This window comes from Mus caroli, unplaced genomic scaffold, assembly GCF_978045245.1.
Source record: "Mus caroli unplaced genomic scaffold, Mus_caroli_1 scaffold_3, whole genome shotgun sequence".
Classification (NCBI taxonomy): domain Eukaryota; kingdom Metazoa; phylum Chordata; class Mammalia; order Rodentia; family Muridae; genus Mus; species Mus caroli.
Genome location: NW_028227258.1, coordinates 105,964,488 through 106,036,576, shown reverse-complemented (window position 1 = coordinate 106,036,576; position 72,089 = coordinate 105,964,488).

Here is a 72,089-nt window from a genome sequence, read left to right as displayed (position 1 = left end):
TCATGTTTGCTATCCCAATACTACTGAGCTGGACTGCTGGTATCCTGACAGCTATCGCTTTCTCCCCTACCTTTAGACTGTGGGCCTCAAGTAGGGTTGAAATGTTTGAGAACCCTTATTAAAAGTAGGCTTTGGAAAATCTAAGCCTGCATTGCTGAGTAAAATCTGAGGTGATACTTGTATTGTCTAGAGCAAGCGCTTTATCCTATAGCTGTTTATGCTTTCAGTAGAACTTCAGAGTAAAATTGAAACTGAAACAAGGCTTAAATTTACTGAATAACCAAGGCTCAGGTTACTGAATGAGACATTTCAAAAGTATAACTTCTAATGTGACTTCATTCCAGGGGCAATAGGACTGAGGAGGCAATTTTGTTGCTTTTATAGCTGTTAAACACAATATGGTGTTTCACTTAAACTAGTTTCTGATAAAATATCTATAAATATAAGAATTAAACTTTCAGGGATTTGTTAGATGGTTTAGCCCATGCAGAGGACTTGGGTTCAATTCCCAGCACCCACAAAATATAACTCAGGACCATCTGTAACTCTAGTTCCAGGGAAGCCAGGGCCCTTTTAAGACTTCCACAGGCTCTGCACATATGTGTTAGACATATATATATATATATATATATATATATATATATACATATATGTCTTCATATATATGTAGCAGTGACACGAGCCAGCAGAAACAGCCAGGACTCCGATGAATTGGCACAAGTCAGTGGGAGCAATCAGAACCAGTGAACAGTATATCTATGTCTATGTCTATGTCTATGTCTATGTCTATGTCTATTATGCATATGTATATGTATATATATATCATTCATACATATAAAATTAAAAGAAATTATTAAAATATACTCCAAGAATATAAAAGTACACACAAAACATCAAGCAAAGTATTTGGTGAGTCTGATCAGGGTCTTTAGCCTCTTTGTGTTAATTAAAACATCATACATAAATGATGTAAAACTTCAAAGAAAAGCACTGGACTCAAAGATGCTACATTCAAATTGAAGATTTTGTCATCCATTTAACGCTTTAAAATAGCTAAAACTATTACTGATAAGCTGTCAATAGGGAACCCCCCAAAGAGAGACTAAGCAGTAGATGGGTGTCATCAGTGGTAAGGATATAGGAAGATCGTTAGGAAGCTCTTATAACAGCACACAATGACTGAACTATTTCTGTGCATAAGCTTTCACTCACATGTTTACAATTGGGAAGCTAGAATTTCTCTTCTACTTTGACATGTCATCCCATGAAACTTAAAGTAATATTCAAATAAGCATAATTATCTGTAGTTCTTCTTTATATTTTCACTTATGAAAGAACAAATTCCTTGTGATTTCCTAAGGAAAACTTTGGGGCTATCTCAGATATGCATTCAAGGTTCAAGGGATATGATTTAGGTTTTGAAGTTTGGAAAGACAAGTATCAAAATCTATTGGGAGATGTGAATGCTTGATTGCGATGACGTCAAAGGATACTACAGATGGTCTCTGAACTGTATTTGATCAATTTGGATCATGATGTACCCATCTACCCAAGGAGCTATGATGTATAATTTTAAGCATCATGACTTGATCCTCAGACAGTTGGTAAAACATTTCTGAATATATTCTGTGAGAATGTTTGCAGAAGGCATTGGCATTTTCCCAGAGAGATGGTCCCATAGGCTGGTGTTCTGGTTATAGTCTTGGCTCAAAGATCTTAGAGGCAGGAGAGGGCAGAAAATGAGAAGACGCAGTGTCTCTGGATAGGGGAAATGGATGGATGGGTGTTCTAGCTCAAACAGGGACTAAGCGTATTCTTCCTCCTGTTGCTGAGACATTGTTCATAATCCTGGGAGCCCATCCCATATGATAATGTTTTTATGTATTTTCTACATTTGTTTTCTGGAAAATTCTGAGGAATATAAGAGCTACTGTTATTGAAAAGAGTCTTAGTTTGTTCCCAATAAATATAATTAAGTAATAATAATAAAAAAAAAAGCTGCCAGGCAATGGTGGCGCACACCTTTAATCCCAGCACTTGGGAGGCAGAGCCAGGCGGATTTCTGAGTTTGAGGCCAGCCTGATCTACAAAGTAAGTTCTAGGACAGCCAGGGCTATACAGAGAAACCCTGTCTCGAAAAACAAACAAAAAACTCAAAAAGACAACAAAACAAAACAAAACAAAACAAAACAAAACAAAAAGCTATAGAAGTTTGTCACCTTGGCAGATTATATGTTAGAATTGCCTATATTATCCAAATAGTAATCTAAGAAAGCTTTGTCATTTTAAAAGATAAACCTTTTCCCCAATATAATATTTGATATTAGGGATTTCTTTTGAAAATCATATACATGAATCCATCATACTATAGCTAAGTATGAGCTCTATAAATTTCTGAACACAGTAGAACACATTTTCAAATTGCAAAATGAGCACATGTATTTCTGCAGTAAAAAAAAAATAATGTAACATCTCTATACTGTACACAAATAAGGGAATTAAAAAACAAAACTCTAAGTGATGTCTAGTAATTGCTGCTTCTCCATCCCATCTTACTTAGAGATGGTCCAAGTAGCCTGGGAATAGCTATCAGTTCACTCAGGTTAGTATCTATCAGCCCAGTAACCTCGTCAGCTAAAGGTCTTGAAAATCACCTATCCAACATATTACAAAATGCAAATGCCACTGGAACAAATTTTGTTGGAATGATGATTTAATTTAGTTAAACACATATTTGCATTTTTCATAATCTTAAATATTTAGTAGAAGTAACATTAGCTTATTCTATCAATAAACCTGCAGAAGATTATGAAGTGCACACTGACATAAAATGTAGTCTTGTATGTTAATTAATGCTGATAACTCAGAGAAGACAGAATTTGTTTTTATTAAACCAATAATAATAAATTAGTCTCACTTGCAAAAGACTTGCTGAAGTATTGTAAGCTCGAATTCCTAAAATATAAATTGGTTGCATTAAGATTTCTCTTTTAGTACATTGATATTCTAGGAAGTCCAATTTCTTTCATATTTGGGAGTTTTAAGAACTTTAAGTTTTAAGTTATAATTTTATAAATATATCCCTGGAAGTTAATCATAGTAGAGACCTTTTAATTTAAGGTATTTTATAATCTAATTTATCAGATAAGATAGCATTTGCACAATATTTTAGGACCTTTTTGAAATATATATATAGGCGTTCAAAGAAGACATAGACATGTATTTAGATGTTTTGAAAAAAGCCTTTGTAACCTGAATTTTACAGTTCTTGTCATAGATCATATCTAAGTACAGACATTTATCAGTCTGAGGTCTACTTGCCATTGGGTATAAAATTTTAAATCAGTTTGAGCACAGTATAGGCAAATAGACAAAGAAATACCCTGAACTTGTCTCTCCCTTTTCACAAGCTAGTCAGCAAAGTGAATCTTGTGGCCATAGAACATGCTGGAGCTAAGAATGCTTCCTACGGCTTTAAATGGCTCAAATAAAACAAGTCACTACTAAATCAGACTGCCTATAGGCCATGAATCCTAAACTGTGATTTGGCCTTTTCCCAAAATATTGCTTGCCTGGGTTACTCTGAATCCTTCATATGGTCTCTGGAGAATTTGGATTCTTATTTTACAAAATCACCATCAGTTTTTGAAATCTAGAATAAGCCCTGAAAAACACCCCAGTTTAGAAAGTTAAGATCTTCATTTGTAAGAGCTTAGAGAGAAAAGGGGAAGGCTTCTTAGCATTCAGGAGAGAATGCGTCCTACAATGGCTTGCTAGTAGAAAGGAAGACTGACTCAGCTTCACCCCCAGGAAAAGAGAATGCGGGATTGTGTTAGGACAGGGTGGGCAACTTGTGCTTGGAAGAGGACAGAGGGCATACACAGAGGAGAACCTTGTCTCATGAAAACAAACCATGCAAACTCTCTGCAACTGGGCTGGATCCTGCAGGATGTCTGAGCAAAAGGCTTTGGTGGCCTGCGCTCCCTTGTTCACTGAGTTTATCTTTCTTGAGGTGGCTGGAATAGGCTGACTGAGACTTTAGATACTTGTAGATCCTAATTTATACTTCCCCATGTGGGCACTCCTATTTACAGTGGTCCAAGATACTGGGATTAAAACAGTGGTAGGATGATTGGGTTTAATCCTGTAAAGAAGGCTGTGGCAGAGACACAAAATACACACCTAGTCTCTAGGTAGGGCCGAACCAAAGTGAAACTCTCTCCCATTCCATCTCTGATAAAATGAGGATAGCCTCAAGGGATTGTAGCAGAAATTAAAAGAGAAAGTTAATGAAATGCCCAGCACAGAGCCCACTCAATAAACATTAGTTGGTAATATTATCTAAAAATGATTTTTAAATTAAATTTCTTGGTAAAGAGAAAGCTATGTGGAAATTGGCACTTCACTTACACTATGGGAAAACTGTCTTAGTTCACTGTATGTTACAGAATACCTAAGGCTGAGTAGCACAATATAAATTTGATTATATGATATAAATTTTATTTATTTATTTATTTAGAGATTAGAGCTTGCAATGCAGCTCAGGCTGGCCTTAAGCTTGCAATCTTCCTTCTCAGCCTCTTGGTTACTGGGATTACAGGCAGGTGCCATCATGGCTAGATAAACTGAGTAATTTACAAAGAACAAAAATTTACTGGCTTGGTGCTCTAGAGGCCATTATCAAGATGCTCATATCTGCGAGGATCTCCCTGTTCCATCATAACACCCCCAAAGCATAACAAGGCAAATGGGAAGAAAGCAAAAAGGAGAAGCTATCTGGCCCTTTTATACCAGGAACAATCCTACAGATCCCTGCTGGCCTAAGAGCCATAAGAAGGTCCCAGCTCCTAACACTGCTGAAATGGCAGTCATAGTCTGATATGAGTTTGTGGGCAACACACTGAAATCTCAGCCAAAGCCTTTCTTCTTACATTAATGTTCAACCACTCAGTCCACGAGGATTATGTGAGAGATAATAGGCTTAATGGAATTGGTGATGTTTGAAGCGAACTGCTCTGAACTGAGGAAAAATATATCTTAAAAAGCATATAGAAGCTAGTAAAAAAAAATCAGTGCATTAAGAGATACAACTGTTTGAGCAAAACAACATTAAGAATTGCTTCAGATAATCTCTCCAGGATTTTCTTTTTTAACTTGGCTCTCCAAAATGTCCTCCCCTGAAAAGACTCCAGTTTGTAACCTCGTTATTCTTATTAAGTGATCTTCACAGCTTTTACTAAATTGCCCTTCTAAGTAAAGATGTTCTGTGGACTAGACAATTCTTGTCAAATATAGAACATGCTTCATTGAGGACCCATGAGACTCAAATATCAACCTTTAATTTCCTACCTGATCATGGATAGTCAAGTCATGAGAAATCATTTGGGTTCTTAAGAAAGTATGGCTGAAGCACTGATGTTCACAGGGTGACTCATGCTTTATAGAACACTGTGGTGGCTTGAATGAGAATGGTCCCCCACAGGCTGATGTATTTCAACATTAGGTATCTGTCAGTAGTGTTATTTGGGGAAGCTAAGGAACTTTTAAGATGGAAGCCTTGATAGAGGAAGTATGTCTCTGAGGCCTGGCTTTGAAAGTTTATAGTCTTGCCCTACTTCCAGTTTTCTCTCTGCTTCCTGTGTGTGGTTGAGATGTGATCTCTCAACTTCCTGCTTCTGCCTTCATCCCTAACGGACAACAGCCCTCTGGATTCATAAGCTGAAATAAAGTCTTCCTTAAATTGCCTTTGGCCATGGGATTACATTACAGCAGCAGGAATAACAACAACAGAAGTAACTAATACAGTCACCATACTGTAATCCAGGATGGAAATAACATATTGGTAGTTTCAATAGCATCTACAGCAAATCCTGGTAGGCTGTGGCCAATGAGAAAACCTACGAGCTGCTTGTTGTGTAGGTTTGTGAACTAAAAGGATGTGATAGAGGCTTGATCTTCAAGTTTTATCTTCTCCACAATATGTTCCTTTATCTGCAGATCTGTAGAAAAAGTTTTCCCTTCATTTATACTCTGATTCCTTTACTCTTTAAAGGATATTTAGTTTTTAAACATTCCCTTTGGACTGGTAATAATAAGTTTGCCTATGGTTAAATATATATCATTTTGGCACATATTAAGAGCAAGGAAGGCTCTTTCCAGAACTATTACAATATTCATGGTGACTTTTTGTTTCTTTTGTTTTCCTGTGTAGCTCTGGCTTCCCTGGAACTTACTCTTTAGATTAGGCTGGCATCAAACTCAGAAATCTCCCTGCCTCTGGAGTGTTGGGATTAAAGGTGTGTAATACCCAATTATGTATCATGGCTTTTTCAATAGAGGAGAGAAACCCAACTCCCAGTGGAACAAAGACAGCTTATAGGGACTGTGAGGGATTCAGGGAACAGGGAATATTCAGTGAAGACATTAAGAGTAGAAGAGAGCTTTTCTGAACCCACATTACAGGAGTTTGGACTAAGGCCAGCTGTAGCAATCAGACATCAAGGGTGAATCTCTCTAAATGGTCTCTAAATTTACTAATCCTGGGCCGTTCAAGCTTGGCAAGGGTATGAAGAGGCCTAGTCTATAAAAGAGCTCAGAGGAGCCTGAATTTGGTCAGGGAGGAAGTCTTTGTCACCTAGCTTGCTGATAGTAAATAGTGCTTAAGAAATCCACACACAATAAGTTTTATATTTGTATGAGAAATAGGACTTTACTTTTTCCTGAAAATTATCTTTAAAACAACAACAACAACCTTGGAATTGCATCATATTGGCAAGTTCTCATGTCCAATTTGAGCTCACTGAAAGCTGTCTCCAGAAGCAAGGTTGTCCCTACACCCTTGCTGCCCTCATATCAGAGCCTTATTGTCTCCAAGACTTCTTGTCCTGAAACATGAGTTACCCCCAGTTATGGAACAATGTGGAAAGAAAGCAGAAAAATAGCCCAAATGGAAACATCAGGTCCTTGAAAAATAGATAAAAGTCAACCATTTCCCATGGAAGCTGATGAGTAGAAGTGAATGCATTGGGAAAGAGGAGCTGAAAGTTCAGCTGTGGAGATCTCAACCATGGAAAGGAAGCTCAGGCTGGACTCACGCCTCAGGTTCTCCAGCTGCTTTCTGCAAAGTGTTGTAAACACCTCATTTGATAATGTGATCTTGATAGGTTGCTGGGTGTTCTTTTTTCTTTCTTTTTTTTTTTTTTGATATTTTCTTTATATACATTTCAAATGCCATCTGGAAAGTTCCCTATATCCTACCTCTGCCCTGCTCCCCTACGCACCCACTCTTGCTTTTTGGCCCTGGCATTCTCCTGTACTGGGGCTTATAAAGTTTGCAATACCAAGGGGCCTCTTTTCCCAGTGATGGCCGACTAGGCCATCTTCTGCTACATATGCAACTAGAGATATGAGCTCTGGATTACTGGTTAGTTCATATTGTTGTTCCACCTATAGGGTTGCAGAACCCTTTAGCTCCTTGGGTGCTTTCTCTAGCTTCTCCATTGGGGGCCCTGTGTTCCATCTTATAGATGACTGTGAGCATTCACTTCTGTATTTGCCAGGCACTGGCATAGCCTCGTACAAGACAGCTAAAACAGGGTCCCTTCAGCAAAATCTTTCTGGCATATACAATAGTGTTTGGGTTTGGTGGCTGATTATGGGATGGATCCCCGGGTGGGGTAGTCTCTGGATAGTCCATCCTTTCGTCTTAGCTCCAAACTTTGTCTCTGTAACTCCTTTCATGGGTATTTTGTTCCCTATTCTAAGGAGGAATGATGTATCCACCCATTGGTCTTCCCTCTTCTTGATTTTCTTGTGTTTTGCAAATTGTAGCAAGGGTGTTCTATGTTTCTGGGCTAATATCCACTTATCAGTGAGTGCATATCTAATGACTTCTTTTGTGATTGGGTTACCTCACTAAGGCTGATATCTTCCAGATACATCCATTTGTCCAAGAATTTCATAAATCCATTGTTTTTAATAGCTGAGTAGTACTCCACTGTTTAAATGTACCACATTTTCTGTATCCATTCCTCTGTTGAGGGACATCTGGGTTTTTTCCAGCTTCTGGCTATTATAAATAAGGATGCTATGAACATAGTGGAGCATGTGTTCTTTTTACCAGTTGGAACTTCTTCTGGGTATATGCCCAGGACAAGTATTGGTGAATTTTCTGGTACTATTATGTCCAATTTTCTGAGGAACCTCCAGACTGATATCCAGAGTGGTTGTAAAAGCTTGCAATCCCATCATCAGTGGAGGAGTGTTCCTCTTTCTTCACATCCTCGCCAACATCTGCTGTCACCTGAAATTTTGATCTTAGCCATTCTGGCTGGTGTAAGGTGGAATCTCAAGGTTGTTTTGATTTGCATTTCTCTGATGATTAAGGATGCTGAACATTTTTTCAGGTGCTTCTCAGACATTCGGTATTCCTCAGTTGAGAATTCTTTGTTTAGCTCTGAACCCCATTTTTCATGGGGTTATTTGAATTTCTGAAGCCCAGTTTCTTGAGTTCTTTGTATATATTGGGTATTAGTCCCTTATCAGATTTAGGATTGGTAAAAATCCTTTCCCAATCTGTTGGTGGCCTTTTTGTCTTATTGACAGTGTCTTTTGCTTTACAGATTGCTGTGTGTTCTTCACTTAGAAACCTGACCCAAAAAGACAGTCTCTGTTCTGCATGGGGCTGAAACCTCTGCTGAGTGGATCAATTCGGCTTCCTGAGTTTGTTTCTGCTATATGTTCTGAGCACACAATTTGATGACAGTTTGCTATTATCTATCTATCTATCTATCTATCTATCTATCTATCTATCTATCTGTCTGTCTGTCTGTCTGTCTGTCTGTCTGTCTGTCTGTCTGTCTATCTATCTATCTTCATCATCTTCACCAATAATTTATATCTTGCTATATTTTCTTTGACTCTGGCTTGCTATATACTTAACTCATTCACTTAATACCAAAAGTATGGTCATTGTAGATGATTCTTTAAACCAAACAGAATAAATACAGAGAAAACATTTACTTGTAGAGTTTGCAAAACATATCTATGACATATATCAACTAAATTATCTTTTAGAAAGTCCTGGATTCTCAACCCTATGAAAAATAATGGTTACTCAACAATAGTTAAAATATTAAAATATTCAAGGAATACATTTCATAAGTAATAGAGCAGCAAAAATAGAACATAATTTTTATTGTACATTCATCAAATTTAATTTTTTTAATTAAAAGAAGAAAAAAGAAGACACTACTATGGGTAGCTCATACACTGCACATAATGAACGCTTATAAAAGATGCAAATCTCATACAATAGACATCCTGAAATGTTGATTATGCTATTTCCATTTAGTAAGAAAATAGTTACCATGGAAATGGCGTACTTGCATACTATTTCAGCTTCTAAAAGCAATGCATTCAGTTGATGTTTATTCTTGATATAGTTCAAATGAGAAACTGGCTCACAAAGAGCAGGGCATTTTTCATTAGAATCATCGTATGGTAATGTTTTAAGATGTTCCTCATTTTGTGATAAAATAATTTGAAGTTGTTTTATTTTAGAATTTTCTCTCTTTTTGTTTTTTTCTTTGTTTGTTTCTTTGTTTCTTTCTTCCTACCTTCCTTACTTTCTTTTTTTCCTTCCTTTTTGTCTGAGATAGCATTTATCTGTATAGATTTGGCCATCCTGGAACACACTCTGTAGATCAGTCTAGCCTAGAACTCATATGGATCCATCTGCTTCTGCCTCCCAAGTGCTGGGATTACAGGTGTGTGCCACCACCACCTGGCCCTATTTTAGGAATTTTTACAGCCTATATATGTGTCTTTCCCTAAACTACGCTGCATGTGTGGTGTATTTAAGACAGGCTTAAGCTATGTAGTCTAGGTTAAATTTGAGCTTGAGGTCCTCTGCCATGGCTTTCCAAGTATTGAGCTTATAGTCTAAAATACCCAGCTCTCTTTTCTTTTGCTGGAAGGCACCCTGTTCCCCCTACTTCCTTTCCTTTCTATCTGTCAGCATTGCCCAGCTTGCTGTCTCTTCTCCATCCATTATATGCTGTGTCCAAAACACTCACTCATGTCAGTCAAGGAATGTATTGATCCTGGGTAAGTAAGTAACTATTAATTTTATGGTTTGGGCTTTAATGTACCTTTGGGGATAAGACTAGGTTGTTTAAAGCATGCCTTCTCTGTTGTTCTATAGCTCAGCAGAGGGCTGTTTAAATATTTACAAGCAAATGCAAGGCTTAGAGACCCATAAGCAGAGTGCTCTGGTGCAAAGTATGCAGCAATAGCACAGGGATTAGAAATCATGGTCCAGCTCTGCCATCAACTAGCTGTGGGGCTTGGGTAAAATCAAAGAAGTGCCAGGACATCACAGAGGTTAAGTATGAGAGGAAAAAAAATTCAATATTATTGCAAGAATGCGTAAAGGACCTTAGCATAGAGCTGGGTTTAATTGCTAATTGAGCATGGGCAAGTGGGATTAATAGCCAAGAAGTAGGTTTAGGGGCATGGGTAGATAATTGCTAAGAGAAAGCAGCATGATAAAGAGGATTCTAGCTCAGAGGACTTAATAAATGGCCATGAAGGAGGGCAAGGTGATCAGACATCACCCTGACCATACAAGGAAGGTGATATAGGCAGGCATACTGGAGGATGTACTTCTTGCCAAACTGAAATATTGCACTTTGCAAGGCAATGTACAGATGAATTTAGAGAAGGCTTAGGAGCATGACTACCATTTCAGGAAAGAAATGATCTTTGCCAGTCAATCACTCCATTACTTCCACAAAATGAGTGGGCTAGACTATGCCTGTGACATAATTCTTGCAGGAATTTGAGGAGGCTTTAGATATCATAGTAGAAAAACAACACAAGCCAACATCTACATCAACCAAAAGTTTCTAGCTTAGGAACCTGCAATTCCCCAAAGCACTTAACACAGTCTCAGGCATGCGAATCACGCTTACACAGTAGAGAAAGTAAAGGAATCAAACAGCTCACTTCCAAAGCATGCCTTTAATAGGTTGCTTTGCCAAGGTGGCAGGCATAGAGGCACAGCTTCACATTGTCACACTCAACAATGTAAGGAGTTCCCTTAATCCTTTAGGGACCCCAACCCAGAATCCACGACTTTAACTGGGGACTAGCCAGTTTGAACAAGATTACAGTTTTATTAAAATGTTTTGGCTGAAGAGATGGCTTGCTGGAGATCCTAAATTTAAATCCCTAGCATTCAAATAAAAGCCAAATGTGGTAGTGTGCTGGATATTATTATATCACTCCACACAGGATGAAGTCATATGAGAGAAAGAAACCTTAATTAAGAAAGTGCTCATATAAGATGGGGTGGTAGAAAAGCATGTCGTGCATCTTCTTAATTAGTGATTAATGAGGGATGGCCCAACCCACTGTGGTTGCTGCCATCTCAAGACTGTGTGTGGTCTTGGGTTCAATAAGAAAGCAGGCTGAAACCAAAGAACATACAGGACTTGACCCAGGCCTCACCACACATATGAAGCAGATGGGCTTAGTCTTCCCAAGTGCCCTGAACAACGGGAACGAGGGCTATCCCAAAAGCTGTTACCTGTTTTTCTAGCTGGTCTGCCTTGTCTGGCCTCAGTGGGAGAGGAAGTGCCTATTCTCAAACAGACTTGAAGTGCCAGGGTTGGGGGATACCCAGGGGTACCCCCAAAGGCTCAGAGGAGAAGGAAAGATAGACATTGTAGGAAGGAGTGACCAGGAGGTGGACAGTGAGGAGGATGTAAAGTGAATTTAAAAAATTAAATAAAAAAAGAAAGAAGGAGAGAGAGAGAGAGAGAGAGAGAGAGAGAGAGAGAGAGAGAAAGAGAGAGAGAGAGCAGGCTGAGAAAGCAATGAAAAGTAAGCCAGTAAGCAGCACCCCTCCATGGCTTCTGCATCAGCTCTAAGTTCTTGCCCTGTTTGAGTTCATGTCATGACTTTCTTTGGTGATGAACATACAGAAGTAAGTGTAAGCTGAATAAACCCTTTCCTCTTCACCTTGCCTTTTGGTCATGGTGTTTTTTTGCAGCAATAGAAACCCTAAGACTGGTGAGGAAAGAGAATTGAATCCTAGGCCTTGCTGGCCAGCCAAGTCTAGCTGAAATTGTGACCTTGGAGATCTCTGAGAGACCCTGTGCCAAAAGATAAGGTGAATAGTAATGTTGACACCTGATATTGACCTCTGGCCTCCCTATATATACACATGGATAAATATACTTGTACACACTCATGCATGTACATGCATCCCACATACATGCACACATGTGTATAGATATAATTTATGTTAATATTATTATAGATATTAAGCATGAGAACTAAGAAAAGAGTGTCTTAAAAAGATCATGAGGGTAGGGGTAAGCTTCTCTAAAGGATGGTTAAGAAACCTTGATGAGGTTGCAGGATGGATCCTGAAAGGCACTTCATAGGATTGGCAGGTTAAGCTCAAGATCATGAGAATGAGGGAGTGGGGGAAGTTAAGATAGCTTTACTGTAAACAAAGCTAATAGTCTTGTTTGATATTCCCAGAAAATGTGGAGGGTTGGAGTAGGGAGTGGGTACAGGGTTAAGAATGGGGTCTGTCTAAGGTCGTATACATTCAGACATTGCATATGAAAGGAATATTAACCCCTAGAAGCCTTCACAGCAGGTATTATGTTCTAGAATTCTAGCTTCTCAGCTGGTGAGAGGCTTCAACCACACCCCATAGTGAAGGGCTCCTTTCTCTTTTCATGTTCCCATAACTCCCGCCCCCCTGTCTTTCTACCCTGCTTCAACTTTCTAATCTATGCCCCATTTCAGTCACCATCATAGTATCATCTTACTATGTCACTTTGTCTCTACAATAATGATACCTTGAACAGGGCAGTAGGCTAAGAAGACAGGATTATGTGATCTGAACAAAGGCCTTGTAGAAGTTGCTAAGGATTGTGGGAAGGGACTTGGGAGGGAGGGAGACTGGAAGGCTAAACAACAGCTAGATTGTGAAAAGCCTTATAACTGTTGCCTCATTGCTGAATTATTTTTTCCCTTAATAAAATTGTTTGGCTATGTTGTTATAGATAACAATGAAGCAAATAGCAAATGCATTTTTTTTTGTCTTTTTGTCAGAGGATCTAAGAAAAAGACTAGTCTTTTCATTTGGGAAAAAAAATCAGCTAACAAAGGAAGTGGTTTTAAACAATAGACTTAATTACCTCTTCTAGGTGTCTATTTAAGGCTATTGGATTTTATTTTAAATACTCTGTGGTTGCCTTATTTACATATGTCTCTATGAAATACTTACTGAATGACTTCAGCTAATTACAGATCTTGTCTTTGGGGCTCATCAACATGGAAGCAGAATGTAGTGTATAAAGTAACATATGGAGAATGTAAAGGGTACAACATAAGGTGAAGGTTAAGTAACATATAGAGAGTGAAAAGGATACACAGTTTTCATACTGGCCAGATCCTAGAGAAGAACCCAGAGTCCTGGAAGCCTGGAACACCATCCATTCATAGTCTGGAGGTACTGCCTCTTATTGGATTTGAACAAACCCCATTAGTTAGAGATAGCCAGCTGTGAGCATGGCTTTATTCATGAACATACACAGAAGATCTGCCCAACCCTCAGCACCATGTCTAATTGAATAAAGCTTTGGATAGACCTAATAAAATATTGACTTTGGCTCTTTTTTTTTTTCATATGTGATTAACAGATGGACTGGTTACTTAACATCAATGGGTCTTGGGAAGTCTCAAAGCTGAAGAGTATAAGAAACTGCAGCACAATCCTTAGGGAATCATACACAGATGTGAAGAAACTAACAGAAAAGGAGTGCCCCTATTCTGATTTCTTAGTTCTCCTGTGGACTAAGAAGTGTTTTTGTGGTAAAGGAACAATCAGTCCAAATTTCACTAAGTAAGAAAAAGAGAGGGGCTAGAATTGGGTGCCTGAGTATGAGGGGAAATGAGAAAGACTTAGAAACAGGGCATATAAAGACCAAATATTCTAGTGCTGTATGCTCCAGGCTGTCTCTGCCTCTTATTGGATTTGAACAAACCCCATTAGTTAGATATAGCCAGCTGTGAGTATGGCTTTATTCATGAACATACACAGAAGATCTGCCTATCTAGTAGAGAGAGAATTGATTTTTCCATCTTGCCCCCCAGATGCCAAAGTGCATCTGCTTGTAACTTCTCTTCGGCATTCTGCTAATCTACATATGCACTGCTCTTCAACTTTTATTTCTACACGCCTAGAATATACTGTTGGCTCTTTCATTGATTGATACATAAATAAGCCTTTGCTATGTTTCTGCTTTAGGCTTATACAAAAACTAAGAATTTAATTTAACCCCTTTGACACAAGGCAGTAGAATTTTCAAGAATGATCAGATATTATAATTTAAGAATTAAGGTCTCTATTTTTTTAAAAAGTACTTCTTTAAACAATCTTTTTTATTTTTAAATTATATGTATATGGTGCCTGTAGAGACTGGAAGACAGCAGCAAAGTCTCCTGGAGCTGGAGTTTTGTGGGTGCTGACAATAAACACTGATCTAATGGAAGAGCAGTATGTACTCTCAACTGCTGAACCATCTCTCCACCACCAAAGGGTGGCTTATGTCTTTGTAGCGAAATGGAATTCTGGTCATCTTCAGCCCCATACACACACACACACACACACACACACACACACACACACACACACATAAATTAAAAACTAGTATTTATGTATGTGATGGCTATTCTTGGCTGTCAACTTGATACATAATGGGAAAGGAAACCTCATTTGAAGAAATGTCTCCATTAGACCAGCATTTTGTATGTCTGTGGTGCATTTTCTAGATGACTAATAGATAGAGCAAGGCCTAGCCCACTGTATGGAGTGTCGCTTTTAGGCTGGTGGTCCTGGGTAAGCAGAATCAAGAAAGAATCCCATAAACAACATTAATGCACAGTGTCTGCTTCAGTTCCTGCCTTGGCTTTTATGGTGGATTGAATGAGAATGGCCCCTTTAGGCTCCTATGTTTGAATGGTTAGTCACAGGAAAGATTGGGTGTTATGGCCTTGTTACAGGAAGTTTGTGACCTTGTTAGAGGAAGTGTGTCATGGGGAATGGGCTTAAAGGCTTCAGGCCCAGATCCATTTGCCCAGACCCACTGATTTAGACCAGGATATAAATATCTCAGCTGTGGGAACTATAAGGGGGCCTGGGGAAGGAGGGGAAGGGAGGACCCAAGTCCCGCCAGAGTTCCACCTATGCTCTGGACAGGCAGACTTGGGAGGGCTGCCAGACACTTTCCACTCAGCCCCGGGGCCACACCCTGTAGCCCCGGGGTTATGGGAGAGAGGGGAGAGGAAAGAGAGGTTCCCACACCCACCAGCAAGAGTGAGCACAGCAGGCCTTGGCTGGAGCACAGTTAGGCCTTCCATCGGGAGATTAGAAATGGTTCATTAGGAGAAAGCCTATCCCATCCTCCAAGTGCAGTGGGCCTTGATGAACAGAGACTCTATGGTTTTAGAGCTTTATTGTAGAAAGGCAGGGAGAAGGAGAGAAGGGGAGAGAGAGAGAGAGAGAGAGAGAGAGAGAGAGAGAGAGAGAGAGAGAGAGAGAGAGAGAGAGAGAGAGAGAGAGAAAGACTAGAGAGAAAGAGAGTAAGAGGGAGAGAGGAGAGGAGAGGAGAGGAGAGGAGAGGAGAGGAGAGGAGAGGAGAGGAGAGGAGAGGAGAGGAGAGGAGAGGAGAGGAGAGGAGAAGACAGAGGAGAGAGAAGTGAGAGGTAAAAGAACAAAGGAATGAGAAAGCAAGGAGGGGCCAAAAAGTCCCTTTTAAAGTGAGCTACTATCTTTTCTGTTGCTAGGTAACTGTGGAGGAGTTTAGCCTGAAGGTCAGAAGCTTGGGACATTGTCTACTTGACTGCTAGCCATTCTTCTCTTGTGGGAGCTGTGGAGGGTGGTAACTTATGCAGGAGCCGGAGTTCCAGGAGCATGAGAGAACTCCTTCTGTCCCATGTAGGTAAATTATGACTACCAGGTCTGGGGTTCAGCATCTCAGCTCAACTGGAGACCAGGCCATCTGTGCATAGCCCAATGCCCCACACTTAGCTACTCTTCCAGTGCCATGCCTGTCTGTTCCCTGCCTTGATGATCATGGACTAACCCTCTAAAACTGTAAGCAAGCCACCATTAAATGCTTTCTTTTTATAAGAGTTGCCTTGGTCATAGTATCTCTTCACAGCCAGAGAATATTAACTAAGTTGACTTTCTTGATGATGGAGTGTAACCTGTAAGCCAAAATCTCCTTGCCTCCTCCAGATAGTTTTGGTTAATATTTTATCACAACAACATAAAAGCAAACTAGAACAGAAACTAGTCTTAGAAAGTGGGATATTGCTGTGATGGAATTGTCCATTTGAGAGGATTGTGAGATTTTGGAAGTTGGAGCTGGAAATGCTATTGAGTGATCTGGGCATAATAGATGTAAAAGATAATTCTGAGAGATATAAAAGAGGGAAGCATGGCTTGTGAATTTCAGAATAGAACAATGACCCTATCAAGATTGTTCATATGACATTGTGGAAGGGTCACTGAGACAATTGCTAGTGATAAACTGGGGCTGAAGAATCAATCAGTTGCTATTGAGAACAACATCACGGCAGTAACAATGTCTAGAAAACATTTTCTCAGGGCCAGCACAAAGGAACTGTGGTCCTGAGGATACCAAGACTGCATCTCAAGCTGGCAACTGAATCTGATAATGTCTGAAAGTATTCCCTGTGGCATTGGTTTTGGTGGCATGAAACCTGTAAGATTGAATGAATAGGTCATGGAAAACTGATGAAATTTGGCATGGTGTGATGTCAGGAAAGGCCATCAGTAAAGATGCAGTGAAGACTCCAAGATCTCAGAGAGTCCAGAGTTATGGGATGCCTAGTAAGAACAGTATCATGTGTAGAGTGGGGCCATCCTGACCTACCAAACAGACTGAGTGTGGTGTAGATGATAAAGCTGGAGAGGCAGAACTGCCTAATGCCTTTAGAACCCAAACAATCATTGCATCCCAGATTATAGACATTGATCCACATGGCTGGTCTTTGGTTTTATTTAACTTGGATGATTTTGGTGCCTTGCTTTTTGCCTCTTTTTCTTTTTTTGTAAAGATTTATTTGTTTTTATTTTATGTGTATTGATATTTGCCTGCCGGTATATGTTTATACACAACATGTGTGCAGTGCTCCCAGAAGCCTTAAGAGGGCACTATGTCCTCCAGACCTGGAGTTACATACAGTTTTGAGCCACCATGAGAATGCTGGGAACCAAACCTGGGTCTTCTATAAGAACACTGAGTAGTCTTAACCAGTGAATCATTTTTCAAGCTCCTGTTTCTTGCTTCTTAGAATAAGAAAGTATTTAACTTATCATTTTATTTTATTTTACTTTATATTTTTATATTATAGGAGCCCATAATTAACAGACTTTTGATGTTTGAAGTAGATACTGAACTTTTAAACCATTAAAAATAAATAAAATGTATATATACTATACATATACATAATATAAATATATTTTATATTATAATATTGATGTGAGATTATGGAGACAAAAAGAAAAAAAGGCAAGGCTTAAAGTAACATTTTTGTGTATCAAGTTGACAAAGTAGTAGACCTACAATGTCCATTCTTGGTTGTCAATTTGGTATCTCTGGGAAAAGGGGATCTCAAATGAGAAATTGCCATTATCAGATTAGCCTGTGGGTATGTCTATGGGCCATATTTTAGATTGCTAATTGGGGATGAGTGTCTCGCACCCTAGCACACAGTAGCTGGTGGTACTTCTGGGCAGGTGGTCCTGGGCTGTGCAAAGAAGCTCCTGCGTGAGCTATGAAGAGCAAGTTTTGTAAGTAGACTTCCTCCATGGTCTTTGCTTCAGTTCCTGCCTCCAGCTTCCTGTCTTGAGTTCCTGCTCTGGTTTTCCTTGATGACGAAATATAAACCAGATAAACACTTTCCTCCATGAGTTGGTTTTGGTCAATTTTATCACAGCATCAGAAGCCTAACTATGACAGCAAATGAGAAACCATCTGGTATTTGTCTTTTTCAGTCTGGGTTACTTTACTTCATAATTTCTAAATTCAGCCATTTTTCTGAAAATACCATAGTTTTGATTTTTATTTATGGCTGAATAAAATTCCATTGTGTGTGTTATCACATTCTCATTATCCATTTATCTGTTGTTAGACATCTAAGTTGATTTTATTCTGTTTTGTTGTTATTGTGAACAGAGCAGCAATAGACATGGATGTGCAAATATATATATGATATAGGTGGGCCACATAGTAGTTCTCTTTTTCTCTGTTTTGAGAAACATCACACTGATTTTCTTCATAGTGGTACCAGTTTATAATCTCAACAATGATGAATAACATTTTTTTCTTTCTCTATATCCTTGACAGTTTTGTTGTCATGATGATAGCCATTCTGATATGTGTGAGATGAAGCCTCAAAATATATTTTATTTGCAGTTCCCTGGTGGCTGTGGATGTTTATCAGTGGAACAGAATGGAGGATCCAGATATAAACCACACAGCAATAGCCACTTGATCTTTGACCAAAATGCCAAAAGATACTCATTAAAAAAATAAATAAATGAATAAAAAGCTTTTCATGAGTCCTGAGCCTCACCAGACAGCACAGTGGAGCTGGTGCTGGTGGCAGTGATGTAGGTGAGCTGGCCCCAAGGGCACGAGAGTGGGAGAGCTAACTCTAGGTTCATAAGTGTGGGTGAGCTGCCTTTGCCCTTCACTGGTTGTAGCATTCACGAGAGCAGCCTCTGCATTTCCCCTGGGCAACACAGTGGAGCTGGCCCTGATAGCAGAGGCACAGTGAGCCAGGCCTGAGGGTGTAAGAGTGGGGAGAGCTGGCCCACCCCCTTGTAGGCTATGGCACTTGGGGAAGTAGGCCCCATACTTTGACTGGGCAGCACAGTGGAGCTGGCTCTGGAGGCATGGGTGCATGGGTACAGGTGAACTGGCTCTGAGGGCATGAGAACAGGAGAGCTGACCCTGCCTCCTGCTCAATGGCAGCGTTGTGTGGCCTACCTTGAGTTGTGCTAGAGAGCTCACTCTAGGGGTGCAGATAAGGGAGAGCCAGCACTGACCAGCTCAGCCACCACCCAGGGCCAGATCAAAGGCCCACCTCAAAATCTGTATCATCTGCAAACGGTTGGGATCAGTCTTGCTAATCCAGAGCTGTAGGATCTCCATGACACAGGGCAACAAAAGAACAACTCGGGGGAGTCCCGCTGAAGATCCAATATTGATGACGTCACAGAAGCCAGACACCTCAAACTAGACCAATGACTCATTACAATGAATATTTGCAAGTAAAGATGTGTGGACAGAGGGATATATGTGAGATACACTGTATGTCTACAATGAAATGTTTTTCTATGGCTTGTTTCTTGTGTGCATGTGTGTGTGTTATTTTGGGGGGAGGTTGCAAGAGCAAAGGACAGATATGAGAGAATGGGGTGCATGATGTGACAAAAAAATCAATAAAAAAATAAAAATAAAAACAGACCAACTGTTACCCAGAAATCACTAATAATTTAAAATTTTTTCCCCTAGTGGAAAAAAACACACAGCTTTTTTGATAAATGGTACTGGGAAGACTGATTAACTCAGTCTCATGCCAGCCCTATGTCTTGTGACTCTGGAGCACAAAGGTCTATGTCTGGCCCTGACTTTAGTTCTAGCTCTGGATGTTAGGTGGTTTTACTTTAGCTCTGGTCTTTAGAGCTGGCTCTGGCCTGATATCTGGTTGTGCCTCTGAAAGGCTTCTGCCGTCAGCTTCTAACACACCTGTTCTGAGGGAGCATTGACGCAGGTGCTGGTGTTCCTAGGTTCGCATGAAGCTCAGTCATCAGGGCAACGGGTACTGTTCCAACAGTATGATAGCTGATATAATCTCATCCCCACTATGTAATATTCATCACAGATCCAAGAGTGTGGGTAGACAAACTTATGGCCAAGTTTTGTTAGTTTTATCAATATAAGATACTTCAGTAGGCAGCCCTAAAAAAAAAAAAAAAAAAAAAAAAAAAAAAAAAAAAAAAAGAAAGAAAGAAAGAAAGAAAAAAAAACTTTCAGGGATCTGTAGACTCCAAAGTGCAGAAAGTCAAGGTCTCTTTTCATACATTCAACAAACATTATTTACTCTTCTGTATCATGAAGCCCTGGGGATGTAGCAATGACCCAAACAGGCAAAAAATCTCTAATGGTAATGGCCCATATAGTTCATAGAGGGAGGGAGACAATAAGCAGTATGATTTGATATTAAAGGTAAGGGCTATAAATATGTCAAGTATGTTAAAGTTGGGAAGTGGCAAAAAGAACCAAGCAGGGGAGGGAACCGTGGGGTGTTAGCATTTTAAGATAGGTGACCTAGAAACTGCTCACAGAAGTGACATTTCAGTAAAGATCTGAAGAAGGTGAGGAAAGAGTCATAATTGTCCTCCAGATCCCTCCCAGGGAAGGATGTGGAGAAAAAAAGCAACAAAAAAAATCTCACAGTCAGCTAGGAGCCCGAGTGCTACCAGAAGCAGAACTTTGGGCTTGTTATCACCATCTTTAGAGACTCTAAAGAAGTCTGGTAAGGTTTGGGTGTGGCTATAATCGGAAAGGGGTGAGGGCGGGACATTCACATTCATGCAATGTGCTTTATAATTCAAGCATTTAAATGAGAAACAACCTGTCAGATTCTTTAAGGGATTATAAATTGGCGAAATGACAGAGATGCAATTTCAAGTCTTGCTTAAGTTGTTTTTGAAAACAAGTGATAAACAATAATGTGCCTCAGTCTACAATATGCTGAGGACAAGTTGTGTCCTGCTGTAACGTACCCCATCTTATATAAAACAGTGGTTTTTAGCCCGTGTCTTGCCCTGGGAGACTCTATGTTATAAGCAGCGTTTGGCTCTGTCTAGGAATATATTTTTTATCACTGCAAACAGGTGGTGCTGTTTATATGCACAATAACTGCAGAGTCATGCTCTGACTTCGTACTCTTAAGTTCCTGTTGGTGTGTTTTCTTGAATGTTGTCTCTTTCCTTCACAATCCTGCACTTTACTTCTGCAGCTCCATTTAACCCTGAGGCATCTAACATATCACCAAGTGGCTTGGTTTTTAGGCTCTCTCCAACAAGGTTTCTTGTCCAACCTTCCCAGAGACCCTTTCGATTCTCTATTAACTTTCAACTTGCTCTTTCTATAAGGCCTCCTACTCCTTACACTCTGCCAGGGCCTCTTTGACCAATTTGTAGCCATTCTATAACCTGCACATGTGTGAGTGGAGGAAGCTGTACTCTGTGGTGTATAATGTGCAATCTGAGAGTTAATATTAGTAGTTAAGACTGGACTAGAGGGACCTGTGCTTTCCCAGTTGCTAGGAAGGGGAATGGGGACTACTTGGCAAATTGAAGGCAAGGATGTTTAGTAACAATAAACTCTGACACTGTATAAAGATGTAACTATGTCTCTCTACTTCTCTTACATAGCACACTTATGACAACTGTCTTTATTCTCTGTAAGCACAAGTGGAAGTAAAACACTCCTGTCACTGATTTTGGTCTTTTTGTAAAAGTCCATCTCTTTCTGTAATTTCCTTTCATTTCCACACAAGTGGAGTTCCACTTATAATATGCACGTGTCATGCCAGGAAGCGTGGAAATATTAATTGTCAGCACTTCAGTCCAATTTCTATGTCTCTGAGAAGTGCCAGGGTTGGTGGAATGTACGTCTTTGATGGTGATGAGTCGGCAGGACAGAGCAGGCTTGAACAGACAGGGCTCAGGTACGCGAGAGAAGACCCGTGGAAGTAATTGGTGAAGTTCATAGGGTATACACCAATTAGCTTGACCACATGAGGAGGACAGCTCAGAAGGAAATGCAGTTTCAGAAATGCTAATGGAACAAAGCAGGCTTAAAACAAGCCTTTCACATCTCGCACTGTGAAGTGTTAGAAGCCCTGGATTGTAGCCTCTGTGGGGTCACGATAGTAGAGTGTAATCAGTTTGAGTCAGCAATCTGGGGGAATTTCCATTTTAATTAAAATTTCTGCTTGCTCTGAACCTCTTCTCTCTTTTCAGATCAAATGGACTCAAGTTTGTGTGTTTGTGAGATTAGGAGTTTCTTGCTGGGAGCTGGGTAGTAGCTGATACAGCCTAGGTGGGCAGTGAAGTTGGCAGAGTTGGAGTAACTCAGAGTGGCAAAATAACCATTCCACAATCGGCCACAGGATAATTTAGAGGAGAAAATGAACGGAAAGCAGAAACTGAATAAAGCTTGCTGCTTTTCTTCTGTGTGCCTTGAAGTGGAGCATACATGCACACAGACTTTGCCTCTGTCCCAAGAAGGACAGAAATTAGTCACCAAAGGTACAAGTTCACCAGCCCACAGACAATGCCACCTGTGTCTTAAAAGGAAGCCTTAGTACAAAAGAAAACATTCTAGCAATACTTGTGCCCTGCCCCTCAGCAACAGGAACCCAAAACAATGGACCTGAAAGAATTAAAGCTTCCCTAACAACTCCTTGCTGCAGATAGAGGAAGACTAAAAAGCCCTTAGGAAGAGATTTCACACAGTTCTGGCAACTTGGTGTTTCTTCTTTTCTTTGAAATTATAACATGGCTATAGGACAAGTAGAGGAAATAGAGAGCATCTTTCTTCCCCAGTCTGGTCAAACTGTAAATCAATTTATTGTCTTTCATCAATTTCTGTTTCTTTATTTTTTTCAACTAGGAATACAAAGGCATGGGTTTTGAACCTATGTGCCCAGGCCAGAGGGATCTACAAATCAAATCTGCCCCACCTTCCATTTGCTTCAGTGATTTATATATCAGTTCATTTCAATGGGTGTTTTTGTTTTGTTGTTGTTTTTGTTGAATTTGTTCTTTGATAATCTCACGCATACCATTTCTCAGTCACACCCTCTTTTATTCCCATTCCCTCCCTCATAAAGTTCCTTTCCCAAGTTTATGACTTTTTTGTTTGTTTGTTTGTTTTGTTTTGTTACCCACTGACTTTAAGCCAGGCCTTCATGTGTAGGTCAATGGGTTGGAAACTAACCATTGGACCCTGGTGGGCTCACATCAGATACACAACTGAAGACAGCTATTGTCCCTCACACACAATCCATTAGTAGCCAAGAACTCTGCAGGGGGAGTGGGGTATGGCCTCATTAGCCTCTTCCTGATCCGTGATGGGCAGTTGACAGGCCCGTTCTTCTGCAGGCTCAGTGTAGGCAAACACAGCTGTACTGAGCTCTTGCTCGCAAAGGCTGACTCATTGCACAGATGTTCGCCCTGTCACCTAGCTTTTATGCTCTATCTACTATATCTTCTGGGATGTCCTCTGGGTCTTACAGGGGGTGGTAAAAATGTTCTGTTTAGGGCTGATTGTTCGACTGTCACTGATTCTAAGTAGCCCAACAATCCCCGAGTCTCTGCTTTCACTGCCATTCACCACAAAGAGAGGCTATAGAGGCCTCATTTCTAGCCATACTTTTGAAGTAGTCATCACTGAGTGCTCCCATGAGTATATGAGATAATTATGTTAGTAAACTTCTCTTTGTTCTTCTCTGGTTAATTTGTCTTTTTGTCCATGTATCATGAGAATTTGGCTCTGGAGGGACTAGGCAATGGCTCCTCTCCTTCTATAACCCCAATGACAACCCAAAATTAATCCTGGTGAAACTATGAGTTTATTGATCTTATTTACTGTGGATGAGAGTTCATAGACAAGGTCCTGGATGATCTCACAGCAGCTGTACAGGAAGAGGGAAATTGTATAGGAAGGGTCTGTATGCATGAATATGATGACTTTCCCAAGGCATCATAGATGGACCCTCCTTCCTGCAATCCTTTCTATCCTGTATATGCTATCCATTCCCTGAGACTCTGAGGCCACATGCAATCAGAGCAGAATGCATACAACTGGATTAGAAGAGTGGGTTGATAATTTGGGTGAGGGTCCAGAAATCCTCCTCATCCCATCCCTTTGGGAGATTGTGTCAACAAATCAACCTGTGACGGTCTGTGTTTGTGAGCAAACTCAGCTAAAGACAGGGTAGGAGCTGTTAAACTGGGAGGATATTCCTGTACAACATCAATAATCTGATGAACAGATCTCAATGTGAGAGTCCAGGGAAAGAGGGATTTTCTTCCCCTGACAGCAACAGAAATGCCACTAATCCTAATGCCATTTACATGCACTGGTAATGACAGTGCTGTCATCAATACCATCTGGGCTGTGCAAGGCCCTAGGAAAGGTACTCTTTATGTGTTTCCCTGCCTTCTCTCAACAACACCATGGATGGACCCTGAAGGAGCATCTCACACTAGAAAATCAGGCAGATGTCCACTGTTCTCTTTCTAGAAGCATCCTTTTAACCTTGCCTCCACAGAATCATGATTTTTTTCATGACAAACAATACAAAAAAAATGAAAAAAAGAAGGGGTGTGTGTGTGTGTGTGAGTATGTATGTATTGAAAGTTCTTGCAGTCTTCCACTGAAATAAGGTTACACATGGAAAGAACCTTTGGCAAAGATTGAAAAATGAGGGCTTTTTACTTTTATAGCTATGTCCCACTTACAATCACTTTTCATTTTTTTTTTAAAAAGCAATTTCATGAAGTGCTAATTTTAATCAGCTTGCATCTGCATGAGGACCTCAGCCCTCCTCTTGTGAATTCTATTATATAACCAACTCTCCCCTTTCCAGGCTTGACAGCCCTTGAAAGATTTATACTTACCTATGCTTGCAGCTCTGTATACCAATAACAGTGTTAGACTGTTCTTTCCCATTCTAAGCACCCCCTCTTCTCCTTATTGTGAGCTATACAGAAAGGTCTCACATTACAACCATGTCTGAGAGATTAGATGAAAACATGAGGGGAAATGTCAGGCTCTTTCTGCCTGGGAGGAAACTTGACTTATTCTATCGATTTTTTTTTTCTGATAACCTATGGCTTTCAGTGTGTCTGAGCTGAGGTCAGGAGGTTAAATATCTTCTCATTTTTGTTTCATAATTCAATGGTAATGGCTATTGGAATGGTTTTCACCACAAATGATATGGTTGAAGTGGTGTTTTTGATAATGTCAGATGGCCTTTGCTGTCCTAAGACCATTTTCCAGAGGCTTAAAAATGAGATATTTTCTTCTCTACTAGAAATAACTCCAAATATGCACTCCTTGGGGTTTCAGATGGTTAGGGTATGGGCAAGTTCTAAGTCAAAAGAAGTCACAATGACTGATTTTCAGAGGCACACACCCTCTCCCCATGTCCTTAATGTCATAGTTGCTAACTCCTCATGTAATAAGGGAAGGGCATCTCAGCACGGGTAAGATGTGAGGCACTCTACAGTGTTTACTGCAGGTAGGGTAGTTGTAGGCATGGCTATAGATCTTCTCCTTCCAGATGCACATGGCCTCTTTTTGCTTCTCAGGCTTTGAAGCATTGGTGAGGTTGCTGGGCTTGCTTGTTCCCCCTTCCTTCTTTCCTTCCTTCTTTCCTTCCTTCCTTCCTTCCTTCCTTCCTTCCTTCCTTCCTTCCTTCCTTCCTTCCTTCCTTCCTTCCTCCCTTCCTATGTGTTTGTGATGTGATATTCCACTTCTGTAAAATGAAAAGAACTAGGTAGTAGGAAAATTATTTCTGAAAATCATCCTGATTCACCCCCTACTTAAATCATTTAATGAAAGTCTTCCCATTCTCCCTCTTTTCCTTGAGATTCCATTTTTATACCCAGACACTCCCAACAAGACATCTATAAGCTTTCTCTCCTACCTCTCTATCTTGGTCTCTTTGCCTCTTTCTCAATTGTCTATCTCTGCTTCAGTCTCAAACATTCATGTTGTCTCTCTTTTATATATTAAACAAATAAAATTTATTTTAAAATATACAACCTAGTATTGACGTTTCTAAGTCATCAAAATAATTTATGATAGTTAAATGCCTCTTAAATATATATGATGTCTTCTGAAGCTAAAATTAATATGCACTCAACCAGTTTGAAAATCTATTTAGAACATTAAACATGACAGAAGTAGAAAAAAATCTCTTATGAAGTCCTCTATGAAAGGAAATTGTGACAGAAACCATTCCATCTCCAAGGGAGAATACGCAGTGTAACTGTGGGTTCATAGAATGAATTGGGTAGTGTTTCTTTTGTTAATATTTTGTGGAATAGTTTGAAGGGTATTGGTATTAGGTCTTCTTTGAAGGACTGATATAATTCTGCACTAAACCCATCTGATCCTGGGCATTTTTGGGTTGGGAGACTTTTAATAATTGCTTCTATTTCTTTAGGGGTTATGGGACTGTTTAGATGGTTTATCTGATCCTGATTTAACTTTGACAGCTGGTATCTCTCTAGAAAATTGTCCATTACATCCAGATTTTCCAGTTTTGTTGAATATAGGCTTTTGTAGTAGGATCTAATGATTTTTTAAATTTCCTCAGTTTCTGCTGTTATATCTCCCTTTTCATTTCTGATTTTGTTAATTTGACTACTGTCTCTGTGCCCTCTGGCTAGTATGGCTAAGAGATAAACAGCTCCTGGTTTGGTTGATTCTTTGTATAGTTCTTTTTGTTTCCACTTGGTTGATTTCAATCCTGAGTTTGAATATTTCCTGCTGTCTACTCCTCTTGGGTGTATTTGCTTCTTTTTGTTTTAGAGCTTTCAGGTGTGCTGTTAAGCTGGTAGTATATGCTCTCTCCAGTTTCTTTTTGGAGTCACTCAGAACTGAGTTTTCCTCTTCGGTCTGCATTCATTGTGTCCCATAAGTTTGGGTATGTTGTGGCTTCACTTTCATTAAATTCTAAAAAGGTTTTAATTTCTTTCTTTCTTTTTTTTTAATTAGGTAATTTCCTCAATTACATTTCCAATGCTATCCAAAAAGTCCCCAATACACTCCCCCCCCCCCCAGTCCTCCACCCACCCACCCCCACCCCCGGCCCTGGCATTCCCCTGTACTGGGGCATATAAAGTTGGCAAGTCCAATGGGCCTCTCTTTCCAGTGATGGCCCACTAGGCCATCCTCTGATACAAATGCAGCTAGAGACAAGAGCTCTGGGGTACTGGCTAGTTCATAATAATGATCCACCCATGGGGTTGCAGTTCCCTTTAGCTCCTTGGGTACTTTCTCTAGCTCCTCCATTGGGGGCCCTGTGATCCATCCAATAGCTGACTGTGAGCATCCACCTCTGTGTTTGCCAGGCCCCGGAATTGTCTCACAAGAGACAGCCATATCTGGGTCCTTTCAGCAAAATCTTGCTAGTGTATGCAATGCTGTCAGCGTTTGGAAGCTGATTATGGGATGGATCCCTGGATATGGCAGTCTTTAGATGGTCCATCCTTTCTTCACAGCTCCAAACTTTATCTCTGTAACTCCTTCCATGGGTGTTTTGTTCCCAATTCCAAGAAGGGGCACAGTGTCCACACTTTGGTCTTCGTTCTTCTTGAGTTTCATGTGTTTAACAAATTGTATCTTATATCTTGGGTATCCTAAGTTTTTGGGCTAATATCCACTTATCAGTGAGTACATATTGTGTGAGTTCCTTTGTGAATATGTTACCTCACTCAGAATGATGCCCTCCAGATCCATCCATTTGCCTAGGAATTTCATAAATTCATTCCTTTTAATAGCTGAGTAGTACTCCATTGTGTAAATGTACCACATTTTCTGTATCCATTCCTCTGTTGAGGGGCATCTGGGTTCTTTTCAGCTTCTGGCTATTATAAATAAGGTTGCTATGAACATAGTGGAGCATGTGTCCTTCTTACCGGTGGAAACATCTTCTGGATATATGCCCAGGAGAGGTATTGCTGGATCCTCTGGTAGTACTATGTCCAATTTTCTGAGGAACCGCCAAACTGATTTCCAGAGTGGTTGTACAAGCTTGCAATCCCACCAACAATGAAGGAGTGTTCCTCTTTCTCCACATCCTCGCCAGCATCTGCTGTCACCTGAATTTTTGATCTTAGCCATTCTGACTGGTGTGAGGTGGAATCTCAGGGTTGTTTTGATTTGCACTTCCCTGATGATCAAGGATGTTGAACATTTTTTCAGGTGCTTCTCTGCCATTCGGTATTCCTCAGGTGAGAATTCTTTGTTCAGTCCTGAGCCCCATTTTTTCATGGGGTTATTTGATTTTCTGGAGTCCACCTTCTCGAGTTCCTTATATATATTGGATATTAGTCCCCTATCTGATTTAGGATAGGTAAAGATCCTTTCCCAATCTGTTGGTGGTCTTTTTGTCTTATTGACGGTGTCTTTTGCCTTGCAGAAGCTTTGCAACTTTATGAGGTCCCATTTATCGATTCTCGATCTTACAGTGCAAGCCTTTGCAGTTCTATTCAGGAATTTTTCCCCTGTACCCAAATCTTCGAGGCTTTTCCCTACTTTCTCCTCTATAACTTTCAGTGTCTCTGCTTTTATGTGGAGTTCCTTAATCCACTTAGATTTGACCTTGGTACAAGGAGATAGGAATGGATCAATTCGCATACTTCTACATGATAACCACCAGTTGTGCCAGCACCATTTGTTGAAAATGCTGTCTTTTTTCCACTGGATGGTTTTTGCTCCCTTGTCAAAGATCAAGTGAGCATAGGTATGTGGGTTGATCTCAGGGTCTTCAATTCTGTTCCATTGGTCTACTTGTCTGTCATTATACCAGTACCATGCAGTTTTTATCACAATTGCTCTGTAGTACAGCTTTAGGTCAGGCATGGTGATTCCTCCAGAGGTTCTTTTATCCTTGAGAAGAGTTTTTGCTATCCTAGGTTTTTTGTTGTTCCAGATGAATTTGCAGATTGCCCTTTCCAATTCGTTGAAGAATTGAGTTGGAATTTTGATGGGGATTGCATTGAATCCGTAGATTGCTTTTGGCAAGATAGCCATTTTTACAATGCTAATCCTGCCAATCCATGAGCATGGGAGGTTTTTCCATCTTCTGAGATCTTCTTTAATTTCTTTCTTCAGGGACTTGAAGTTCTTGTCATACAGATCTTTCACTTCCTTAGTTAGAGTCACGCCAATGTATTTTATATTGTTTGTGACTATTGAGAAGGGTGTTGTTTCCCTAATTTCCTTCTCTGCTTGTTTATCCTTTGTGTACAGAAAGGCCATTGACTTGCTTGAGTTAATTTTATATCCAGCTACTTCACCGAAGCTATTTATCAGGCTTAGGAGTTCTCTGGTAGAATTTTTAGGGTCACTTATGTATACTATCATATCATCTGCAAAAAGTGATATTTTGACTTCTTCTTTTCTGATTTGTATCCCCTTGATCTCCTTTTGTTGTCTAATTGCTCTGGCTAGGACTTGAAGTACAATGTTGAATAGGTAGGGAGAGAGTGCACAGCCGTGTCTAGTCCCTGATTTTAGTGGGATTGCTTCCAGCTTCTCACCATTTACTTTGATGTTGGCTACTGGTTTGCTGTATATTGCTTTTATCATGGTTAGGTATGGGCCTTGAATTCCTGATCTTTCCAAGACTTTTATCATGAATGGGTGTTGGATTTTGTCAAATGCTTTTTCAGCATTTAACGAGATGATCATGTGGTTTTTGTCTTTGAGTTTGTTTATATAATGGATTACATTGATGGATTTTCGTATATTGAACCATCCTTGCATCCCTGGGATGAATCCTACTTGGTCAGGATGGATGATTGTTTTGATGTGTTCTTGAATTTGGTTAGCGCGAACTTTATTGAGGATTTTTGCATCAATATTCATAAGGGAAATTGGTCTGAAGTTCTCTATTTTTGTTGGGTCTTTATGTGGTTTAGGTATCAGAGTAATTGTGGCTTCATAGAATGAGTTGGGCAGAGTACCTTCTGATTGTATTTTGTGGAATAGTTTGTGAAGAACTGAGATTAGATCTTCTTTGAAGGTTTGATAGAACTCTGCACTAAACCCATCTGGTCCTGGGCTTTTCTTGGTTGGGAGACTATTAATGACTGCTTCTATTTCTTTAGGGGATATGGGACTGTTTAGATCATTAACCTGGTCTTGATTTAAATTTGGTACCTGGTATCTGTCTAGAAACTTGTCCATTTCATCCAGGATCTCCAGTTTTGTTGCTTATAGCCTTTTGTAGAATGATCTGGTGGTGTTTTTGATTTCTTCAGGGTCTGTTGTTATGTCTCCCTTTTCATTTCTGATTTTGTTAATTTGAGTACTTTCCCTATGCCCTCTAGTGAGTCTGGCTAAGGGTTTATCTATCTTGTTGATTTTCTCAAAGAACCAGCTCCTCAATTGGTTGATTCTTTGAATTGTTCTTCTTGTTTCCACTTGGTTGATTTCACCCCTGAGTTTGATTATTTCTTGCCATCTACTCCTCTTGGGTGAATTTGCTTCCTTTCGTTCTAGAGCTTTTAGGTGTGTTGTCAAGCTGCTAATGTGTTCTCTCTCTAGTTTCTTTTTGGAGGCACTCAGAGCTATGAGTTTTCCTCTTAGAAATGCTTTCCTTGTGTCCCATAAGTTTGGGTATGTTGTGGCTTCATTTTCATTAAACTCCAGAAAGTCCTTAATTTCTTTCTTTATTCCTTCCTTGACCAAGGTATCATTGAGAAGAGTGTTGTTTAGTTTCCACGTGTGTGTTGGCTTTCTATTATTTATTTTGTTATTGAAGATCAGTCTTAGTCCATGGTGATCTGATAGGGTGCATGGGACAATTTCAATATTTTTGTATATATTGAGGCTTGTTTTGTGACCAATTATGTGGTCAATTTTGGAGAAGGTACCGTGAGGTGCTGAGAAGAAGGTATATCTTTTCTTTTTAGGATAAAATGTTCTGTAAATATCTGTCAAATCCATTTGTTTCATAACCTCTGTTAGTTTCACTGTGTCCCTGTTTAGTTTCTGTTTCCATGATCTGTCCATTGGTGAAAGTGGTGTGTTGAAGTCTCCCACTATTATTGTGTGAGGTGCAATGTGTGCTTTGAGCTTTACTAAAGTATCTTTAATGAATGAGGCTGCCCTTGTATTTGGCGCATAGATATTCAGAATTGATAGTTCCTCTTGGAGGATTTTACCTTTGATGAGAATGAAGTGCCCTTCCTTGTCTTTTTTGATGACTTTGGGTTGGAAGTCAATCTTATCAGATATTATAATGGCTACTCCAGCTTGTTTCTTCCTACCATTTGCTTGGAAAATTGTTTTCCAGCCTTTCATTCTGAGGTAGTGTCTATCTTTTTCTCTGAGATGAGTTTCCTGTAAGCAGCAAAATGTTGGGTCCTGTTTCTGTAGACAGCCTGTTAGTCTATGTCTTTTTATTGGGGAGTTGAGTCCATTGATATTAAGATATATTAGGGAGAAGTAATTGTTGTTTCCTTTTATTTTTGTTGTTAGAGTTGGTGTTCTGTTTTTGTGGCTGTCTTCTTTTAGGTTTGTTGAGGGATTACCTTCTTGCTTTTTCTATGACATGGTTTCCGTCCTTGTATTGTTTTTTTTTTCTGTTATTATCCTTTGAAGTGCTGGATTCGTGGAAAGATAATGTGTGAATTTGGTTTTATCGTGGAATACTTTGGTTTCTCCATCTATGGTAATTGAGAGTTTGGCTGGGTATAGTAGCCTGGGCTGGAAATTGTGTTCTCTTAGTTTCTGTATAACATCTTTCCAGGCCCTTCTGGCTTTCATAGTCTCTGGTGAAAAATCCGGTGTAATTCTGATAGGCTTACCTTTATATGTTACTTGACCTTTTTCCCTTACTGCTTTTAGTATTCTATCTTTATTTAGTGCATTCGTTGTTCTGATTATTATGTGTTGGAAGGAATTTCTTTTCTGGTCCAGTCTATTTGGAGTTCTGTAAGCTTCTTGTATGTTCATGGGCATCTCTTTCTTTAGGTTTTGGAAGTTTTCTTCTATAATTTTGTTGAATATTTTTGCTGGTCCTTTGATTTGAAAATCTTCATTCTCATCTACTCCTATTATCCGTAGGTTTGGTCTTCTCATTGTGTCCTGTATTTCTTGGATGTTTTGAGTTAGGATCTTTTTGCATTTTCCATTTTCCTTGATTGTTGTGCCGATGTTCTCTATGGAATCTTCTGCACCTGAGATTCTCTCTTCCATCTCTTGTATTCTGTTGCTGATGCTCGTATCTATGGTTCCAGATTTCTTTCCTAGTGTTTCTCTCTCCAGTGTTGCCTCAATTTGGGTTTTCTTCATTGTTTCTACTTCCCTTTTTAGGTCTTGGATGGTTTTATTCAATTCCATCACCTGTTTGGTCTGATTTTCCTGCAATTCTTTAAGGGATTTTTGTGCTTCCTCTTTAATGTCTTTTACCTGTTTAGCAGTGTTCTCCTGCAATTCTTTAAGGGATTTTTGTGCTTCCTCATTAATGTCTTCTACCTGTTTAGCAGTGTTCTCCTGCAATTCTTTAAGGGATTTTTGTGCTTCCTCTTTAATGTCTTCTACCTGTTTACCAGTGTTCTTTTGTATTTCTTTAACTGTGTTATTAATGTCCTTCTTGATGTCCTCTATCATCATCGTGAGATATGCTTTTAGAACCGTGTCTAGCTTTTCCGGTGTGTTGGGGTGCCCTGAACTGGGCGAAGTGGGAGTGCTGGGTTCTGATGATGGTGAGTGGTCTTGGTTTCTGTTAGTAAGATTCTTACATTTACCTTTCGCCATCTGGTAATCTCTAGGATTAGTTGTTATTGTTGTCACTGTTTAAAGATTGGAGCAGACTCTGTTCCACTCACCAGAAGTCTCAAAATCCTGTGGCAGGTGTCGTGGGTAGCTGGCAGGTGTCAGCAGACCCTGCGCTCTAGCTACCCTGGTGCTGTTCAGACCAGAAGAGGCTTGTGGCCCTACTCAGGCCGGATTTCTGCCTCCCCAACCAAAGCAGTCTCAGGTCCCGCGTGATTGGACTGGAGCAGAAGCTGTGTTCCACTCACCAGAAGTCTCAAAATCCTGTGGCGGGGGTCGTGGGTAGCTGACGGGTGTCAGCCTACCTTGCGCTCTAGCTACCCAGGTGCTGGTCAGACCCAAAAAGGCTTGTTGCCCTACTCAGGCCGGTTTTCTGCTTCCCTAACTAATGCAGTCTCAGGTCCCGCGCGCAATTGGATTGGAGCAGAAGCTGTGTTCCACTCACCAGAAGTCTTAAGATCCTGTGCAGGGTGTTGTGGGTAGCTGGCGAGTGTCAGCCGACCCTGCGCCCTAGCAACTCCGGTGCTGGTCTGACCGGAAGAGGCTTGTGGCCCTACTCAGGCCGGATTTCTGCCTCCCCAACCAAAGCAGTCTCAGGTCCCGAGTGATTGGACTGGAGCAGAAGCTGTGTTCCACTCACCAGAGTCTCAAAATCCTGTGGCGGGTGTCATGGGTAGCTGGCAGGTGTCAGCAGACCCTGCTCTCTAGCTACCCAGGTGCTGTTCAGACCGGAAGAGGCTTGTGACCCTACTCAGGCCGGATTTCTGCCTCCCCAACCAAAGCAGTCTCAGGTCCCTCACGATTGGACTGGAGCAGAAGCTGTGTACCACTCACCAGAAGTCTCAAAATCCTGTGGCGCTTGTCGTGGGTAGCTGGCGGGTGTCAGCCTACCCTGGGCTCTAGCTACCCAGGTGCTGGTCAGACCAGAAGAGGCTTGTGGCCCTACTCAGGCCAGTTTTCTGCTTCCCTAACTAATGCAGTCTCACGTCCTGCACGCAATTGGATTGGAGCAGAAGCTGTGTTCCACTCACCAGAAGTCTTAAGATCCTGTGGTGGGTGTTGTGGGTAGCTGGCGAGTGTCAACAGACCCTGCACCCTAGCTACCCCGGTGCTGGTCTGACCGGAAGAGGCTTGTGGCCCTACTCAGCAATTTCTTCCTTCCTTCCTTCCTTCCTTCCTTCCTTCCTTCCTTCCTTCCTTCCTTCCTTCCTTCCTTCCTTTCTTTCTTTCTTTCTTTCTTTCTTTCTTTCTTTCTTTCTTTCTTTCTTTCTTTCTTTCTTTCTTTCTTTCTTTCTTCCTTACCCAAGTTATCATTGAGTAGGATATTATTCAGCTTCCATGTGTATGTGGGATTTCTGTTGTTTTTGTTGCTATTGAATATCAGCCTTAGTCTGTGGTGATCTGATAGGATGCATGGACATTTTCAGTCTTCTTGTATCCATTGAGGCCTGTTTTGTGACCAATTATATTGTCAAGTTTGGAGAAGATACTTTGAGGTGCTAAAAAGAAGGTATATTCTTTTGTTTTAGGATGATATATCCTATAGATATCTGTTAAATCCATTTGGTCCATAACTTCTGTTAGTTTCAATGTGTCTCTGTTTAGTTTGTGTTTCCAGGATCTGTCCATTGATGAGAGTGGGATGTTGAATTCTCCCACTTTCATTGTGTGAGGTGCAATGTGTGCTTGGATTTTAGTAAAGTTTCTTTTATGAATGTGGATGAGCTTACATTTGGAGCATAGATGTTCAGAATTGAGAGTTCTTCTTTGTAGATTTTTTTTTTTTTACTTTGATGAGTATAAAGGGTCCTTCCTTATCCTTTTTGATAACTTTTGTTTGAAAGTTGATTTCATTCATTATTAGAATGGCTACTTCAGCTTGTTTCTTGGGACCATTTGCTTGGAAAATTGTTTTCCAGCCCTCTACTCCAAGGTAGAGTCTGTCTTTGACACTGAGGTGTGTTTCCTGTATTCAGCAAAATGCTGGGTCCTGTTTAGATGTCCTGTGTCTGTCTATGTCTTTTTCATGGCGAATTGAGTCCATCAATGTTAAGAAATATTAAGGAATAGTCATTGTTGCTTCCTGCTATTTTTGATGTTATTTTTATATTTGTATGGCTATCTTCTTTTAGGTTTTTTGAAAGTAGATTACTTTCTTGCTTTTTCTAGGGTGTAGTTTCCCTCCTTGTGCTGATGTTTTTCATCTATTATTCCTTGTAGGTCTGTATTTGTGAAAAGATGTTATGTAAATTTGTTATTGTCATGGTATATCTTGGTTTCTCCATTTATGGTAATTGAGGGTTTTGCTGGGTATAGTACTCTGGGTTGCCATTTTTGTTCTCTTAGGGTCTGTATGACATCTGCCCAGGATCTTCTCACTTTCATAGTCTCTGGTGAGAAGTCTGGAGTAATTCTGATAGGTCTGCCTCTATATGTTACTTGACCTTTTCCCCTTACTGTCTTTGATATTCTTTCTTTGTTTTATGAACTTGGTGTTTTGACTATTATGTGACAGGAGGAATTTCTTTTCTGGTCCAATCTATTTGGAGTTTTATAGGCTTCTTGTATGTTTGTAGGCATCTCTTTCTTTAAGTTAGGGAAGTTTTCTTCTATAATTTTGTAGAAGATATTTACTGGCTGTTTAATTTGGGAATATTTACTCTCTTCTATACCTATTATCCGTAGGTTTGGTCTTCTCATTGTGTCCTGGATTTCCTGGATGTTTTGGATTAAGATCTTTTTGCATTTTGCATTTTCTTTGACTTTCAGTGTTTTCTTTTTTTTTTTTTTTCTTTTTTTTTTTTTTTTTTTCTGAGACAGGGTTTCTCTGTATAGCCCTGGCTGTCCTGGAACTCACTTTGTAGACTAGGTGGGCCTGGAACTCAGAAATCTGCCTGTCTCTGCCTCCCAAGTGCTGGGATTAAATGCGTGTGCCACCACTGCCCTACTCTTTCAGTGTTTTCTATGGTATCTTCTGCACCTGAGATTTTCTCTTCTATCTCTTGTATGCTGTTGGTGATGCTTGTATCTATGATTCCTGACCTCTTTCCTAGCTTTTCTATCTTCAGGGTTGTCTGCCTTTGTGATTTCTTCATTGTTTATATTTCCATTTTTAGATTACGGATGATTTTGTTCAATTTCTTCACCTGTTTGGTTGTGTTTTCCTATAATTCTTTAAGGGATTTTTTTGTGTTTCCTCTTTAAGGGCTTCTAGCTGTCTACCAGTGTTCTCCTGTATTTCTTTAGCAGAGTTATTTATGTCCTTCTCAAAGTCCTCTACCATCATCATGAGATGTGATTTTAAATCAGAGTCTTGCATTTCTGTGTTGGGGTATCCAGAGCTCACTGTGGTGGGAGAACTGGTTTCTGGTGATTCTAAGTAGACTTGGTTTCTGTTGCTTTTATGTCCTTGCTCTTGCCTCTTGCAATCTGGTTATCTCTGGAGTTAGCTGTTCTTGCTGTCTCTGACTGTTGCTTGTCCTTCCTGCAAGCCTATTTGTCAGTACTCCTGGATGACCAGTTCTCTTTGGGCGCCATTTGGGTATGGAGAGCTGTGGCACAGGGTTAGCTCTGTGGTGCAGACAAAACTGGAAGGATCCTGTCCCAGGCTGTTCCTTGGTTCCTATATCCTGATGGCTCTGGGCCGGTGCCTCTTGTGCCAGGAATTTGAGCAGAAGTGGTGGTCTTTCCTGTTCTCACAGGTGCGTCGGCACTCCTGGGAAACCAGCTCTCTCCAGGCAGTATTTGGGTATAGAGTGCTGTGGCGCAGGAAAACCAGAAGGATCCTGTCCCAGGCTGCTCCTTGGTTCCTGTGTCCTGAGGGCTCTGAATGGGTCCCTCTGAGCAAAAATGGTGGTCTTACCTGTGCTCACAGGCTTGCCAGCACTCCTGGGAAACCTGCTGTCTGCCAGCAGTATTTGGGTATGGAGTGCTGTGGCACAGGATCTGCTCTGGGAGCAGACGAAAACTGGAAGTATCCTGACTCTCATGTGGTCTCTTTTATCCACCATGGTTAAATTCCAAAATGCCAAAGGATGTCTGGAACCATGGATGTACTCAATTGTATACATACTCTGATTTTCCTATACACACCTGTTTAATTTATAAATTAGGCTCAGTAAGAGATTAATAGGACTCCTCCATAATAGAGCAAATATAGCAGCTTATTGCAATAGGTATTATTTACAATTTAGGGCATTTCACTTCTGAAATTTGACATCTAACTTTTTTCTTTTCTTTTTGGATGATGGCTCATGGCTGACCACAAGAGAACTTGAGGCCAGCTTAGGAGGGACTGCTGCTCACTATTAGTGTCACTGACAGGTAATGAGTTGTCCTTAGAAGCAGCTTCTGGGTCTCCCTTTTCTGGGCAGTGAATCTGGCTGAGGGCACCATCACTGGAGTCTGGGAGAGGTCAGAGCTCACAGAGTCCTGATTCCTTAGTGATGGACATTCCCATGGCCTTGGATGGAACTGCTCAATATTTTCCTCTCTAATTGTACATCTTCAATCCTTTCTGGGGTCTGTATTTTTTTTTTCACTTGTAAGATAATAGATTAGGATGTTCATAAAACAGCCATGGCAGATCATTTTTAAAGTAATTAGTTTGTGTTTCAGGCATAATCAAAGGATTGATCTGATACTCGCTGGCTGACAGCATGTATACCCACAGGTTATTGAGTCTGGTTTATCTCTGTTCTCAGGGACTAATCATTTACACATACGCTTCTTTAGATGGTTTTAGACACCAACATGATTTTTTTTTTTTTTTACTAAAGTTCCAAATAAACGATACTGTGTTACTGTGATGGTTTGTATATCCTTGGACCAGGGAGTGGCACCATCTGAAGGTGTGGTCTTGTTGGAATAGGTGTGACCTGGTTGGAGTAGGTGTGTCACTGTGGGTGTGGGTATAAGATCCTCACCCTAGTTGCCTGGAAGTCAGTCTTCCACTAGCAGCCTTTGGATGAAGACATAGAACTCTCAGTTCCTCCTGCGCCATGCCTGCCTGGATACTGCCATGCTCCCACTTTGATGATAATGGACTGAACCTCTGAACCTGTAAGGCAGCCCCAATTAAATGTTGTTTTTTATAAGACTTGCCTTGGTCATGGTGTCTGTTCACAGCAGTAAAACCCTGACTAATACAGTTACCAAGGCAATGAAAATAGACTGTGATGCCATTACCTGGTCTATTTAACCAAATGAGAAGGATCTGTTTCCAAACTCATCTTTATACCAGTCTTAAAAAGATAAACTCACTTTTTAAATGTGAGTTCTTGTTATTTGTATTATTGTAATTTTAGCTTTCCTCACTCCTGAGCCATGATGTGATGTGCTTTTTTTTTTTTTACCTCCCACATTGTTAGAAGCCACATTAGATAATTTTCACAAGAAATTTGAACAATAACTTGGTTATTTGGCTTTACAACAGCATCTAAAGCAGCTAATTGCTAATACCCTGGGAGATGAGCCTTCCTGATTTAAACCAGTAATCAAAAATATTTGGGAGAGATATTTAGCAAGCTATTGTGGGCAGGCAATGGCCATTGCCAAGCGTTATCAAGCATGTCCAGTTTTATTTAAATAAGACAATAAGCTTATATTTTCTGAGCATAAATATTTATTCAGAACAAGCCTATCTTTCCTTGACAGCTAAGCTGTATTATTTACAGCAACCATTTATTTGGGATTTTACTGTTTTACCAGGCTAGGCGCTCTCATTAGTCTCATTTTATGGAGGAGAAAACAAACTTTTGTATCTTTCGCTTTCTCCTCCAGTGTTTGTGAGGAATCAAGTCAGCCTGAGACTTCATGAGGACCTCACAGAGCACACTTATCCTTATTTTTCAGAAAGATTTTCTGTAATTTTAAACTTTTGTTAAATTACCTATACTGAAAACTCCAAGCTGAGCAGAGATGGTAAACCAATGTCCTTTGTGACAAAGTCATTAAACATAAGTAAAACGCTCCAAACATCTAAATAGTCAATATTAGGTGTAACTCAATTAATATAATTGGAAGAGACATTTCATTTTATTTCTTGAGACAAGGTCTTGTTCTATAACCCAGGGTGGCCTCAGCTAAATCAGCCTTACTCTGTTTGCCTCGTACAAAGATTACAGCCAAGAGCCAGCACACTGGGCCTGACTTTGGGAATTTTATCAGATAAGTTAAAACTCCCCCACTGTGTTTCCCAGGGTGCTATAGATATAAATATAGCAAGGAACGCATTTACTTCCTAGATTGAGCTTTGCAGTGCTGATTAAGGAACATTTTAGAAAAAAATCAACTTTGAATTTCAACAAATTATTTTATTCTTTTACTTTTTGAATCATAGCATAATAATTATGAAGTATAAATATTAAAACTATACAAATCTGAAACATTAGCTATCTCTGCAATATACACCTCATGGTACATGGTTCTTCTTCCTAGTATAAAGAGTATAACCAGACTATTAACATGTCCTGTGCAGAGCTGTAGGCATGTGCAAGTATTTGTGTACATTTTGAAACATAAGACATGCCGTACAAGCTCCTCATCACCTTGAATTTCTATTTGTAGTGGATCTAGTAGATTGTTTGGCATAAATTCACAAGCCTTTTACCATCTTCTTAAACTGTTGTAGATATTAGATATTCTTTTGTATGACCAAACTATGATCCATCTGATGTGTCGTTGATTGAACAGACGTCTGAGAAAGTCCGAAGCCCAGAAGACATCCATTTTGCTTCCTGTCCATGTCTTACTTTGTTTTATGTGCCACAGCTGGACTTTGCTCCAGGGTTCACATCTGCTCTCCTGTCCCTGGCCAAACAGAACCTAATAGTATAGACTTGTCATTCCACTTCTGTCATTTATTTGCCAACACACTTGGACAATGAATGGTGGATTTTGGGTATTCTCCATAATCTACTGAAAACTGACTTAAGGTTTACTGACCCTCTGGAGTAATTTTCCTCTGTCCACTTACTCCAAGCAGACCTCAGCTGTTCCCCTCATAGTCATCTCCTGGATGATTACCTTAATACCTATAATTTTCAACAAAGCCACTTTCTAATGAACTTTGTCACAGTCAGTAACATCAATATGGAAATGACCACATTATGAAAATTTACCAACACTGTTTCATTCAATAGGAGCACAATGAGTATTCATATTGTTACTGATGATGGTTAGTATGTAGATACATAGTCACTCTTCCATCACTGTGAAGAGTTGCCATGGTCATGGTCATATAAGAGAAAGCATTTAATTGGGAGCTTCCTTAACATTTCAGAGCCTTGGTCCATTATCATCATGGTAGGCAATATGGCAGCAGGCATGGCAGGCACAGAGAAGTTGAGAGCTATATTCTGATCTGCAGTCAGAGAGAAGAATGCTGAGCTTGGCATGGGCCTTTAAAAATTTAAATACCACCCCTAGTTACATACTTCCTTAAGCAAAGACAAACCTCCTAATTCTTCTTATTCTTTCAAAGAGTTACATCCCCTGGTGACTAAGCATTCAAATATATGAGCCTAAGGGTTAGTTTTTATTCAAATCACCACACTAGATAAATACAAATTGTGCCTATGATTGCTCATAGAAGAATTCCAGAAACAGATATGAGACATTTCGTCAAAGGTGAAGGCTTGAGTTCATATTTATTGAAACCAAATGAATTGAACTTACTGTGTTAAACCAAGGTGACTGGAGGCTGGTTGGGTTATATTACTCTCACCTAAATGATCAGAATCCCTTCACAGACCCCTCACACGGGGAACTACTTTAGATTAGGGAGAGTGTCTAAGCACATGATGAGATCACTAACTTTGAGGTGAAGGTACATAAATGTTCCAAGCTAAATAGAAACACTAGAGTCCCATGGTTTATGGAATCAGCACCCAAGGAGAAGCCAGGGTAAGGATATGGGGTAAGTTTAGAGTACAAGTAATGGGATTTAACACAGGTAACTGAGTTTTTGCCATCCTAATGTTCATATACTTTGTCTGCTCCCAAGGAAATGAGAGAAGATAAACAATGACACACATCTTTGACGGTGCTGTACTTATGATGACAAGAATTAAGATTCAAAAACTCCTATGCTAACTATTACATCTCTATCTTGGCTGATAGGAGTCTGTTTGGGGTCATGCTTGCTATCATCAACAGGTGCTGAATTTGGATTCACCTAAGCAGCTATCCTAGAGAGGATAGGATTTTGTTTTTCTATCACTTTGTATATTAAAAACAAAACAACAACAACAATAACAAAACAACAACAACAACAAAAAAACCCTCTTTGCTCCAACATGCTTTAAATATATCCCACAGACTGATGGTTGGCATCATTGCTGCCTATATTTAACACAGCACATGAATTCTTCCTAGGTCTTACAAGTTACTTGTTTACTCTGATTTATACTTGACATGATTTCTTTTGTTATTTTTTCAAACTCAAGACAATTTTAATAGCACTGTCTTACTCAACATCCAGCAAAATTTATATTTAAAGTTTTGTCTATTATTATCAGACAAAAGAATATTTTTCCATTTTTTTATTAGGTATTTAGCTCATTTACATTTCCAATGCTATAACAGAAGTCCCCCATACCCACTCACCCCCACTTCCCTACCCCCCCCCCACTCCCCACTTTTGGCCCTGGCGTTCCCCTGTACTGGGGCATATAAAGTTTGTAAGTCCAATGGGCCTCTCTTTCAAGTGATGGCCTATTAGGCCATCTTTTGATACATATGCAGCTAGAGACAAGAGTTCCAGGGTACTGGTTAGTTCATATTGTCGTTCAACCTATAGGTTTGCAGTTCCCTTTAGTTCCTTGGGTGCTTTCTCTAGCTCCTCCATTGGGGGCCCTGTGATCCATTCAATAGCTGACTGTGAGCATCCACTTCTGTGTTTGCTAGGCCCTGGCATAGTCTCACAAGAGACAGCTATATCTGGGTCCTTTCAGCAAAATCTTGCTAGTGTATGCAATGGTGTCAGCGTTTGGAAGCTGATCATGGGATGGATCTCTGGATATGGCAATCACTAGATGGTCCATCCTTTCATCACACTTCCAAATTTTGTCTCTGTAACTCCTTCCATGGGTGTTTTGTTCCCAATTCTAAGAAGGGGCAAAGTGTCCACACTTTGGTCTTCCTTCTCTTGAGTTTAATGCGTTTACCAAATTGTATCTTATATCTTGGGTATCCTAAGTTTCTGGGCTAATATCCACTTATCAGTGAGTACATATTGTGAGAGTTCCTTTGTGATTGGGTTACCTCACTCAGGATGATGCCCTCCAGGTCCATCCATTTGGCTAGGAATTTCATAAATTCATTCTTTTTAATAGCTGAGTAGTATTCCATTGGGTAAATGTACCACATTTTCTGTATCCATTCCTCTGTTGAGGGGCATCTGGGTTCTTTCCAGCTTCTGGCTATTATAAATAAGGCTGCTATGAACATAGTGGAGCATGTGTCCTTCTTAACAGTTGGAACATCTTCTGGATATATGCCCAGGAGAGGTATTGCTGGATCCTCCAGTAGTACTATGTCAAATTTTCTGAGGAACCGCCAGACTGATTTCCATAGTGGTTGTACAAGCTTGCAATCCCACCAACAATGTAGGAGTTCTTCTCTTTCTCCACATCCTCGCCACATCTGCTGTCACCTGAATTTTTCATCTTAGCCATTCTGACTGGTATGAGGTGGAATCTCAGGGTTGTTTTGAGTTGCATTTCCCTGATGATTAAGGATGTTGAACATTTTTTTCAGGTGCTTCTCTGCCATTCGGTATTCCTCAGGTGAGAATTCTTTGTTCAGTTCTGAGCCCCATTTTTAATGGGGTTATTTGATTTTCTGGAGTCCACCTTCTTGAGTTCCTTATATATATTGGATATTAGTCCCCTATCCCATTTGGGATAGGTAAAGATCCTTTCCCAATCTGTTGGTGGTCTTTTTGCCTTATTGACGGTGTCTTTTGCCTTGCAGAAGATTTGCAATTTTACGAGGTCCCATTTATCGATTCTCGATCTTACAGCACAAGCCATTGCTTTTCTATTCAGGAATTTTTCCCCTGTACCCATATCTTCGAGGCTTTTCCCTACTTACTCCTCTATAAGTTTCAGTGTCTCTGGTTTTATGTGGCGTTCCTTAATCCACTTGGATTTGACCTTAGTACAAGGAGATAGGAATGGATCAATTCACATTCTTCTACATGATAACCTCCAGTTGTGCCAGCACCATTTGTTGAAAATGCTGTCTTTTTTCCACTGGATGGTTTTAGCTCCCTTGTTAAAGATCAAGTGACCAGAGGTGTGTGGGTTCATTTCTGGGTCTTCAATTTTGTTCCATTGGTCTACTTGTCTGTCACTATACCAATACCATGCAGTTTTTATCACAATTGCTCTGTAGGACAGCTTTAGGTCAGGCATGGTGTATCCACCAGAGGTTCTTTTATCCTTGAGAAGAGTTTTTGCTATCCTAGGTTTTTTGTTATTCCAGATGAATCTGCTGATTGCCCTTTCTAATTTGTTGAAGAATTGATTTGGAATTTTGATGGGGATTGCATTGAATCTGTAGATTGCTTTTGGCAAGATAGCCATTTTTACAATGTTGATCCTACCAATCCATGAGCATGGGAGATCTTTCCATCTTCTGAGTTCTTTTTTAATTTCTTTCTTCAGAGACTTGAAGTTCTTATCATATAGATCTTTCACTTCCTTAGTTAGAGTCACGCCAAGGTATTTTATATTATTTGTGACTATTGAGAAGGGTGTTGTTTCCCTAATTTCTTTCTCAGCCTGTTTATCCTTTGTATACAGAAAGGCCATTGACTTGTTTGAGTTAATTTTATATCCAGCTACTTCACTGAAGCTGTTTATCAGGCTTAGGAGTTCTCTGGTGGAATTTTTAGGGTCACTTATATATACTATCATATCATCTGCAAAAAGTGATATTTTGGGCTGGTGAGATGGCTCAGTGGGTAAGAGCACCCGACTGCTCTTCCGAAGGTCCAGAGTTCAAATCCCAGCAACCACATGGTGGCTCACAACCATCCGTAACAAGATCTGGCGCCCTCTTCTGGAGTGTCTGAAGACAGCTACAGTGTACTTACCTATAATAAATAAATAAATCTTTAAAAAACAAAAAAACAACAAAAAAAAGTGATATTTTGACTTCTTCCTTTCCAATTTGTATCCCCTTGATCTGCTTTTGTTGTCCAAAAGGACTTCAAGTACAATGTTGAACAGGTAGGGCGAGAGTGGACAGCCTTGTCTAGTGCCTGATTTTAGTGGGATTGCTTCCAGCTTCTCACCATTTGCTTTGATGTTGGCTACTGGTTTGCGGTATATTGCTTTAATCATGTTTAGGTATGGGCCTTGAATTCCTGATCTTTCCAAGACTTTTGTCATGAATGGGTGTTGGATTTTGTCAAATCCTTTCTCAGCATCTAAGGAGATGATCATGTGGTTTTTGTCTTTGAGTTCGTTTATATACTGGATTACGTTGATGGATTTCCGTATATTGAACCATCCCTGCATCCCTGGGATGAAACCTACTTGGTCAGGATGGATGATTGTTTTGATGTGTTCTTGGATTCGGTTAGCAAGAACTTTATTGAGGATTTTTGCATCGATATTCATAAGGGAAATTGGTCTGAAGTTCTCTATCTTTGTTGGGTTTTTTTGTGGTTTAGGTATCAGAGTAATTGTGGCTTCATAGAATGAGTTGGGTAGAGTACCTTCCGTTACTATTTTGTGGAATAGTTTGTGAAGAACTGAGATTAGATCTTCTCTGAAGGTCTGATAGAACTCTGCACTAAACCCATCTGGTCCTGGGGTTTTTTTTAGTTGGGAGACTATTAATGACTGCTTCTATTTCTTTAGGGGATATAGGACTGTTTAGATCATTAACCTGATCTTGATTTAGCATTGGTACCTGGTATCTGTCTAGAAATGTGTCCATTTCATCCAGGTTTTCCAGTTGTGTTGAGTATAGCCTTTTGTAGAAGGATCTGATGGTGTTTTGGATTTCTTCAGGATCTGTTGTTATGTCTCTCTTTTCATTTCTGATTTTGTTAAGTAGGATGCTTTCCCTGTGCCCTCCAGTGAGTCTGGCTAAGGGTTTATCTATCTTGTTGATTTTCTCAAAGAACCAGCTCCTTGATTGGTTGATTCTTTGAATAGTTCTTGTTTCCACTTGGTTGATTTCACCCCTGAGTTTGATTATTTCCTGCCTTCTACTCCTCTTGGGTGAATTTGCTTCCTTTTGTTCTAGAGCTTTTAGGTGTGTTGTCAAGCTGCTAATGTGTGCTTTCTCTAGTTTCTTTTTGGAGGCACTCAGAGCTATGAGTTTTCCTCTTAGGAATGCTTTCATTGTGTCCCATAAGTTTGGGTATGTTGTGGCTTCATTTTCATTAAACTCCAAAAAGTCCTTAATTTCTTTCTTTATTCCTTCCTTGACCAAGTTATCATTGAGAAGAGTGTTGTTCAGTTTCCACGTGAATGTTGGCTTTCTATTAGTTATTTTGTTATTGAAGATCAGCCTTAGTCCATGGTGATCTGATAGGATGCATGGGACAATTTCAATATTTTTGTATCTGTTGAGGCCTGTTTTGTGACCAATTATGTGGTCAATTTTGGAGAAGGTACCGTGAGGTGCTGAGAAGAAGGTATATCCTTTTGTTTTAGGGTAAAATGTTCTGTAGATATCTGTTAAGTCCATTTGTTTCATCACTTCTGTTAGTTTTACTGTGTCACTGTTTAGTTTCTGTTTCCATGATCTGTCCATTGGTGAAAGTGGTGTGTTGAAGTCTCCCACTATTATTGTGTGAGGTGCAATGTGTGCTTTGAGATTTATTAAAGTTCCTTCAATGAATGTGGCTGCCCTTGTATTTGGAGCATATATATTCAGAATTGATAGTTCCTCTTGGAGGATTTTACCTTTGATGAGTATGAAGTGCCCCTCCTTGTCTTTTTTGACTATTTTGGGTTGGAAGTCGATTTTGTTTGATATTAAAATGGCTACTCCAGCTTGTTTCTTCATACCATTTGCTTGGAAAATTGTTTTCCAGCCTTTCATTCTGAGGTAGCATCTATCTTTTTCTCTGAGATGAGTTTCCTGTAAGCAGCAAAATGTTGGGTCCTGTTTGTGTAGCCAGTTTGTTAGTCTATGTCTTTTTATTGGGGAGTTGAGTCCATTGATATTAAGAGATATTAAGGAAAAGTAATTGTTGCTTCCTGTTATTTTTGTTGTTAAAGTTGGCATTCTGTTCTTGTGGCTGTCTTCTTTTAGGTTTTTTGAGGGATTACCTTCTTGTTTTTCTAGGGTGTGGTTCCCGTCCTTGTATTGGTTTTTTTCTGTTATTATCCTTTGAAGGGCTGGATTCCTGGATAGATAATGCGTGAATTTGGTTTTGTTATGGAATACTTTGGTTTCTCCATCTATGGTAATTGAGAGTTTGGCTGGGTATAGTAGCCTGGGCTGGAATTTGTGTTCTCTTAGTGTCTGTATAACATCTGTTCAGGCTCTTCTGGCTTTCATAGTCTCTGGTGAAAAATCTAGTGTAATTCTGAAAGGCTTCCCTTTATATGTTACTTGACCTTTTTCCCTTACTGTTTTTAGTATTCTATCTTTATTTAGTGCATTTGTTGTTCTGATTATTATGTGTCGGGAGGAATTTCTTTTCTGGTCCAGTCTATTTGGAGTTCTGTAGGCTTCTAGTATGTTCATGGGCATCTCTTTCTTTAGATTTGGGAATTTTTCTTCTATAATTTTGTTGAAGATATTTGCTGGTCCTTTGATTTGAAAATCTTCATTCTCATCTACTCCTATTATCCGTAGGTTTGGTCTTCTCATTGAGTCCTGGATTTCCTGGATGTTTTGAGTTAGGATCTTTTTGCATTTTCCATTTTCTTTGTTTGTTGTGCCGATGTTCTCTATGGAATCTTCTGCACCTGAGATTCTCTCTTCCATCTCTTGTATTCTGTTGCTAATGATCGCATCTGTGTTTCCAGATTTCTTTCCTAGGGTTTCTATCTCCAGCGTTGCCTCACTTTGAGTTTTCTTTATTGTGTCTACTTCCCTTTTTAGGTCTAGTATGGTTTTGTTCATTTCCACCACCTGTTTGGATGTGTTTTCCTGTTTTTCTGTAAGGACTTCTACCTGTTTGGTTGTGTTTTCCTGTTTTTCTTTAAGGACTTGTAACTCTTAGCAGTGTTCTCCTGTGTTTATTTAAGTGAGTTATTAAAGTCCTTCTTGATGTCCTCTACTATCATCATGAGATATGCTTTTAAATCCTGGTCTAGCTTTTCATATTTGTTGGTGTGCCCTGGACTGGGCGAAGTGGGATTGCTGGGTTCTGATGATGGTGAGTGGTCTTGGTTCCTGTTAGTAAGATTCTTACGTTTACCTTTCGCCATCTGGTAATCTCTGCAGTTAGTTGTTATTGTTGACTCTGTTTAGTGATTGTTCTTCTGTTGATTCTGTTACCGTCTATCAGCAGATCTGGGAGACAGGCTCTCTCCTCTGAGTGTCAGTGGTCAGAGCACTCTCTGCTGGCAAGCTCTCCTCTTACAGGGAAAGTGCACAGGTATCTTGTGTTTGGCCCTCCTCCTGGCCGAAGAAGAAGGCCCAAAACAGGACCTTTCCCAGAAGCTGTGTTGCTTTGTCAGGTCACAGAAGCTGTCAGCTTCTGTGGTGCACACTCTCACCTGTGCAGACTAAGTTCCTAAGTTCAGCGGAGTCCTGGAACCAAGCTGGCACCCGCTACTCCCGAGGCAGAGGGCTTCTGAGCCAGGCGGACAACTGTCCTCTGGCCGGGAGGGTGGCTGGCTGTCTGCAGCCGAAAAGGGTGCTGCCTCAGCGGCTCTGTGGCTCCTGCCTGTCCCAGAAGCTGTCTGCTTCTGTGGTACACCCTCTCACCTGTGCAGACTAAGTTCTTAAGTTCGCCGGAGTCCAGGAACCCTCTTTTTTTTTTTAATTAGATATTTACTTTATATACATTTAAAATGCTATCCGGAAAGTTCCCTATATCCTCCTCCTGCCCTACTCCCCTACCCATCCACTCCCACTTCTTGGCCCTGGCTTTCCCCTGTAATGGGGCATATAAAGTTTGCTAGACCAAGGGACCTCTCTTCCCAATGATGGCCTACTAGGCCATCTTCTGCTACATATGCAGCTAGAGACACGAGCTCCGGGGGGTACTGGTTAGTTCAAATTGTTGTTCCACCTGTAGGGGTGCAGACCCCTGCAGCTCCTTGGGTACTTTCTCTAGCTTCTCCATTGGGGGCCCTGTGTGTCATCCTATAGATGACTGTGAGCATCCATTTCTGTATTTGCCAGGCACTGGCATAGCCTCATAAGAGACAGCTATACCAGGGTCCCTTCAGCAAAATCTTGCTGGCGTATGCAATAGTTTGACACGTTTTCTAAGTGATGTTTATTCCCTTTGTCTTTTGTGAAGCAACTTCTTACATGCTCAGACCCTCCTGTTACTTCTCTCATCTTATATAGCAGAACTGATTATTCTCAAGTGTTATGGGAAGTACACATCATGACAGTCTGTTCTTGTTGAGCCAGTGGGACAAATCTCAAAACATATCACTATTAAATCTTAGCAGCGATATAGTGATTTTAATATAAATTTTATTCTATATAAGGAAATCCAGCATTATAATATGTGTATTTAGATGGAAATGTTTTAATCAGGTATTTTTTTCTTTTTTTTTTTTTTTTTGCTTTCCCTTTTCTTTCTTTCTTTACAGACTCCTTTCAGTATTACATTTGCTGGGTAAATTTAAAATGATTCAACCCCTGCCTCCCTCAATTACTATTACGTTCATGAACACCACATCTAGTAAGTAATAATATTGAAATATCCACTGAGTTGAAACATTCTAATCTGAAATCTTTGCTTATTGTTCTAAATATTTTGCATTAATGCCTTACTTGGGATTAATTCTGGTCTTTATTTTCTGATAGAATAATTTCTCATGATCTGAAGTCATTTGGCCTCTCCAGGCTCTGAGAATGAGCTAGGATTTGCTGGGCTCTCTCTGCCCTCAGAGTCTCCTAGGTTTCCTAAGCACACATCCTTGACACAGACCTCTGCCTATTTGATCACTCTGCAGACCACCAGAGTGATATAGCTGATAACCTACCTGGCCACACAGGCCACAACTGATACCCATGGGAACTTTTTGTAAGTGGGACAGTAGATCTTTGCTGATGTCTGTCACAATTTCATGGTACTGTACTACAGAGAATTTGAGGCAGTAGCATATGCTATTCACCTTCTGCAAAAGTGTTTTTTTTTCTTTATTGAAGAGATTTTATGTTAAAGGCGACCTATTGACTTTGTAGTTTCTAAGATGTGACCACAAAGTAATAAGACTACAAAGGCAAAGCGTGAGCCCCAGAGAGAAAGGTTGTGAATGTGGTGTCTGTCACACATACTCTTAATTCCTCAGTTTCCATTGATGGAGGACCATTACTCTCACCATACCAGCCCATCCCTGACTGACTTCAGCACATTTGTACATACTGCATCTGAGTCAGATCCTCAGACACTTATATTTCAGTTAGTATCACATTTTAAGTCAAAATTGCCTCATCTATCTCTATCTATCTATCTATCTATCTATCTATCTATCTATCTATCTATCTATAATTTTAGAAAATATAGCACAAAATACTATTTAAAATATGTCATATAAAATATGCCATATAATAATGGGATCTTCATACATATTTTGTTTTTGTTGGTCCTTCTTCCCCCTTTCTCTCCTCTGTTGCCTTCTTCCTCCCTGTTGGTACTTCTCCTTTCCCAACATCCACCCTTGTTCTTTCATATCACATGTGTTCTAGGTATCCTCTCCCATTGCCAATTCTCCCTTAAGACCTCTTTTTACCCTTCCTAGTTTCATAACCTATGATACCCCTCTCTACATATGTCAAAATTAGAATATAGGATCCACATATGAGACCAAACATGCTTTCACTTCTGTGTCCTAGGGTCTTTAGTATAGGAAGATACTCTGCATGTTACTTAATGTAAAATACCATCCCAACCACAAATCCTTTGAACTACAATAGTGTCCTGCCTGCAAGATATGCTAGAAATGATAGCACAAAGCTTGTGGGAGTAACCAATCAATATCTGACTTGATTTAAAGCCCATTCCACAAGATAGAACTCATATCCAACACAGAGTGGGTAACCAAGAACATGAAACTAGACAGCCTAGGGTCCTAGGAGAAAAGCAAATACCACTTTTCTGAAAAATAAAACAAAACCAACCAACCAAAACAAAACAATAAATCATTGCAATAAGATGATTCCCAATGGCATTCTGCTGTACTCATAGATCAGTGTCTTACTCAGCCATCATCAGAAAAGTGTCTACCTACAGCAGATGGGAACAAATGTAAAGACACACAGTCAGACATTAGAGAGTGAAAGACTTTATAACACTCTGCCCTATACTGGATGTCTCTATTAAATGTATCCTCTCAGGACTCAGGGAACTCTAAGGAAGAGGAGGCAGAAAAAGAATATAAGAACCAGAGCTGAAGGAGGACGCCAAGAGAAGAAGGTTCTCTGAATCAACATGACCAAAGATCATGAACTAAGAGACTGAGGCAGCATGCACAGGTCTATGCCAGGTCCTCTACACACATGTTATAGTTTCTAGTTTAGTGTTTTTATAGGACTTCTGAGTGTGTGAATGAGTGGGTCTCTGACTCTTTTGCCCTCTCTTGGCTCTTTTCCTTCTGTTTATTTTATCCAATTCTCATGTGCTAATTTTTGTTTTCTATTATTACAATTTATTTTATTATAAAATAAAGCAACTCCCCCAAAGACCCACCCAATATTAAGACCCTCATGTAGAAGGTAAATCCATATTTGGCCACCTCTCCTCCTTTTATAGCAGGAAAGTAATGGAATAGAGTCTTTCTCACTCTGTTACTAGTGTGTACCAGTTATAACATTTCCACAGAAATTAAGGAAATGCCATTTTGTGTTCCTTAATATCATTAAGTTTTAAGTTTGGAAGAACATTGCTTGTTTTTTGGCTTCAAGGCCCCTAAAACTGAGAAACAGCATTCCTACCTTCATGATATGTCCTTAACTGTATCACAGTGACGATACCTTTAAATGTCTAATACATTATACAATGTGTAAAAATGTCTATAAAATATTTGATCAACTAAAAAATGAAATTACAAATGGTCTCTTAGGCATTCCTACTTCTGGAAACTGAACTGCGAGTTGTCTGTTAGAAACGAGAATGAGGATTTTTTTATTGGCTTGGGAGAAAGGTGAAAAAACAAAACAAAACAGTGGAGTGATATAGAATTTTCATTCTTGGCAGTTCTTGACACTCAAAGACCAGTGGTAGGTAAGTTTCAAGTGGGTCTTATGTGGAAGTCCAAAGGGTGGCCTTTCTGTGGGTCAAGTGTCTGTGACCTGTACAAGCCACTGAAAATAATGAAAACAGCTCAGTACAATTATTCAGGGCAGTCTGAGAGCTGTCACTTGCCACTCTATTAGGTGACATGATACAAGAAAGGCAAGCCTAGTAGTTTAGAAAGCTTGTTAGAATGTTTAAACTCCTTCAGCAAGAAAAGGCTCTCTTAAGTTGCTGTTTTAAGCTTTATAGCTGAGTGGGATTGGGTCAATCATCTTTAGAGGGCCAAGCATGGGGGAATCTTGAAGGTAGACACGGTTTCCTGTTGGAGATTTATTTTCCTCTGACCTGCTAAGCTAGCACTCTGCTCTGGTTATAAATGGGCAACAATAAAAACAGTTCTCATTTACAGAGATGGGTAAGGCACTGAAGCCTTGTTCTTTAAACTGATTCTTTTGGTCCAGTTGGGTCTGGGTATGGCTATCTTGACTTGCCTGGACACCTTGTTTGTGCAATTCAGCTGCATTCGGCCATTGTTATGATTTGTATATGCCCAGGGAGTGGCACTATTAGAAGGTATGGCCCTGTTGGAGTAGGTGTAACATTTTTGGAGTAGGTGTGTCACTGTGGGCATGGGCTTTAAGACTCTCATCCTAGCTGCCTGGAAGCCAGTATTCTGCTAGAAGCCTTCAGATGAAGATATAGAAAATCAGCTTCTCATGTACCATGTCTGCCTGGACACTGCCATGTTCTCACCTTGATGATAATGGATTGAATATTGTCCTCATTAAGAGTTCCCTTGGCCATGGTGTCTGTTCACAGCAGTAAAGCAATAACTAAGACAGCTATCTAGTGCTTCTCTCATAGCCAGTGGTTCTCAACCTGTAGATTGCAACCCTTTTGACAAACTTCTCTCCAAAAATATTTATACCACAGTTCATAATGGTTGGGGGTCACCACAATATGAGGAACTGTATTAAAGGGTTGCAGCATTAGGAAGGTTGAGAAGCACTGATTATAACAAATACCTTATCTTGAACTGAATAGATATAAAATTTCCTTTTGGAATCAATATTAAAATGAGGGAGAAATTAAGAGAACAATAGACTTTAGGCATTAAGATTCTGGATTAGATTCTGGATTATGCAAGGCAGCTTTTTAATCTCAGTGAAGTAACTGAAATAAAATCCCCCCCTTTTAACTGCTAGTGTTGTTGTCTTATCTTGTTTCTCACACTCTGAAAGCTGGCAGTTGCCTCTGAGGAAGAATCTTTTATGATCCTCCAGAGCTGCACTGCCCAGTATAATAAATTCAATACAAGCCTTGTGTATAATTTAAGCTCTTTCAGTAGTCATGACTAGAAAGCTAAAGTGTTCACTTCAATGGAATATTGTCTAGTCCAATATATCTCAACATGTCATCAAACTGTAAAACATTTGTGCCGGGTGGTGGTGGCGTACGCCATTAATCCCAGCACTTGGGAGGCAGAGACAGGCAGATTTCTGAGTTCGAGGCCAGCCTGGTCTACAAAGTGAGTTGCAGGACAGCCAGGGCTATATAGAGAAACCCTGTCTTGAAAAAAAACAAAAGAAACCCCCCAAAACAAAACAAACAAACAAACAAAAACCATTTGTAATATTTCACTTTGTTTTCATCTAAATACTTATTATACACAGTGTTTGTCAGATAAGCATGGGCCACATTTCCAGTGTTAATAGTACTTCAAACCACGTGGAATAGCAGCTACCTTACTAGGAAGCCTGGCTTTATGAGATAACATAAACAAAATGATTATGATATCTTTAATGCATATAGCATACTCTGACAAAGTTAAATTTTCTGTACATACACACACACACACACACACAATTATTTAGATAGATTTTGGATTGTAACAAGTAGTAATGAAATCATGTTATAAGTTATGGCATTAAAAATGAATCTAAGTTTAAAAATCCATTAAAATATAGGAACAGTGTATTTCTCATGTGTTGACTGCTTTTCATGTATCAACTGAGTTACCTTCTCCTTCTCTTCCTCCTCCTCCTCCTTCTTAACAAAAGATGTTGTTTGTATAAAGTGTCCATTACTTCTTAAGGACCCAAGTATTTTCTTAAATTTTCTTCATATATTGAAAGAAGGAATCTCAGAGCTTGGCACATTTAAACCCAGTATTGGTCTTTTCTCTGTTAGAAGAATGCATGCTTTTCTGATTCATGATTTAAAGTTTATACTTCAGAGTCTGATCATCTGTTATTTTCCCACCTTTGATTATTGACTATTTTGATACATGTAGCATATTCTTTATAGATTCTTGTTTATTGTTGTCAGATAAAATTCTGTTTAAATTTTTTTCCCTTTTTTCCTTTTCTTTTTAAAAACCAGGTCTGACTACATAGCTCTGGCTGACCTGGAACTTGATATGCAGATCATACTGGCCTAGATCTCACTTTCCCTAACAATGGCAAGATGTCACTGGTTGTGAAGTGAAATTCAATTTCCCCATTTGAGAGAGAAGAACTTGGGACTTCGCCATTAAATGGTGAATGAGAAGCATCAGTGTCAGTAATCAGACATGGAACCCCAGACCACTGATTTCTACAACTTGATTTCCTAGAAAATTCACTTTTTCTTGTGGGAATGTGGCAACTTTTCATAAAACGTGATGTCTCTGGGGAACAGTGAAATCCCTGCACAGTGAAATGTGAGGAGGAAAGGTCAAAGAAAGTATAACATACTGCAAGGATGCTGGGTGTGTTAATAATAGATATAAACAAGGTGCAAAGCAGAGTCAGAGGAAAGTTGATCTCTGGAGTCACTTTAGTGACCAGAGTCTTCACAGTCAATGGCTTCTATCTTTTAAGACTAAAGCCAAGAATGTTTTTCCCTGCAAAGTGCTAGTGTGGTGTTTTGAAAGAAAATGGCCTCCATAAACCCATAGGAGTGGTACTATTAGGAGGTATGGCCTTGGAGTGGGTGTGACTGTTGGAGGTGTGGCCTGGTGATAGGTGTGGCCTTGTTGTAGAAGGTGTGGCCTGGTGATAGGTGTGGCTTTGTTGTAGGAGTGTGTGTCTAGGTGCTTGGACTTCTAGGTCTCAGAGTTCAAGCCAGTTCACTTCTTGCTGCCTTCATACCAAAATGTAGAACTCTCAGTTCCTTCTCCAGCACTATGTCTGCCTGCATGCTGCCATGTTTCCCACCATGATGATAATGAACTAAACCTCTGAACTATAAGCTAGCCCTAATTAAATATTTTCCTTTAGAGGAGTTGCCATAATCAGGGTGTCTTTTCACAGCAATAGAAACCCTAACTAAAATAGCTAGCTATTTAAACCTTTTAGAATTTGTATCTGTTACTTTTCTGTCCTAGAGACAAAATATCTGATAAAAGTGTCTTAAATGAAGAAAGGTTTTGATTCATGATCTCATAGATTTCCACCCTTAGTCCTTGGCTGTAGGCTTATAGTAATATGGAGCATGTAATAGAGGTTACCCAGTCCATAGTGCACAGGAAGTGATAATAGTGGTAAGCAACTAGCATAACATATAACTAGCCCTACCCTAATATCCCCCTCATGCCTCCATGACCTCCTTCCTCCACCAGGCTCCTACTTGTATGGTTCTAACACCTTCCAATAGCCTATTCAAAGTTTGAAGCCACTAATATATTAAAATGTTCATTAGGTAAGAGTCCTCATGATCTAATCATTTCTAGGGGCACCCTCAGTGACACACACAGAAGTGTGCTTTACCAGTCTCTTAGGCAAGCTGACAGTCAAGAGTAACTATCAAGTGAGACATAGTCTATGTCAGAGCAACTTACCTTTGCCACTGGGACTTGACAAGGAGATAAATACATAAGCGAATGTGGTCATGTTTTCTGTTTGTAAATATAGGCTGTTGGCCCTAGAAAACAGTTTTCCAATAAAAGTTGGTTCAGTGGCGTTCTACTTCCTTCACCTGCTGTTACTCCTGGAAAATGTGTACTCATTAGAGAGTAATCCATCAGCCACGTCACATTTTCCACAAGAAGATATGGAGAGTTTATGTATATTGCCATTACTCTGAGGTAAATCTTATTAGAAATGGCAGGGTCTCACAGAAACCCAAAATAGCCATGGCTCAGGATACCAGAAAGTAATGTCTGTTAGCGGTGACTTCTTGTGTATGCAGTTTAGGTGACTCCAAGGTGTTGCCTCATCTTCACATTCTTCATGGCTCACCACTAGCCAATTTGCTCTAGAAGCAGCAGAAGAAGGCGGGCGTACCTCTTCCTTTTCTGGCTGCAGTGTAGAAGCATCTCATATCACTTTGGCACACACCTCATTGGTCAGCAGTTAGTCACCTAGCCCCATCTATTGGCAAGAGAAACTCAGAAATAGCACAGTCATATATAGCCAACAGTCTGAGAAATGCTTGGTGGGTGATTTCAGAGTTGCACAAATATCACAGAGCACACTCCTGCAAGTCTACATGGGAGAGCCTGTTCCCCTAAGTTGTATTGCAGTCTTATGGGACCACTCTCATATGTGTCCTTTGTTGACCAAAATACTATATGGTGTGAATATTTATTCTAGAGAGGCATGCCTAAATGAACTTGGGACTCCTATTGTTGTAGAAAAGATAAACAAAAATTGGGAGATGTGTAGACAATCTCTTGTTTAGTTTTCAGCCTTTGTGTTATATTTATGGAGCAATAAGGTTTGAGAGGGGTTACGTAGGCTATAGAGTTCTGTTCCATCATACTTTGTGTAAGAGATTATATGCTGTGCTACTTGGGGATAGAGCTAAGGACTTTAGACGTGTTCAGAAAAGAATGACAAATGTGTACTACACATAGTTAGGACACTTTGGGGAATTTAAGTGGCAATTATTTCTCATATGTTTTTTCCCCTCCCCTGAATCTATTGAAAAGATTATTAACACAATGCAAAATTCCTTCCCATCAAATTGAGTCTGGGCTTTAGATTCCTCTATATCCTGAGTAGGGCTTCTTAAATTTTAATCACTTGGGAACCATTTCTGTGCCTGAAAAATTTGTACATGACCTGGGTATATGAGTACATAAAATAAGTAGCCAAAAAATATTTATTGATAATAAATAATAAAATTTTTAGAAAATTCTTTTATGTACACATCTATCATTTATTAAAGTTGAAAACTGATATGTATATATAAAATTTATACTCTTGTTGATTTTTTAATTAAAAAGTTAGATCTGTGTTTGGAAAGATAGCTCAGTGGATAAGGGATTTGCTGTATGAGACCAAGGAGGGGAATTCTATCTCTGGAATTTACATGAAGGAATAGGTAGGAAAGGACCTCACAAAGTCACTCTCTCACCTCCATTATGGGCTCATATAAGCATATCATATATTCATGTATACACACTCAGGTACAGAAAAATCAGATTAAATCTTGACTGAATATTTAACACTGTAGGATGTAGATAATCACAATGCTTTTCAGAGTTAATCAATATTTTGTTTGATAATTGTCAGTGCTGAGAATACCACTTTGTATAAATATGTAGGACAAAATAGCAGAAGTGTGTTCAGAAATTTCTAGAAGTTGTATTCTAACCTGAAGTCAAAATTCATTTAATGGGACTCATCAGGAGCTCAGCAGCAGTGTTAAAAATCAAATATTCTAACGTGCTACAACTAAAGAAACACCCGTTGGCTGCATGTGAGGGATGATGGGAGGTCACCGCAGCAGTCATCATTCCTCCAACGGAATCACTGTGTTTTCAGAAGAGCAGAGTTTTTAAATGGATAGCACGTCTCTGGACTTCACAGTATAGTCATGAATTTGGTTCATGATGCTTCAGGGAGTGCATATTTGTAATCTGTGACCAGAGAGCATGCTCAGTGCAAAGCATCTGTGTTGTGTGTTCAGAACCAAGGCTGCAGTCCGGTATGATGTCATACTGGCCAGCCCTGACAGAAATATCCTGAGTTCTTTGTGTGTTGGATTTTAAATTATTATTATGTATTTATTTATTTTTGAGAATGACTAAACCTGTTACTGATGCCAAGTTTTGTGTCTCCGACATTCAGTTATAAGACGCCATTTGAAGTCAAGACCCACAGTTTAAAAAGCTGTGTTCTAGATGTAGCTTCTACCAACCTAAGCAGAGTAAGCTTGCAGTTAGCAATGAATGCGCCCTTTTAGATTTAATCTTCTTTTGTCTCTTTTGCACTTTAATCTTATTTACAGATGTCCATATGACAAAACATGAGTACATGTTGCTCCTTTTTTTAAATAAAATGATTTTGAATATATATATATACATCTCTTTCTCTCTCTCTCTCTATATATATATACATATATATACATACATACATACACACACACACCACGCCCATATTTATATGTGGGTTTATGTTCATATGAGTGTAGGTGTTGTGGAGGCCAGAAAAGGGCATTCGATCCTTTGATAATGGAGTTAAAAGTAGTTTTGAGCCATCTGATACAGGTGTTGAGAACCACACTCAGGTCCTCTGCAAGGGCAATGTACACTCTTAACTGCAGAGCTGTAGCTCCAGCATTGTTTTTTGTCTTCTAAGTCATTTCTTGTTTCCTCACTTTTGTCAGATCTGTAGCTTATTCAAGTTCCCAGGTCATACAGGATGTCCGAGTTTTAAAGGTAACTGAAGTTTTCCTTTAGTCACGAAACATGCATTGAGATGATTTTACTCAGGCTCTTCATTTTATAAACAGATAAATTGGAACCCCAAATAAATAAATAAATAAGTTATCCACAGAAACACAGTAAGAAAACATCAGGAGTGAAGTTCCTTTCCCAGACTCCTGATCTTGTTCTCAAATTTACAGTTTGCCAAGGTCAGATCAGTGTGTGCCAAGAGTAATAAGAATTGCAATAATTATGCAAAAATCATTACAATTGAGATAATCGCAGGATTTCTATTTCTTTTGTTTGTATGTGGGAACCAGCACATGTCACCTTAAGAAAGGATGTCCTGAGCAATTTCTTTTATGTTCTAATGTTCAGCTGCTTGTAGAACTTTTCAATTTCACAAAATGGATTTGACATTGTCAAAAATAGAATTTGAAGCCTGCTTTCTAGGGCACCCTCATTTTGGTTAGGGCACTGATGATGCTCACCGTGGCTTTTCTTTTCTCTACCAGATTCTTTCCAAACTCTCTAGACTATTCACCACTTCATAATACCTCCAAGATTAATTTGTGACATTAACCCTGAATTATTTTTAGTCTGCTGGGTCCTGTTAATTCTCATACCTTTGTTTAACTCAAATGCTTTGTGCTCTTTTAGACAAAAGTTGCCTGTTTCAGTCCCCTTTGTCTGTGAACAGTTTCTCACCAGGCATGTACATGAGAATCTGCGGCACTACTCAGGTAAGGTTAGATTGTCTCAGACTTTCAAGATCTGGAGAACAGGACAAAAAAAACCAAAAAGGAATAAATTCAAGAAAAAGAAACCATTTACAAGACAAACACACCTCACAGTTGTCTATGTCTAAGTCTGTGTCTAAGAAAGTACCAGCTCTTTTTTCTTAAACAGATATCTTTAAGGATTTACTAAATTTTCTCGTGAAAACTGTAATTGGGTCCTCTATCAAAATTTATGGCACTTTCATGTGACAGAGAAAATGAATCTAGTACAATAGACCAAAGGAGATTTTGATGAAAAACACTTTCTTGATGTGACTAGTAATTAGGTGAAGTTTAAAAGATGCTGGAAAAATTCCCTCCTTTCATCTTCTAATTTTGAAGAAAGAGTTTAACAGCAATAAATTGTCATGGCTACAGCAAAAAGACAGAAAATAATTTCAGTATGATATAGTTAAATCTTGAGCTATACTTCTTAGACTAAACTAAAATTTAGAGACACAGAGGGGAAAAAATGATTCTCCACATTGGGATCAACTTAAGCCCAATGTAAACCTGAGAATGACCTGTCATCATCAGAAGTCCCAGTTGGTACATGACATTTAATTTCTGTTTGCTGCATCCAAATCAGCTAATAGTTGGCCTATGTTTTCTTAATAGGTAAACAACTACTTATCTTTAAAGATGTCTGTTTAAGAAAAAGAGCAGGTACTTATCTGCCCTTGTAGCTTTTTCAGGCAGTTCACCGATATATCTTTTAGAGACTTTATCCATTTAACAACTATTCAATGAACATCTCTTCTGAGTGATATAACATATCACTAAAAATTGAGAAAGTCAAAAGCACAGCCTTCAAAGAACCTGTTTAATGTATGGAACAGATGAAGAATCCAGTAATTTGTTTGCAAGAAGACCAGTTGCAAATCCTGCCTTAATACCTATAAAAGAGACAGCAGTGGGTCCTAAAAGCCTGGGTTCTTGAGAATAAAAAGTAGGAAAAGATTCATGGGCTCAAGTGGCATATATAGAGGCATGGCAATGCAAAAGAACAGGTGCCATAGTCTGGCAGGGGCTCAAGGAGAGGCACAGGATTCATTCCAACGACCCAGCATTTGGTAACTGTGCTCTGTCTGGAGACTTAAAGGATGTGGAAAGGGATGTGAAATAGTCTTTGCCTTTGCAGAGTTTGCCAAGTGACTCAGGTCTCAAAGTGTAGTGTGAGACCAAGCAGCTGCCTCCTTTGTTTACTGACATCAATTCATAAGGAACTTAGCCCTATGCTGATGCCAGGCACCACACTGGTGGCAAGAGAATCTATAAGGTGTGCAAGGACCATGGGAGGGAAAGACACTGAGCAATCAGTGGTCGTAGCTAAGAGAAATGTTGTTTAGAAGATTCTCTTAATTATACCTTAATTCTCTTAATTTTTTATCATTAGAGAGGACACTCATCTCCTTGTACAGGAATTTCCCCATGTTTGTATCCTTGGCTCAGTCTACATCAGTGCTTCTCAACCTGTAGGTCATGACCCCTTTGGAGGTCAAATGACCCTTTCACAGGGGTCAAATATTAGATATAGTACATACCAGATATTTACACTGTGATTCATAACAGTAGCAGAATTACAGTTATGAGGTAGCAATGAAAATCATTTTCTTGTTGGGGATCAACACAGTGTGAGATACTAAAGGGTTGCAGCATTAGGAAGGTCGAGAACCACTGCTCTATGCTGTAGGCACACAGAGTTCATGTAAAGTAATCTATACAAGAAAATGACTTGGAGAACAAACTGTCTAAGCTCTTACCTCTTTAAGAACATTTTCGGTCTGTAGTGTCATGATTCCTGCAACCCCTCACTCCCAGCACTCCAGTTTTGTACACATAAATGGCTGAGGTTTGTGCCAAAAAAAAAAAAAAAAAAGAAACAAAAACAAAAAAACCTATTTGCTTGATGTCCTGACTTCCTGCTGGAGGTGGGCTCTACAAGTTCCCTCTCCCTATTGTTGGGCAGGCATTTCATCCAAGGTCCCTTCCTTTGAGTCCTCATCTCCCAGGTCTCTGGTGCATTCTGGGGGGTCTCCCCAACCTCCTATCTCCCGAGGTTGCCTGTTTCCATTCTTTCTGCTGGCCCTCAGGGCTTCAGTCCTTTTCCCTCATCCAATACAAGATCATGTTCCCCTCCCCACCCCACACCATCCACTTTCCCTTCCTGCTTCCCCCTCCCTCTCCACTTGTGATTGCTTTCTTCTTTCCCCCAAGTGGGACTGAGGTGTCCTCACTTGGGCAGGTCAGCTTTTTAAGCTTTTGGAGTTCTGCGGACTGTATCTTGGGTATTCTGTACATTTTTTTTTTTTTTTGGCTAATATCCACTTATTAGTGAGTACATACCATGCGTGTCCTTTTGGGTCTGAGTTATTTCACTCAGGATGATATTTTCTAGTTCAATTCATTTGCCTGAAAAACTTGGGATGTCCTTATTCTTAATAGGTGAGTTGTATTCCATTGTGTAAATGAACCACATTTTCTGTATCCATTCTTTTGTCCTGGGAAAGCTAGGTTGTTTCCAGCTTCTGGCTATCACAAATAAGGCCGCTATGAACATAGTAGAACACATGCCCCTGTGGCATGGTGGGGCATCTTTTGGATATATTCCCAAGAGTGGTATAGTTGGGTGTTCAGGTAGATCTGTTTTCCAATTTTCTGACAAAACATCAAGTGTGAGGGATGGGGTTGCCATCCCACAGTCACATCTCTGATCCATAATTGTTTCTGTTTGAAAGAATTACAGGGATGGAAATGGAGAGCAGCCTGAGGAAAAGAAGGTCCAAAGACAGGCCAAAGTGGGATCCAGATCAAGGGAAGGCCCCAAAGCCTGACACTATTACTGGGGCTATGGAGTGCTCACAGAAAGGGACTTAGCATGACTGCCCTCCAAAAGACCCAACAAGCAGCTGAAAGAGTCAGATGCAGATATTTGCACCCAACCAATGGACAGAAGCAGCTGACCCCTGTTGTTGAATTAGGGAAAGGCTGAAAGAAGCTGAGGAGAAGGGTGATCCTGTAGGAGGTCCAGCAGTCTCAATTAACCTGGATCCCCAAGATCTCTCAAACACTGGACCACCAATCAGACAGCATATACCAGCTGACATGAGGCCCCCAACACACATACAGTAGAGAACTTCCGGGTCTGTGTTCATTCAAAGATGATGCACCTAACCCTCAAGAGACTGGAGGCCCCAGGGAGGTTACAAGTCAGGTGGGATGGGGGTGGAGACAGGGTGTGGTGGGGAGGAGATGTGGGTTGTGAAGCAGTTGGAGGGTGGATGGGGGAGTGGGGAATGGAATATGGAATGTAAAAAATAAATTAAAAAAAAAGAGAGAGAACATTTCTCCCTTAGTGACCAACACCTCTCCTGAAAGGAAATCCCACGTTACAATTCTGCACGCTTAAAATTTTCTAGAGTTTGCTCTCTTTATTTTTGGCTATATGATCTAAAGTTGAAATATTAATGGTTCCTAATATTTCCTTTTCTAGGAGACCTTGTTATATCAGATAGCTTTTCATTGCTGTGATCAAGGTGCCTGACAGAAAGAAGTTAAAAGAGAAAGGATGTATTTTGGCTCCTGATTTAAAAAAAGTTGTATGATTTCTTGGCCCAACGAGCTAGAGCATCACTGCAGCTGTTGATTCTTCTGTACTTGTAGATGGACAGAAAATAAAAGGTGTGAGAAGAAGGAGCCTGGGTAATGCACGTCTGGTCTCACCCTGCTCCCCACGCCCCTACCCTGTGACCTGCTCCCCCATACAGGTTCCACCTTTCAAAGATTTCACAACCCCTCACAATCAGCTGAGGAGATGACTCATATTTAAACTATACAAATTCTGTTTTTGCCTGATTTTGAATGAAAATAAGGGCATAACTACTCTGAATATGGCTGTGGAATCATAGATATGAGAGAGAGCTTAGTCAGAAGGATCTGGAAGAGGAGAGAGGCAGAGGAGAGTAAGGGAGGGAGGGAAAAGAGAGAAGAGGAGAGAAAGACACACATACAACACACACATATACACACACAGAGCTAGCTAGCTAGCTAGCTAGCTAGATAGATAGATAGACAGAGAGAGACAGAGAGAGGGGGTCAGGGAGCACAGAGAGGCCAAGAGCAAGTCAGCCAGAGCCAAAAGAATGTGTGGGCAAAATAGCTGCCTTATATAGGAAAAGGAGAAGCATAAAGGAAATGAAGTGTAGGCCAGCCCCTGGGCTGGAGATGTTTAGGAGAGGGGCTGCAGGAGAAGTGATGAGAGGAGCCCCTACTAAGCAAGATGTCCTGGCTTTCGCTGAGACCCGGCAAATATTAGATCTTATCTCATAATAAAGCAATTCTGGGGGTTTATTATAAAACTGGAAATACTCTTACATGGGGTCCATCCATCATTCTTCTTGATATTTACTCAAATGAATCGAAGGAAGATCCATGTCCATCTCAAACCCCCCACATAAATGTTTCCAGTGGCTTTGTTGAATTTGCCAAATTGCTGGCAACTAAGATATCCTCCCACAGTTAGATCTTTGTCAACTCAAAGAACATGACTTTGGATAGAGCAAAGGGTTTATTTTGTGCATATGGATATTTTCCTTTGGCTCAAACATGCAGGGCCAGCTTTGATCACATGAATTAAACTAAACCATGATACCCAGCAGGGAAAATTAGAGTATCCTCAAGTTTTGGTTGTTGGAGTACTTCATAAGATGAATTATTAGGGCTTTTCAAATATTTTGAAGCATTCTAGGTTTGAGCTGCATTCAACAGCTTTTCCCAGTGTGACAGATCACAGTGCAATATCATAAAAAGGTGTTTCCTCAGAATAAATTCAAAGGCCATTTCTTCAAAAGGTACCCCCCAGGATTTCAGGACCATCTGTGCCTTTCTCCTCTGGTTACTGTGACAGTGACTGTCAGCCCTGCTCTGCCAGTCCCAGGTTGAAAGCCATTCTTAGTCTGTAAAGACAGAGTTTTGGATAAGCACTTGCCATTGCCGAGCTAAGTTTCTCTCTCCTGATCATTATTCTCTATTTCATTTAGAAAACAATGCTAATGACTAGATTTAATCCTCATGGTGGTAAAATGTAACAAAACACATCTATTCCTGCTTTTCAGGACATTTGCTTTTGTGATGTGTGAAGCATCAGTAGAATTGTTCAGAGGCTGGGCTGAGCCTGTGTGCTTTGATGATTTTCATTTATCTTCTATTCTTCAGTTCTTAGAAGTGCTAACAAATGATATTAATTATTTTAAAATGTGCATATTTGCAAATGCAATACTGTACTTGCTTGAATTGGTGACAGCTCATAGTCCATGCAGGGTACAGCCCAATCTTTTGCAGACACTATTACCATATGGTATTATGCATGCAGAACTGTGTTTCTATGGTTTTGATGTTATGGGAAGTAGCAGGCTGTTTTCTTAATTTTCATAAGTTGCATATCCCCCTAAAGACTCATTATGAAAAGACACATTGAAGTGAGTGGTGTCATTACAAGATTGTTCTTGCTTGCCAACAAGCCACGCAAGGAGAAAAAAAACCATTCCTGGCAATTTCTAAGATTCGATCATTAGAAATCACTTCTGAAATTAATGAGATGCTAGAAAAAGGAGCCATACAGATTGTATCAGATGCAGGGCTCCAAGGGGGCTGTAAACCAGGACAAGCGATTTGCTGAGTGCAGGCAGTAGTTTTCATGATCATCTACTTTCTTGCTGCTACTTCTCCAGGATGAACCCAAGCAGATCCACAATTATAAGCACTCACATGAATACAGAACACCCTGACCTAGAGGAAACTGTAATTAAATTAACAGCTAAAACTTGAGGTTTTTTTACTCTCTCTCTCTCTCTCTCTCACACACACACACACACACACACACACACACACACACACACACACACACACACAGCTACAAAAAAAATTCTCCAACTACAACCCAGATTTTCTTCCAATATTTTCCACTACCTCCCTGCTACATTGTCTCTACCTGCTGGGTGTCTTCTGTAGTGCATACTTCTGTCTCCATGGAGACAGACAGCTCTGAGGGTAAAGCCATCTGGACTCAAACCTCACCCCAACCCCCAACTTCCTGGGATCAGTCTGTTTTTGATCATAGAGCAGAGAGGTAGAAAACTTACCTTCTCTCTAGGAAAGCATAAAATTGTTGGCCACCTGAAATCCTCATTCCCTGTGGTCCTGAATTCAGTCAGGCAGAAAACGGAAAAGAACACCATTTGCTTCCTGGGGGGTTAGGAGAGCAGCCTGTTTGCTGGGAGGATACAAAGGCCAAAGAGAGACTCACAACAGCAAGAAGAAAATTGTCATTCTTGAAAACGTCCACCAGCTGTCCAACTGTTAAGGTGATAGGTTAACTAGAAATCCAAGAAGTGTGTGGCGATCAGGTGCCTCTTCCTCCTTATAATGCACAGTTATTCTAAACAGAAAGGCATCAAAACACGCACAGATGTTGTTTGTTAATGAGTGGAGGAGCCAGGTGATGCATGCAAATGCTTGTTTTACTGAAGAGGCCTGCAGATCTGCAGAAAAAGCACAGACTTTCAAGCTCCCGACATCTCTGCCTTTTTCATTTAGTGGAAATATTTTCATACTGGCGTTACTGTGAAATTTTATTATTACACTTTTAGGTTTGAATCAAAAACTCATCCTGCTTATGTGATAGTAGTTTTAACGTGTAAAGAAAAAAAAAATTAACCTGTGATGGCTAATGTTCTAAGTGTAAAACCTGGGCGATAAGAGATCTATAAAACAGAAATGTCTCTAACCTGTAAGCTCCACTCGCTTAAGTACGCTGGGGGCTGTTGTTCATGTAAGTTAACAAGCCCACATGGGTTCCTGTCGGTAAACAAGCTGGGTTGCCCCAGTTATGCAGGATCACATGTAGGCAGGAAGTGTGCTTGATCACACACATGTAGGCAGGAAGTACATCAGGATGAATGCTTGCCTCTGATTGGATGCTGGCAGGAAGTTTGTAGCCGTTTGCATTTTGCATGTATTAGTCCCTTACTGATATAGTTCAGCACCACTTTTTGAGCTTGTGTCTCAAGTATCCATAGTCCTGATTAGTTTTTAAGAAAGCCTTTTATTCCTTAAGAATTTATTAATTGTGAAACTGGTGAATCTCTGAGCGAAGCTAGAACCATACAAACCAAATGCGTTAAGTTTGGAAATGCCATAACTTCTGGGCATTATAAGTTGTTCTAATATTGGAGGTACCAGAATTGCCCTCAACAGTTGTACAGAAAAGCATGATTGCCTTGTGATGTGCACTGATAACTCCACGAATCTGGTATCAGACTAGCAGGAATTTGTGACCGATGTGTCACAGTGGATCTCTGAAAGACATTTTCAGCAGTTGGCTGACTTGCACAATACCTGCTGTGCAAACCCTGTCTTTGTATGGATCTTATAGGAAGGCTGGGAGATGGGAACAGTTATGCTCTGTGAAGCTCAGGGAGGTTAAATAAGGTACCTAAGTTACTCAGGTAGTGAGAGTCTCAGACCTTTCTTTTCTTTCTCTCTTTCTTCCTTTCTTTTCTTTTCTTTCTTTCTTTCCTTCCTTTTTTTTTTTAAATATTATTTCTGGCCTTATTTCTTTCAACATGGTTATTAAGAGTTTTCTGATTTTAAACATAGATATTCTTTATTTGGAAAAAAATATTTGTTTTGATTTTCTGTATCTCCTGGAACTAAAATTAAAGATGGTTGGTAGCCACAATCTGAACCCAGATCCTCTGAAAGGACAGGGTGTGCTCTTACCCATTGAGTCATCGCTCCAGCCCTGGTTTTCTTTCCTTGGAATCCAGAAAAATGTCAGTTTATAGATCAACAGAGGGCAGAAGCAGGTTCTCTCAGAGCAGCACTTTCCCTGTACCATTGCCTGTGGTGTTTGCTTTCTACCAGGATAAAGGGAATTCCCAACCTACAAATCCCAAACACCTAGTAATTCCATTTCTTTTAGGACCATTTCTCTGGTGAAGCTAAAGTAACCTTCCAAAAGCCAGGAACCAGAAATAACTAACGTTCCTTAGACTTTTTTTTTTTTAAAAAAAAGATTTATTTGTTTATTTTATGTATATGAGTACACTGTAGCTGTACAGATGTTTGTAAGCCTTCATGTAGTTGTTGGGAATTGAATTTTTAGGATCTCTGCTCACTTCCGTCAGCCTCACTTGATCACTCTGGTTAACCTTGCTTGCTTAGTCCCTGCTAACTCCAGCCCAAAGATTTATTTATTATAAATAAGTACACTGTTGCTGTCTTCAGACACACCAGAAGAGGGTGTCAGATCTCATTACGGATGGTTGTGAGCCACCATGTGGTTGCTGGGATTTGAACTCAGGATCTTCAGAAGAGCAGTCAGTGCTCTTACCTGCTGAGCCATCTGGCCAGCTCATCCCTTAAACTTCTAAGACTCTTCCAAGCCTGTTTTTCTCTCAGTGCTGGCAGGAGAGCTTGATACTGAAGTGGGCCAGTTAGGCAGGAGGCATTCCAGCTCATGAACTCATGCCTCCTGCCTAGACACTGTGAGTGATCATAGTCATCCTCAACTGTCTACCTGACACTGCCCCTGGGCAGCCAAAGAGACTCCAAACACCTAGTAAGAGGTTTCAGTTATTATTATTTTTCTGAATAGGAACAGTTTTGCAAAGTTTAATTCAATGGCTACAGCACCAAGCGTTGGTGTTGAGTTCCCACTATTGTTCTCTATGTTTGAGAGGATGAAAGAGAGAAGCTAGGATTTTGGGAAGTCACAAAACCTGGTTGTCTAAAGCCACATGAACCAGGGAAGGGATTTGCAAGAGGCCTAACAGGCCCTGCTGGCCCACACTCCTTTACTGAATGGCTCTGTCAAATATGTTACATCATTCTCAGCATAAAGGGCAGTAGCAGTTATTACCAAGTTTGTTTCATGGCGTAGCTGATGGCATATTTGTAACCAAGTCACTAACTTACCCCAAGATCCCTTCTCTGACCAACGTTGGGCATGCCATATTAGCAAACACTTTCCTGTTCTGTGTCCAAGACAAGAGATGAAAGAAGCACATTTACCTCTGAGCTGGAGTCTAGTGATTCCCAAGCAATCCCATTGGGTTTTAGCAGCCATGGTGTTCTATAGAGACCTTCATTCATGTATAATTAACTTAGTACTGTGTAGATGACAGTTGTAATGTTTGACTTGTTCAAATATGAACTGGCCTTGATATTGTTTTTAACTAGGGATTCGATGCCATTTCAATATTATGATGGCTATTGCCAACATTTGTGACCATGTTGGTAGCCGAAGTCAAAAGTCATACTGATTGCATCTCAATAAGTTTTATTTATTTATTTACCTATTTTTTTTTCTTAGCTGCTTCCGAGGTTACAGGCTAACCTGGAGAGTGGGTTTGTGGGAAGAGATATGAGAAGGTCAGCGTGGTCCATCTTGTCAGTATACTGAGATTTAGAGTGGCTGTCCTATACTACTACCATCCCAGAACATATGTCATTTATCTTTCCCTAAGGCTGGTGAATGGCCCAAGTTACCAATAAAGTACTTAATTTCCCTTTGATAGGTCCTTACTGTTCTGAGATGACAGTACTGAGCATTTTGCTGTTGCAGTGTTTGCCATTGTCACAGAGTTGACATGTTCATACTGATCCCAGCCTCAATCCCTCATGAGAATGTGCATATGGTTATGAGGGAACTCAAGACTCTGTGTGTCTTTGTCACACACCCACAGCACCTCTCCTGTTCTTCTTCTGACTTCTGAGATCTTATAGATGCTGGGACTCATGAGGTAGCCTGTCTAGTTACTATGTCACCTGCTGTGTCTCTTCAGGGGAAGGCATAGATTAAGCCTGACACATTGCTATGTCCGTGATATATTTTAGCACCATCATCAAAGTCTATGCCAGGAAAGTAGGCCACAGCCCATAGGCCTCAGTTTGTAATGAGATGTTTACTGATAAGGCTATTTATACTTTTCTTATCACCTCTTATGTTACTAAGGTTTCAGATTCTGTGATAAAACAAATGAGAGAATCATTCAAAAACTTGGGAAAGGTTTATTTGGGATCATGGTTTAGTAAATATTCATTGTTGCGTGGTTATGAATATTCATCATAGTAGGGAGTGTGGAACATAGAAATGCTGCCCACTCCATGACAGCCAGGAAACAGAAAGAGGGAGATCAGGAGCAGAAGGGGTAGAGAGACAGAGACAGAGAGACTTCATGTCCTCCTAGAGATCTAACGTCTTTCCACTAGACCGAACCTTGTAAAAGTTGCAGCATCTCCTAGTAGCACCATAGTTTAGCAATCAAGCTTTTGCTACATGGTCTTTGGGTGACATTTCAGTTCTAAAACATAGAACTACAGTAAAGTGAGTACCCTCTTTCAAAATCTTGGCGGTCCCATACAGATTGGTGCTAAGTTTCCAGTCTCTATTTGAACCCTGGGATTTATATAGACAAGATGGTGTTCCCATGGTCAGCATTGTGTAAGACACAGCTAGAAGTTACATTACAGATAGAAGCGATTGCCCTTGGTGGACCTGAATTAGACACAGATATGATGTATATGTATATGTATGTGTGTGCATGTGTATATATGTGTATGTATAAATTCATTCCATAGTTTATGTGACTCTGGAGAAACATGACTAAGATGCCTTCTAACACATGAATGCACAGAACATATTACTATTCCAAAGGGATAAAAGGGAACAGAATGAGGAAATATTGGCCCAAAGTAAGACTAAAAAGCAGCAGGGCAAATTCCAAATTCTGTATCTCCATGTCCAGTGTCAAAGCATTTTTCAGGACTTCAATTCCTTATGGCTTTGTTGACCACAATATACTTTTCTCTCTTAGGCTGGTTCCACACCGGTCTGCAGCTTTCCCTAGAAGATATCACATTACCCTACCATCTCTAACACCTTGGGGTCACTAGCACACTATTCAGGATTTATCCCCACAGCTTCACACAATGTTTTTATTGGTTCTCCATGCAGGGACACTCCTGTCACATGCTTGGCCTCTGCAGCTTTCCTTAGTCACACAGGAAGATCCCATAACCCCTTTCTTATGTTCTTGACTCTAAAACCAGAACCACTTGGCTGAAGTTGCCAAGTTCTACTGCTTGCTGGGGCTGGAACTTGGCCCCCTCTTTCCATCACATTTGCATCAGCTTCCTCTTGTTGCTGGTTTCCTTCAGTGCTTCAGCTTATCTTCAATTCCTTTTCACAAGTTGGAAGCTTAGCTGGGTAGGGTCTTACCCAGAGGTCTCCACTCTCTTTATTCCATGTAGTAACACAACTTTTATTTTTCATGTTTTTAAAACCATTTGGTGTCATGCAATAAAAATGAGTATAGAGATGTTTGTAGGCTCATTTGGTTTTTGGGTAATAGATTCTATTCAAGGCTCCCCTCACCCCAGTACAGCTTGAAAACCACCTGACAGTAATTAAATTATTCCAGCATCTCACTCCCATCTCCCACACACATTTTCCCCTTTTGTTTTGTTATTTGGCATTATGTACAATTTAATCTTCTTTAAAGCAACCAGCATAGCCACCCACAATTACACATGCTCACTCTAAATCTGAGCCTTGGGGATGGGAAGGATGAATCCCTCCCCTTTCCCTCACAGGTTGTAAATTGGTTATTCACATTTCCTTGGATGAGAATTTTAAGCACTGCACAGCATCTTCATAAGCACACACAGCAGATGGCTGGGAATACTGTGTGATAAGAAGAGGGAGCCAATTTCTTCAGTTATTTTCACCTCCTGAACACATTCCAAAGAAATGCAGCGGCATATTTTAGGGTGTCTCTACAAGACCCCTTTCCTTAAATATGAATATAATTTGCTGCTGTGTTCACTTTAAGATGGACTCCTTTTGGGGCTGTCTTTATTGTAAGAGATCTTGTAGTATTTTTGCATAAAATTAAACTTTTGTTCAAAGCTCTCCTGGGTGTTGCTGCCTAGGAATTAACCCAGATGTTGCTTCTCCACACTCAGAGTGGCTATGAAACAGGAGGCAATGAAGCCTGATATTCAGATGACTGCCAGTGACCTTCATGCTTCTCTCTTGTGTAATGACAGGATCCAGAGGAAGGAAAAAAAATCCAGGTCACCTAGTTTGATATGTGAACTGGCCCCAACCTTTACCAACTTGAAAACTTTAGGCACGCTTCTTAGAGTCCAGATAATTCTGAGAAAAGGTATAGCTATTTTTACCTACTAGATGGTTGTTGACATAATGAGAGATTATATCGATGAAGCTCTTTCCTTATGTGTTCATTAATGATGATGAAGCTAATATGTCAATAGTAGGGAATAAGATGTACCTGGTTGCCATCCTCAAGAGCATTCTTTCTTCATAGACATCTTACAGGTAAGTCTTTGGGGATAGCTCCTGCTTGTCAGCAAAGCTTTAGGGAGGCTTAGCTCAACCAGAAATGATCCTTCGGCCTCATGTTTTCTTCTCATACGTCATTTTTTTTTCTTTTTTCTATGATTGAAATTTTTGTCTAAAATTTGTCCATGGACTTAGTTTAATATCTGAAGAAGTTTGTTTATATGGATAATTCTTGTTGTACAAGTGTGTTTGGAAATAGGCCAAGTTCATTTGGTCTGTTTTTCTAAGACCATAAATCAGTGATGTTATGCGATAGCTCACATTAAGAAGCAGAAGGCAGGGCTGGAGAGATGGCTCAGCGGTTAAGAGCTCTGACTGCTCTTCCAGAGGTGCTGAGTTCAATACCCTGCAACCATATGGTGGCTCACAACCATCTGCAATAGTATCTTATGCCCTCTTCTGGTGTCTGAAGACAGCAACAGTGTATTAATATACATATAAATAAATAAACAAACAAACAAATAAACAAATCTTTTAAAAAAAGAAGCAGAAGGCCATTTGAGTTAATGCCTCAGGAGAGTTGATGCAGACAGACTAAGTCTTCTGTGGACTAAAGGATCTGGAGAATTGGGCTAAATTATAATTCTAACGTTATACTGCCTTATATCGTGGCCACTAGATACAAGTGGCTATTCAAATATAAATGAGTGCAATAAGAGCAGCAGCAGTAGCAACAACAACAATATCAACTCAGTTGTACTAGGCAGAGTTCTAATACTTAGTAGATACATTTGGCCAGTGCTATCATAGAAGACAGTACTGAGACAGAGCACTGCTGTCATTGTAGATATTTGTAGAATGTTCTTTTGGACAGCACTGCTGTGCTTGGAATTGACCTAAGGAGATCCAAAATGTTAGAGGATTGTAAACCACGGGATATTCCAAAATGAGATGATAGGTGAGAATTAAGGATTGTTGGCCAGTCTAAACTCATTCAAGGCCTGTACCATCAATCAGAGGTAGTTTAGGAGAACGGTCATGTGGTATAAGTGGACCTGCAGCTTGACCAAAAGTCATAGAGAGTAGTTATCCAGAAGCACCTGGAGTATGGACTGGTTTTCAGCCTGCAGGTTTGGGGAGACACACGCCTATAATGTTGCCTATGTTGTTTTATCTAGACCTGATTCATGAT